The 72,089-nt window shown below is 38.8% G+C and overlaps 3 protein-coding genes across 3 annotated transcripts; 2 read left to right on the forward strand and 1 right to left on the reverse strand.

Moving 5' to 3' along the window:
* The first annotated feature begins 35,141 nt into the window (after positions 1-35,141).
* Positions 35,142-38,013, forward strand: LOC133778126 (transcription factor KUA1). Its single transcript, XM_062217949.1, has 3 exons — positions 35,142-35,661; positions 36,451-36,659; positions 37,069-38,013. The coding sequence occupies exons 1-3, from the start codon at positions 35,373-35,375 to the stop codon at positions 37,579-37,581; spliced, it is 1,011 nt and encodes a 336-aa protein (XP_062073933.1). The 5' UTR covers positions 35,142-35,372; the 3' UTR covers positions 37,582-38,013.
* A 1,992-nt stretch (positions 38,014-40,005) lies between these two features.
* LOC133779930 (secreted RxLR effector protein 161-like) lies at positions 40,006-40,410 on the reverse strand. The gene has a single exon (XM_062219827.1). The coding sequence runs from the start codon at positions 40,408-40,410 to the stop codon at positions 40,006-40,008; it is 405 nt and encodes a 134-aa protein (XP_062075811.1).
* A 6,774-nt stretch (positions 40,411-47,184) lies between these two features.
* On the forward strand, positions 47,185-49,381 carry LOC133778127 (O-fucosyltransferase 30). Its single transcript, XM_062217950.1, has 2 exons — positions 47,185-47,653; positions 48,008-49,381. Exons 1-2 carry the CDS (start codon positions 47,223-47,225, stop codon positions 49,059-49,061), a joined length of 1,485 nt encoding a protein of 494 aa, XP_062073934.1. The 5' UTR covers positions 47,185-47,222; the 3' UTR covers positions 49,062-49,381.
* The last annotated feature ends 22,708 nt before the right edge of the window (positions 49,382-72,089 follow it).

A 72,089-nucleotide genomic window follows, 5' to 3' on the forward strand; every position in this document is an offset into this window, starting at 1 on the left:
TTTTAGATGAGTCTCATACCACTCCCTATTCTTTACATTCGGGTACGACGAAGATGTACCAAGATTTGAGAACTTTGTATTGGTGGTCGGGAATGAAGAGGGATGTGATGGATTATGTGGCCAAGTGTTTGACTTGTCAACAGATAAAGGCTGAACATCAGAGGCTAGCAGGGTTGCTGCAACCTCTAGGAATTCCAGAGTGGATATGGGAGGATATCACCATGGATTTCGTGGTTGGGTTACCGAAGACCATTGGGCAAAATGATTTAGTGTGGGTGATTGTGGATAGGTACACCAAGTCAGCCTACTTTTTTCCTGTTAAGACAACTTCTACTATGGAGCAGTATGCTGAATTGTATGTGAAGGAAATTATGCGATTACATGGGGCTCCGAGGTCGATAGTATCCAATAGGGACCCCACCTTCACCTCCAAGTTTTGGGAGAGCCTGCAGAAAGCTATGGGCACACAGTTGAGGTTTAGTATCGCGTATCATCCCCAAATTGATGGACATTCTGAGAGGAAGATTCAGATACTGGAGGATATGTTGCGAGCCTGCGTGTTGGGTTTTGGGGGATCTTGGAGTAAGTATCTCCCTTTGATTGAGTTTTCATATAATAGCAATTATCAGGCGACTATCGAAGTGGCTCCGTATGAGATGTTATATGGGAGGAAGTGCAGATCACCCATCCATTGGGATGAGACGGGTGAGAAAAGGTATCTAAGTCCTAAGATTGTTCAGAGGAACAATGAGGCGATTGCGAAGATTAGAGCTTGAATGCTCGCCTCCTAGAGTCAACAGAAGAGTTACTCAGACTTGAGACACAGGAGCGTAGAGTTTCAACTCGGGGACCATGTGTTTCTCAAAGTTTCTCCCTTCAGAGGAGTGAAACGGTTTGGAGTAAGGGGCAAGTTGAGCCCTAAGTTTGTTGGCCCCTTTGAGATTCTAGAACGGGTTGGAGAGGTAGCCTACAGATTGGCGATGCCTCCAACTCTATTAGGGGTTCACAATGTGTTTCATGTATCCATGCTCCGGAAGTATGTATCAGATTCTACGCACGTGCTGAGTTATGAAAACTTGGAGCTGGATCAAGATTTATTGTATGAAGAGAACCCGGTTTAGATTTTAGACTGAAAGGATAAAGTCTTGTGGAGCAAGACCATCGCCTTAGTGAAAATGTTGTGGAGGAACAACAAAGTAGAAGAGGGGACCTGTGAACTTAAGACATATATGCAGGATCAGTATCCCGAGTTATTCAGGTAATTTTGAGGACAAAATTTCTGTAAGGAGGGGATAGTTGTAGCATCCCAAATTTTCTAATAAGGCTTAGTATCTTGATTAGCAGGAAGGAAATAATTTATTTAATTATCCTAATATGTGAATTTGATGATTATATGATTAGAAATGCATGTTTAGGTGAATTAAATATGCATGTGGGCCCCATTTGGCTATTAGGGGCATATTTGTAATTTTAGCCCGTTGAGGGCATGTATGTGATATATGTGTATATTGTGATTGATACCCCGAGTGAGTGGTGATATTTGTGATGCACGATCCGAGATAGTCCCAATGATCAGTTTAGATAAGTAGTCACAACGGGGTCGAATACCCGACTTGGGAGGAGCCTAGGGGTATTTTGGGAATGTAATACATCTTTGGGAATTACCGGGTAATGAGTAGTAATCTAGCAATTATTTATACATGTCGGAATTAAATGGGAACTTATAAGAATACTTGAGGACATAGCAGGATGTGGCATATGACGAAATTTCCTTTGGTGGCACTTGATGATGTAGATAGGCTTAAGGGGATTTTTGGACTTTTGGCAAGGGATATACATGGTTTAGGATGCTAAGACTCTAAAGGAACTTATAAGAAAGAAACAAAAGGAAAACAAAGCAAGAAATCTCAGCCTTGCTCTCTCTCTCGGCTCACTCCCTCTCTCATTGATGCTTAGAGATTTTTGAAGAAACTTGAGGAACCTAGGCTAAGGAAGTGAGGAATTGGAAGCTTGTTGTGCTGGGAGGTGGCTCAAGGTCAAATTTAGTACAGAGGTAAGCTCCTAAACTTGATTTTGCTGTTGAATTCTACCATGGATGGGAAGCTTGCATGAAAGTTGAATTTTGGTTTGAATTTGAGTGTAGGTGAGGATTTGGGAGTTGTTTTTTAAGTAGTTATGATGCCTAGGCTGTATAGATAAGAAATCTAAGCTTAATTCTGGGTTGAATTGGTGTTTGGGGTATGAATTTGGGTATTAGGCTCGAGAAAAAATGTAGGAAAATGGTTGATTTTCTAGGTTTGGGGGCTCGGGCTGTGGCCCGTGTGCTCAAGGAGGCTGGAAGGCCTTTGTTTTGCCTAGGTGCGCCGCAACCCTGGGGGCGCAAGTCGTGGCCCTTTTCCTCCAATAGGGAGGGCCTTGCCCTCTGACCAAGTAGCGGGCCGCAGCCCTAAGGGGCATGTTGCGACCCTAAATGGAAAAAAAAAGGGAAGTAAGGTTTTAGGGCTTGGGAACTCGAATGTTAAGGCTCGGGAAGGATTCTACAACCCGGTTTAGTGGAATCCAAGGTACCGGAGGCTAGATCAATATTCTGAAGTTACTTATTGGTTTATAACTTGATGGATGGTTATTATGAATGTGTTGTGACTAGGTTTTCAATGAGGCTCGGGTTAGGGGACTATGCTCGGGATCGCAGTGTTCAGATAGCTCGAGACATAGGTAAGAAAAGCGTTGTGCCCGTAGAGCAGGGCGTGGCCCTATTGTTTGTATTGCAGGGTGTAGCCCTAATGTTTAATATGCGGTTAAATATCTATGAATATTATGTTATGTGGTGCATGTTTGTGAGTGAACGGCGAAGTCCAGGAACATCGAAGGCCAAGAACGACAAGAAGCCGGGTACAGCAAGGTGTCAGGATCGGCATTGAGCACGTTGAGTGCAGGCCGCTAGGGCGAGACCTTAGGGTGTTGTATCCACCCTCTTGGTGAAGACCATGATCCCAGGGCCTGGTAAAGCACTTGGGATGGCGCTGGCCGCTATGTATTTTTCCCGTTGGTTGTTTTGTTGTATACTGTGGATTGTTATATATATGTTATATGTTTTGTGTTGAGTTTTCTTACTGGGCTTCGGCTCACAAGTTCTCTATGGTGCAGGTAAGGGCAAAGGAAAGCTCGACCAACCATGACTACGAAGAGTGTGGACCGAGGGGTATATGTTCGGCCTACTTGGCTGCCACGGCCAGGGTTATTTTGGAGAAAATGTATTGTAATGGTTGTTTTGTCGCTTAGGTCGACCTTAATTGTATTTTTGAGTTGTAAAGTTTTTTCTAAACAGTGTTTTGGGATCCCTTCTGTATAACTTTTCCAAGATTTCAATGAATGACCAAATTTTTGTACTTTATGTCTTTAAATGAGTTTTATTTTAGTTTAGTCACACTTTTAACCTAAAATCTCGATTTGCGAGCTAATGGCACATTTTTAACTCACATAGTAACGACTCTAAGGAAGTAGGGTGTTACAAACAAGCCTCCCATGGCCATTCATAGTATGGGGAATCTACCTCATAGGATCTATACCAACAGGAAAAGGTGGAGTCAGATATGTTGTAGTGGCTGTGGACTACTTCACCAAATGGACTGAGGCGGAACCTCTGGCCACAATCACTTCGAAAAAAGTCTTGGATTTTGTAGTAAAGAACATAATTTGCATATATGGGATACCAAGGAATATTGTCTCAGACAATGGAAATCTTGTCTAAACTAAAATAAAACTCGCTTAAAGACATAAAGTATAAAGATTTGGTCATTCATTGAAATCTTGGAAAAGTTATACAGACGGGATCCCAAAACACTGTTTAGAAAATACTTTACAACTCAAAAATACAATTAAGGTCGACCTAAGCGACAAAACAACCATTACAATACATTTTCTCCAAAATAACCCTGGGCGTGGCAACCAGGTAGGCCGAACATGTACTCGTCGCTCCACGCTCTCCGTACTCATGGTTGGTTGACATTTCCTTTGCCCTTACCTACACCATAGAGCACCAGTGAGCTGAAGCCCAGCAAGAAAACTCACATAAAACATATACATATACATAACAATCCACAATATACAACAACATAACCAACGGGCTAAACACATAGCGACCAACATAGTCCTAGGCGCTTTACCAGGCCTTGGGTTCGCGGTCTTCACCGAGAGGGTGGATACAGCACCCTAAGAGGGTCTCGCCCTAGCAGCCTGCACTCAGCGTGCTCAAAGTTGATCCCAGCCCCTTGCCATACCCGGCTTCTTATCATTCTCGACCTTCGTTGTTCCCGGTCTTCACCGTTCACTCACAAACATGCATCACATGGCAAAATATTCATAGATATTTAAACACATATTAAACATAAACATTAGAGCCACGCCCTGCTCTATGGGTACAACAATTTTCTTACTTGTGTCCCGAGCTATCTGAATATTGTGATCCCGAGAACAGTCCTCTAACCTGAGCCTCATTGAAAACCTAGTCACATCGCATTCATAATAACCATCTATCAAGTTCTAAACCAATAAATAACTTCATAATATTAATCTAGCATCCGAGACCTTGAATTCCACTAAACCGAGTAGTATAATTCTTCCTAAGCCTTAACATTCAAGTTCCTGAGCCCTAAAACCTTAATTCCCCTTTTTCTTTCCATTTAGGGTCGTAGCATTCCCCTTAGGGCCGCCACGCTACTTAGTCAGAAGGCTAGGCCCTCCCTATTGTAGAACATGGGCCGCAACATGCCCTTCAGGGCCGCAGCGCACCTAGGCAAAAACAGAGGCTTTCCAGCCTCTTCGAGCACACAGGTCGCGGTGCCTGAAGAACAGGGCCATGGCTCGATCCCCCAAACCCATAAATTCAACCTCTTTTCTACGTTTTTCCTCGATCCTAAACCCCAAATTCATACCCCAATCATCAGCCAAACTAAGAATTAAGCCTAGAATTCTTTCTCACTCAACCTAAACATCACAACAAATCCATAAACAACTCCATACACTCATCAACACTCAAAATCAAACTTAGAGTTTAACTCTCATGCAAATCTATAATTCTAGCAGAATTCAGCAGGAAGATTAAGTTTAGGAGCTTACCTTTGCACTAATTTTATCCCTGAATCACTTCCCAGCATAGCAAGCTTTAATCCTCACAAGTTCTAGCCTAGAATCCTCAAGTTTCTTCAACAAACTCCAAAACCCAATGAGAGAGGGTGTGAGCCGAGTATGAGAGAGAGAGCTGGGAATTTTCTTTTGTTATCCTTTCCTTCTGATTTCTTCTCAATGGTTCTAGGGTCTCAGCTACCCAAAGAGTCCAGGTCTATCCCTTAGCCAAAAGTCCATAATACCCTTAAGTCAATCACAATCCTCAAGTGCCACTAGGGGCAATTTAGTCATTCCATGTCCCGCTAATTCCTCGAGTATTCCTATAAATCCCCGTTTAATTCCAATATAACCAAATAATTGTTAAATTACTACCCGTAACCCGATAAATCTCGAACACCAACTATGTTCCCAAAATACCCCTAGGCTCCTCCCGAGCCGAGTATTCAACCTTGTTGTAACTATTTAGCTAAACTGCTCCATAGAACCGTCTAGGATCGTGCATCACAAATATATCACCACTCACTTGTGGTATCAATCACAATAAACACAAATATCATGGATATGCCCTCAATTAGCTAAAAATAAAAATATGCCTCTAATAACCAAATGGGTCCCGCGTGCATATTTAATTCACCTAAACATGCATTTCTAATCACATAATCATTAAATTCACATATTAGCCTAATTAAAACAAGTGTTGCCCTCCCGGCATGCTAATCAAGACCCTAAGTTTTATTAGCAAATTTGGGACGTTACAAGCTCGAATCCAAGCTATAATATAGATTGTCTTGGCCCCCTGGGTCATAATAGAATATAATACAAAAAATAAAAGGACGCAACCCTTTTATAAATAAAGAGAAAACAATTCCTTAGCAGCTAGAGTAGATTAAATGAAATGCCCTGGATAACCAAGACTGTTACACTGTGTATTTTAAAATAGTGCAAGACTTGCTAATCAAGCCGTTTGAACATAAATGTGATTCTAAAGTCAACGAATAGTTTAGGGTTAAAAGATTTTGATCATAAATGGTTAATTTTCATTCAAAAAAATGTTTGATACATGGGATCCTAAAAACATGGTTTATGTGGTAAATACAACTCCCAAAAGTTGATACAACAAAAGCCAGTCTAACGGCAAAATATAATTTAGAGCTCTATTCCTGTAACTTTCCCTTGATCGTAGTAGTCGAGAAGCTGACGATGTACACTATGCCCCCAGAGCTCTCCAACTCATGCTTGGTCCAGTTTCCCTTTGCCTTTACCTGCACCACGTAACACACGTGAGCCAAGACCCAGCAAGAAAACCATAAATAGCAAACACATATAGCAGTAGTAGCATTTAATCAACTTTAATCCAATTTATCCAATAACTCAGCAGAGTACAAGCATTAAGCTAAACAACGGTAAACATGTATTTCCAAACATACATCTTGATCAATCATACAAATGTTCAGGTGTCGACAACATTAGGCCGAGCCCTCTTTTTATCTAGCTGATCCTGGCTCGCTTAGGCCGAGCTGCGTTCAATACGCTTATCATCAGCCCCGTCACCCTTAGGTCATACATTCATATAATACATAACAACCATATAATTACAGAATACATTCCTTTAATTACAGGGAATCCCAGTCCCGTTCACAACCACATGGGTGCAGTTTTCTTACCTCGAATCCCGAGCAATAACAAAAAGCGGTCTTGAGCACGATCCTCAATCATGAGCCTTAATGGAAATCCTAGTCACAAATAACAATGGATAATTATCAATCTCTAATCCAATTAAATGTTTTGGAAACAATTACTAGCCTCCAGGACCTTGAATTCTACTAAACCGGCTAGTAGAATTTGTCCTGAGCGCTTAGGTTTGAATCCCCGAGCCTGAAACCTTGGCTGCCCTTTATTTTCTATTTAGGGTCGCGACTTACCCTTAAGGGTCGTGGCCCGCCCCTTAGACAGAGGCCAGGCCCTCCCTGCTGGAGGGCACGGGCTGCGACTTGTACCCTCTGGGTCGCAGCATGCCTGTCAAAACAGAGGCATCCAACCTCTTCAAGAACGCGGGTCGAGACGCCTAAAGAACAGGGCCGCTACCCGGGGCCCCAAACCCAAATATTCCATCTTTTTTTTCTGTGTTTCCCTCGAGTTCAAGCCTTAAAATTCAACCCAGACCTTCAGCCAAATTCATAATTGAACCCAAAATTCTTATCCATATAACCCAAACATCATATCTAATCTATAAACAATTCCCTACTCTCCTCCAACACACCAAAATCAGACTTGAAAACCAAGTTCATGCAAGCTCTGAGTTTCCACATTATTCCAACAGAATTTAGTAATCAAGGGTTAGATTTTTACCTGAATTGATAGTCTAAGTCCTCAGAAACCCTTGTCTGACCTTAGCTTTGATTTCCCCAGCCAAACCAGCCTAAAACCTTGAGTTTCCTTCCATTTTTCCTTAGCTTCAAGAAGGAGAATGAGAGTACGTGGGTGAGAGGGAGAAAGAGGGTGAATGTCTAAATGTTCCAAGAGTGTTCTAATAGTTTCCTAAGACCCACCTGATCAAATACCTTAGCTAAAAAGACTAAAATACCCATCAAGTTTTCCCAGCCCTCTAATAACCTCCAAGGGTAAAATGGTCTTTCTCCCAATTCCCGCTAATTCCTCAAGTCATCCTATAAATTCCCAGTTACTCCTGTCATGCCCAACTAATTACCAAATACTTACTCATTACTCAATAAATTCCAAATATCCATTGAACTTCCCAAAATACCTCTAGCTCACCCTGAGCCGAGTATTAAACCCCGCTGTGACTATTCCGCTAATCCGCTCACTAGGATCTCCTCGAGGCATATACTACAAATATATCCACATAATAATGTGGTCTTAATCATTTATCACATATAATCACATTTATGCCCTTAACGGGCCAAATTTACAAATATGCCCTTATAAACAGTAAAGGGCCCACATGCATATCTAATTATCATAAACATGCATATAATATATTCACATAATTATATAAATCATGCATGCCACATAGTCACGCATTTAAATCACATAACCACATACATATATCCAATTATGCCCTCCCGACACTAAACCTTATTAGCATTTTTGGGTCGCTACAACTATCCCCTCCTATAGAGAATTTCGTCCTCGAAATTTACCTTAATAAATCGGGATACTGATCCCCCATAGCTGACTCAAGCTCCCAGGTCGTTTCCTTAACCTTGCTATTTCTCCCTAATACTTTGACTAGAGGAATTATCTTGTTCCTCAGAACCTTATCTTTCCTATCCAGGATATGCATCGGTCGTTCCTCGTACGATATATCTGTCTATAACTCCAAATCCTCGTATCTTAACACATGAGTCGTATCTAAGACGTACTTCCAAAGCATAGAGATGTGGAATATGTCGTGAACTCCTGATAACGATGGTGGCAGAGCCAATATATAGGCTACTTTCCCGATCCTCCCCAGGAACTCAAAAGGTCCTATGAATCTAGAGCTCAGCTTGCCCTTTTTCCCAAACCTCCTCACCCCTCGTAATTGTGAAACTCACAGAAACACGTGGTCCCCTGCCTGGAACTCCACGTCCCTACGCTTAAGATCAGCGTAGCTTTTCTGTCTGCTCTGCAAAGAGAGAACGAGAGATCGTATCTTCTCAATAGCTTCGTTAGTCTTATGAACCATCTCCAATCCCAAATACTTTCTCTCACCCATCTCATCCCAATGAATGGGCGATCTACATCTCCTCCCATATAACATCTCATATGGGGCTACTCCAATATTTGATTGATAACTATTGTAATACAAAAACTAAATCGGTAGAAGATACTTACTCCAAGACCCCTCGAAGTCTTGCTCTAAGCATGTCTTCCAATACCTAAATTGTCCTCTCTGACTGTCCGTCTGTCTGAGGATGAAAGGATGTATTGAACTTCAACTGAGTCCCCATAGCATACTGCAAACCACCCCAAAACTTGGAGGTAAACATGGGATCCCAGTCCAATACTACAGATTTAGGAACCCCATTGAGATTTACAATCTCCCTCACATACAACTTCGCGTACTGATCCACAATATAGGTCATCCTCACTGGTAGAAAGTGAGCTGACTTGGTGTATCTGTCTACTATCACCCACACCGAGTCATGTAGCCCCACTGTCCTAGGTAAACCTCCCACAAAATCCATAGTAATGTCTTCCCACTTCCACTTGGGAATACCTAAAGGTTGTAACGACCCCGCTGGTCGCTAATGCTCAGCCTTCACCTGCTGACAGGTTAAACACCTGGCCACGTACTCAACTACATCCTTCTTCATCCCAGGCCACCAGTATAAAGTCTGTAGATCCTGATACATCTTCGTGGTGCCTAGATGGAGTGAGTATGGTGTAGTATGGGATTTGTCAAGTATCTCTTGTCTAATACCCATATCCATCGGAACACAGATCCGACCCTTATACCATAGTAAACCAGTCTCTGAAATAGAATAATCCTTAGCCACTCCAGCTAGGACATTCTCTTTAACCTCCTGCAACTGTGCATCATCCAACTGGCCCTCTCTTATCCTCTCTAGGAGGGTAGACTATAAAGTTATATTGGCCAACCGGCCCATAACCAACTCTATCCTTGCTCTAGCCATCTCTTCTGTCAACTCCTTTGAACTATCCCAGACCCCTTCAGCTTAGCGCATCTGCCACTACGTTGTCTTTCCCTGGGTGGTAAAAGATATCACAATCATACTCATTCACCAACTCCAGCCAATGTCTCTGTCTCATATTCAAGTCCTTCTGGGTGAAGAAATGCTTTAAACTCTTATGATCGATGTATATCTTGCACTTCTCTCCATACAAGTAATGTCGCCAAACTTTTAGTGCGAATACCACTGCTGCCAGTTCCAAATCATGGGTACGATATTGCTTCTCATATTCCTTCAACTATCGTGACGCATAGGCAATAACCTTCTCATTATGCATTAACACGCATCCCAACCCCAACCTCAATGCATCACAGTACACTACAAACTTTCCTCCCGCCAAAGGAAGACTCAACATAGGAGCAGTAATCAGTTGTCGCTTCAGTTCTTGGAAGTTATTCTCACACTTGTTTGACTAGGTGAACTTCTAATTCTTCCATGTCAATTCTGTCATCGGTGTGGCAATCTTCAAAAACCCTTCCACAAACCATCTATAATATCTTGCTAACCCAAGGATGCTCCTAACCTCTGAGGCGTTCCTTGGCCTCGGCCAATCCTTAACTGCCTCTACCTTGGCCGGATCCACCTTAATCCCATCTCCACGAACAATATGTCCAAGGAATGTCACTTCTAGTAGCCAAAACTTGCACTTTTTAAACTTAGCATACAACCGATTCTCTCTCAATCTCTATAATACCTGTCAGAGATGCTGCTCATGCTCTGTCTCTGAACTGGAGCAAACCAAGATGTCGTTGATGAAGATGATCACAAACTAATCCAAGAAGTCCTTGAACACCCTGTTCATCTGATCCATAAATTTTGTTGGGGCATTGGTCATACCAAACAACATGGCCAAGAACTCATAATGCCCATACCTCGTTCGAAAGGCCATCTTCAGAATATCCTCTTCCTTGATCCTCAGCTGGCGATAATCAGATCGAAGATCAATCTTCGAGAATATCGTCTTTCCCTACATCTGATCGAACAAATCATAGATCCTTGGTAAGGGGTACTTGTTCTTAATGGTCAACTTGTTCAACTCCCTGTATTCTATACACATTCTCAGAGTCCCATCCTTCTTCTTCACAAATAAAACCGAAGCACCCCATGACGAGAAGCTAGGTCTGATAAACCCCAAATCTAGAAGCTCTTGCAGTTGTATCTTCAACTCCTTCAACTCTGTTGGAGCCATTCTATATAGTGCCCTCGACACTGGCTCTGTACCCGGCACTAACTTGATGACGAACTGAATCTTCCTGTGCAACGACACTCTTGGAAAATTCTCAGGAAACACATCCAAGAATTCGCGTACCAATCTAGTCTCTCCTGGCCCCATTGGCATAACTCTAGTGGTATTCACCACACTAGCTAGAAAACCTATACAACTCCCTTGTAATATGTCCTTAGCCCTTAGTGTTGATATCAAAGGAATGAGGGGTCCATGCATAGCATCCACAAAAACAAAGGGGTCCTTATCCTCAAACTCAAAAGTCACCATCTTTTTCCTGCAATCTATAGTGACCCCATATCTGACTATCCAATCCATCCCCAAAATCATATCAAAATCACCCATACTCAACTCAATCAAGTTTACTGATAGTTCCTACTATCTACCATCACTAGCAGTGCTCTAATCCATCTTCTAGAAACTACCAGCTCCCCTGTAGGCAGTATAGTCCCAAACCCTGCGGTACAGTACTCACTAGGTCTACACAATCTATCAATCACTTTACTAGAAACAAATGAAAGTGTAGCACTAGAGTCAATCAATACAGTATATGAAGAGCTAGCGATATAAAGTCGACCAATCAGTGCTGAGGGACTATCCTCAGCCTCTTCCTGCATCAGGGTGAACACTCAAGCTGGAGTCAAGCTGTCCACCTTCCTTAGTTCCTCTTTCTTCAGTGTCAGGCAGTCTTTCTTAAGGTGTCCAACCACCCTGCACAGGTAACAAGCCTTTGCCCGACATTCACCCGGATGGCGCTTCCTGCATCTTGTACACTCTGGATAACTCCTCCATGTCTCACTGCCTCCCTGGCGGCCACCCTGGACACCCCAGCCCCTCCTATTAGAACCAATAATGGTCGAGGTGTCAGGGGTCTTCCTCTTTAGATCACTAGGGACTCCGCCCCTACTAGACCTTGTATATGGAGGCACTGCACTGTGAATATCCTGTCTCGCAGCATTCTCCCTCCAGATCTTATTCTCTGCCTCCTCAGCAGTAAGATACTTCTCAACAGCCTGGGCATAAGTCGTTTGCCCAGGTACTGATGTAATCTTCACATCCTGAGCTATTATAGCATTATTCCCTCGAATGAACCTGTCCTGTCTGGCCACATCTGTAGGCACTAAGTCTGGTGCAAACTTTGCTAGCCTATCAAACTTCAGGGCATACTCAGTAACTGTCATGCTGCCCTGTACCAATCCCATGAATGCATTCACCTTTGCTGCCCTGATGGCAATGTTGTAATACTTCTGGTTGAACAGATCTTTGAATCCATCTCAACTCAAAGTAGAAACATCCCGAGTCTGTGACGCCACCTCCCACCAAATACGGGCATCCTCTCTAAGCATATAGGTGGCACAGGCCACCCTGTCATTACCTTCCACCCTCATAAAGTCCAGGATGGAGGTGATCATACTCATCCACTGTTCAGCCTTCAGTGGATCTGGTCCTCCCTTAAAGGTGGGATGATGTTGTCTCCTGAATCGTTCATAAAGTGGCTCCCACCTGTTTTCAACCTCAGGTGGTTGTACAGCTGGTGCCACAACAGGTGGCACAATAGGTGCAGCACTCCCAGACGAAGCCTGCTGTCTCAAAAGGCGAATATGCTCTTCCTGACTCTGTAGCCTAGCTTGCATATCAGCAAGTATTTGTTGCTAGTTCTTAGGGACTAGCGGAGGGTTCTGGCCCTACTCATCATCTCTAGCCTCGACCCCTGTGTTGGCAAGTCGTATTGATCACCTTGGACGCATAACTATCCAAGTTTATCTACAATCAACAACTCGACAGTCAGGCAATGATGACGGCTTAACATTATTTCCATGGTCCATCATTGAAACTCAACCAACAATATGTAATCAGGATGAAAACAAGCATTTAAACATTCATTCACATACAGTAGCAATGCTAATAAGCATGCCTCATCATATTCACATAGTAGTCAAGGGCCAGGCCCTATCAGTATCTCATGCTCTCTATTAAACGTGTAGATAAAACATTTAGAGTTCATTTAAGCATGCAATCACATATATATATATAGTTACTATGGTTGCTTCCTAGAATGACGACTGGCCTTGCAAACCAACATGAGTCTTTCCAACGTGCTTTGTCCTCACTCGCACGCTTCCTGGGGAAACTTCCCAGGAGGTCACCCATCATGAGACTACTCCAGGTCAAGCACGCTTAACTTTGGAGTTCTTAAGTGATGGGCTACTGAAAAGAAGATGCATCTTGTTGGCATAGGTTGTACCCATCAATCCATTTAAGCCCTCTTCAACTGTGTAGTCCCATACCTACACAGTTTTAGAATCATCACACTTGACCTTCCCCAGGCGATGTGAGATTGCACAATTTTTACCTGGTCTTTCCCCCTACAGATCACGGGATTCTGACTGTCACACATGGGTTCAATGACCACATTCAGTACATGGCTCTATTGGTGGCCCACTCTTTTTTGGCACTGAACTCCTTGAGCATGCGCTTCTTCTCGTCCTCAAGTATTTTGTAGGTCGTGCTCCTCTCCTCCTCAAGGCGCTCGATCTTTGAAGCATTGTTAGCAAGCTCAGTTTTGGCAGCATCGAAGTCTGTCGTCTTTGTATCGAGCTCTACCTTTAGACGGCTGACCTCAGCCTCGGAGGAGGCAAGCTTATCTTGGACCACTTTGAGGGCATCCTCAGCCTTGGTCTGAGCTCCCTTAGCCTCTTTCAGGTCATTCTCAGCTCGAATTTGAGCTTGATGAGCATCGTGGACCAACTTCTCATTGGTCAAGATCTTCGAGGATAGGAGGGAGCATTGGCGCATAAACCCAAGGAGAGACTAAAAGACAAACAATGATAGTTAGAGAATAAAAAAAACTGAGAAAATGAAGAATTAAAAGGTTAAGGAGACTTATAGAAACCCTGGGCTCCATGGCATGGTCGAAGAGGGCGATGGTGTTGTCTCCTCTAAGAAGCCACCACATGTTGGAGTCAAGGTTGTTGCACTATTGGTTAGTTTGAGACAACAAATCGAAGCACAGGTCGGCTCCTAAGGCTCCAGCCTCATTTGCCAAAGAATATTCTGGCATGTGCATCATGGCGCAAAATTTGCGGACCACGATGGGAGTTAGGGCACCAATTGGCTTCGAAGCTTTGAGGTCGGCAATCTTTTTCATTTATCCACAGTAGAGACTTTGTTGGGGGGAGGAGGAGGTGGAGTCTTCCTCTTTGTGGGAGAAGACGTCTTGGTTTTTGGCTCGCTAGGGGAAACCTTCGAGGTCACAAAATAAGGATCCTCGGTAATTCTCGTGACCTTAGAAGAAAGAGCATCCTTCTTCGAAGACACGCGACCCCGTTTACTACCTCGGACCTTGGGTGACATCCCGAGAATGCATTAAGCTCAAAATCCATATCACCTGAAAAACAAGAAGAGTTTTATTAACAGTTGGCTATCATAGAAAGGTCAAAGATAGTTATCCAGAAAACCTAATTGGAAGACTCCTTCGAGCTTGAGCTTAGGGACCAGGAAATCCCTCTATCTTCTGAAGATTCCATGGGGGTACCTTCTCGATAGGTGGGGGATAACCTAGGCAAATTCCTATACTCATTGGTTCCATATTGAACTACTATCCCTTCCCAAAACTCGTTTAAGCTATACATTGTTTGGAACTTACCTAGCCAGCTATCGTCTCTATGAATTCTAAAATCTACACCCGACCAAGTAAAAAGGTTGTTCTGGGGATTTTTAAGGAGAACAAGGACACTGGGCTCATATTTTAAGAGGGTTGGAGACCACATGGACATATCCAACACTGCTTTACCTCCTAACGAGCCTGAAGATGCTTCGTCTTGGGCCTCACTACCCGACCTGGATGGTTCTACTAGCTCCATGCTCAAATCCTTCCTTTTCTTTTTCTTTGAAGGATTTGAAGGGCGAGGAAGAGGGACGTCTCCTCCCATCGAGCATACTTGTGAGCTGAGGAGTCATCAATGGACTTATCTTCCCCAATGAGCTTGCAGAGGCGCAACTTATCCTCGTGCAGGAGATAAAGGAGAGATCGTTGACGATAGAGGAGCTTCAGCATCCTTTCTCTATGGTCCACCATATCTTGAGTCTGCTTTGGGCGATCATAGTTGGCTGAACAGAGCAAAAAGGTGTGAACATTCGAGCTTAAAATGACCAAAATAAAAACTGTTTTAAAATACAGAAAACTTACGAGGGCGTTGTAATGAAAGAAATTTGGATGATTCGAGGCCACTTGTGCAGAAGAATAGCCTCTTGAAGTTGGGAGGATGATTGGGAATATCTTCGAACATCCTCTTTTCTCGAGGCTAGCTGGAGAGATAGTAGAATTTGTCTCCCCCTTTGGCTCTTGTTGGGTTGCTCTTCAAATAGAAGAGTTACAGGATCCGTAGGGAGAGGGACTTTCCCATTTCATTTCATGATAGAGCGACTTCAGTGCTAAAACTCTATAAGAGTTGGCTTGGAGTTGGAATGGGGCTATACCAACATAGTTGGTAAACTTCCTAAAATAATCATTCAAAGGAAAAAGTGCCCTAGCTCGCATATTCTCACGACTCCAGGCCGCGAGCTTAACCTTTCTCTCCGGATCGTCCTCACCCGGAGCATAGCAGCTTCTCTCATCAATTTTAGGAGCTCGACAAATGAGCTCCTCGAAAAATTTTAGGTCGTGACAAGACAGAATGTCCGATATATGTCCTGTAATACGGACAATACTCTTGTACAATTTTTCTTCGATGAACTCACCTTGGAGAGCGAGGATAGAAGAGAGAGGAAGGGCATTTGAAAAGTTCTGGCTCGATGAGCTTGCCATGAACTCGAAGGAAAGATGACCCGAGGGATCGGCTACGGTAACTTTATGTTGTGGATCTAAAGGGAATTGATGGATCTCATAATCGGGATTTGGATATACGGAAAATCGCAGTATCCTTCGCTTTCTTTCTTCAAGCTCGGTGATTTGACATCGAAAGTGTGCTCAAATGTCTTCACGATTGAGACACTCCTCGTGCTCCCAGATCAGCCACTAGTTTTGAGTGAATGGAGATTTAACTCGAGAAGAAGGTGGGTGGTAAGGGATTGCAAACTCGGGCCCCCACCGATTCCTCGAAGACTGCGACATCTAACAATAAAGAAAAAGGTGAAGAACCATTACTTGGAAATAATAGTAAGAAAGTTTTGAAGACTTAAGCTTGAAAATTCGAGACAAAAGGATTAAAGAAGGTAAATAAAAATTAGAAAAGCTCAAAAATTCGAGACTGAATACTCGAAGTAAGCAAGGAAACTCGGATGACCTAACTAAGATGATACAAGTTCGTGGCACTGAGATTGATCCCACGCACGAAGTAGGATGTTAATTCTAAAAAAAAATCCTCATTTTCAAGGGAAAGTGGGCAGTTACCCAAATAGGGATTGTCATTGAAAAGTGTGCATATAAACCCAATTTCTAAACCCTATTTCTTGCTCTACACGATACCTTCACGTAACCTTTTCAAATTCCAAAAGGAAAAAAATACAATTTATCCTACAAATGTGCCTAAAAAACTCCTTTTTTCCATTTCTATACTACTATAATCGATCGAAATCGTAATGCCCTGGTTAGCCAAGACTGTTACACTGTGCGTTTAAAATAGTGCTTAACTCGTTAAGCAAGTCATTTGGACATAAATCTGTAATTAAAGACTAAGTTAAGGTTAGGTATTAAAAGTTTGGCCAACAAAGTGATTATTTTTCAATAAAAATATTAAGTTTATACATGGGATCCCAAAAATGGTTACAGATTGATAAAAGACCAATGGAATACAAATTAGTCGTCCTAAGTGGAAAAACAGGGTTCAAACCTAGTTCCTCCCAGGCTATCTCAGCCGTGGCAGTCGAGTAGGTTGCATATATACACACCGCCCTTGAAGCTCTCCAACTCATGGCTGGCCCAACTACCCCTTTCCCTTACCTGCACCACATAGCACCCGTGAGCCAAGACTCAGCAAGAAAACTTAAATCAGCATGCACAACTGAGCAACAGTAATAATAACAATAACCTTAAATCAATAAATTCAATCAACAACAAGATATAAGCAACCGTCTTAACAGTGATATTCAGATCAATCAAATGTATAAAGCAAGCTCATCAATCGATATAATTAGTTAAGTGCCAACAACACTCCTGTTTATTGTATAATGTTCAGGCCCGACGCCCTTAGGTTAAGTCCTCTGGTATTATAGCCGACCCCGGCATGCTTAGGCCGGGCTGCGTTCTGCACGCTTGCTATCAGCCCCCAGCGCCCTTAGGTCGGCCTTTAAAATAGATATAATCATAAATACACATTACACAACAAGAAATCGAAGGCATCATATACAAGCATGCCTATCAAGATATTCTCAGATACAGATATATTCACAATCATAATATGTTTGTTAACAGGGGTCTAAGCCTTATCCACAACCCATGTGCAATTTTCTTACCTCGAGTCTCGAGCTGAAGGTATAGAGCACTCTCGAGCACGACCCTCATTCTCAAGCCTTAGCAGTAACCCTAGTCACAAAGCAACAATAGATAACCATAAAAATCTAAACCAGTTAAAAGCTTCAGAATAATATACTAGCCTTCGGGACCTCGAATTCTACTAAACTGGGTAGTAGAATTTGTCCCAAGAACTTAGGTTTAAGTTCCTGAGCTACAAAAAACTATTTTGGCTAAGTCTGCTTATGCGAGTCTCGACCTGGCCCTGAGGGTCGCAGTCGCCCCCCAGTCAGAGGCTCCCAACCCTAAATCCCCAGCAACACGCATCGTGACTTGGCCCTTAGGGCCGCGACATGCCTACGAAACAGAGAGCTCCCTAAGGCTTCTGGGTTCACGCGGGTTGCGACACCCAAGAACAGAGATGCAGCGTGACCCCACGAACCCAGAATTCCCAGCTCCTTCCTGCATTTTCCCCCAAACCAAAGCCACTGTCTAGAACTTTCAATAACACATTATAAACAGCACATAAGACCTATAATACAAGCTCAAACTACCTTAAATCCCAAAATCAGCACTAGAGTCTTAAACCTAGAAAAAACACTAAAGCCATGGCTGGAATTCATCAAGAAACAGAGATAAGCTTACCTTAATTTGAGATTTTGATCCCCCCTAAGTTGCTCTACTTGATCCCAACTTCAATCCCCAGTCCTCAAGCTTCAATTCCACAACTGTTGAACCAATTCTTTAAGAATTTCACTAAACCTGTGTTGACGGTGAGAACTCGTCAACTAAGTTAAGTTATAAAAATAGTAACGTAGAGATTATCAAAAGAAAAGCTTTAGAAATCTAAGTAGAAGCTCCAAGAATAATTGCAGAAGAAAAATGGTGAACTCAGTTTGTATTGATTATGGTGCAATGCTACAGTAATTTTTCCAACAACCCCTTCCATGTGGAATTGGGGTTCATTTTATAGTGGGCTCTAATGGCCTTGGATACATGGTGGTCCAGGGGACCAAGTGGTACACAAGTACACTGTCAGGAGAGTGGTTTTAGAGGTAATGGTGTTGATACTAGTACATGGCCAGGTACCATGAGGATGTCTCCGCTACTAGACCGTACGAATGTCAGAGGAGTGGTGCAGGTGGAAGTGGTGTCGACTCTGACATCTAGTTAGAAGCATGCAGGCCACGTCCTCTCTCCTAGTACTCCCACTACTTGTCTGGCGTGTGCCTTGTGTCCATACTCTGACTCCTTCTGACTTTGCATGAATCGCTATGAGGCTTCCCCACTTCGTTCTTAAGGGTGCGTTGAAGAGGTCTTTGATCTTACCTCTTGTTAGACCCACAGTATGGGTGGTGTCCCGTCACCAACACCTATCTCAAGGGGAGATATTAGGCCCCTCCAACGAGGCCCACTATGTACGCGACCCCTAGTGGCACGGTTATGACGAGCTGAGGTGGTGGCGTCTCTCGCGAGGCCCATGGCGTGGCTAATGCGCGGGGCGAGGCGAGGGGCGAGACGATGGTCTTGCGAGGCCTCTGGCGCGGCTGATGCGCGGGGCGAGGCGATGGTCTCACGAGGCCCCTGGCGCGACTGATGCGCGGGGCGAGGTGATGGCGAGGCCTCCGTGGCCCCTCGGGTGCACGCGGACGAGGCGAGGCGGGGCCTCGCGTGGGACACTCGGGTGCGCGTGGACGAGGCGAGGCGGGGCCTCGCGTTCATGGCTGGGGTGTGCAACCAAGTTGCCATACGGACGCGGGTCATGGATGGCCGTGTATAGTGAGACCCTTATGGCCTTGGTAGGTACTTGTGCATGTTGGGTACCCTCGCATGGCAAGGCTCTTGGGTCTCTCGGGGCATCTTCATTAAGGCCTCCTATAAGACATGGGTTGTGGGGAAAAATACTGGGTCGCTTGGATTGCCTGAGGCTAATGAGGGTAAACCTCCATATTTTCCCTTGGTGGAATTTGAGCATCCACAACCTCTATGCACACCAAGGGAGAGAGAGAACTGACTAGAGAGAGAGAGATGCTGAGTGATTATCTAGATGTTTCTGGCTAATTCCTGAAGCCTTTCCCTAACTGTAACCCTTAACACAAAGACCAAAATGCCCCTGGTGTTAACTCAGCCCTTTATTTCCCATTAGAGCAAACCCGTCATTTTACCGCTGTTGACCACGATTTTGGCCAACGACGAATAGACGTCAAAATGACAGTAAGCCTTGAATAGAAAATAATGACACAAATAATTTTATAGTGGTTCAGCCCCAATTTGTTGGTAATAGCTAATCCACTTGGAGTTGTGATATATGTATCCTACACTTAAGATCAGATGAACCTGAGCCAACTAAGTTTCTTAAGTGTAAGTAGAAAAATACAAAGTTTCTCTCTTTTGAGAATACAAGCTTTCTCTCTCTAAGCTCTCTCAGAAAATGCCCCAAGAATGCCCCAAGTCACTGTTCCAAAGTCTCAAAATTAGAGAGTCTAACAGTCTCCAAAAGATTAGCTCCCTTAAAATTGCAATGTGCCAAATTCCCTGATGTGGCTTAATGCCTAGATTAGGGGGCCAAGAGGGCCATAATTGATTTATTATGCAATTATGTGATTAAATGCATTATTATGTGGAATATATGATGATAATTTCATATCTGTATATTTATGTGCATGTATGTGATATATGGGTGAGACCACATTATTAAGTGGATATATTTGGATTATTCGGCATGAGATGGTCCTAGGAAGCAAATTAGCGATTGGTCATAACGGGGTCAAATACCAGGCTCGGGGCGAGCCTAGGGGTAATTTGGTAATTTAGTACATTATCGGGATCAAGTAATGGGGGAAATTATTTTGTAATTATTTGAGAATATTGGGAGTAGCGGGATTTGGAGGACGTTAATTATAATTAACGAGATAGAAGGGAAAGGATGATTTTGCCCTTGGGAGCTGTTAAGAAGTAAAATTAGGCTTGGGGGCATTTTGTAAGGTGCTCTAGACACTGGCTCCGTCCCTGGTGCCAGCTCAATCACAAATTCAATATCTCTGTGTGGTGGCAACCCTAGTAAATCTTCTGGAAACACATCCAGAAACTCATAGACTAGTCTGGTCTCTTCTGGTCTAACCGGCATGACCTGAGTGGTGTCAACCACACTTGCTAAGAATCTTATGCAACCTCCTTGCAATAGATCTCTAGCCCTCAAAACAGAAACCATAGGTATACGAGGTCCATGCACAGTACCAAAAAATACAAAAGGATCCTCACCTTCAGACTCAAGGGTTACCATCTTCCTTCTACAATCTATGGTTGCCCCATACTTCACTAACCAATCCATACCCAAAATCATATCAAAGTCATTCATAACTAACTCAATCAAATCAACTGACAATTCTCTGCCCTCCACTATCACTGGCAGTGATCTGACCCATCTCCTGGATACTACTAACTCCCCAGCGGGTAATAAGGTCCCGAACCCCACAACATAATAATCACATGGTCTACACAGTCTATCAATAATTCTACTAGCAAAAAAATAATGTGTAGCACCAGAATCAATCAAAACAGTATAAGGGGTTCCAACACTAAAAAGTTGACCTGTAACTACTGAGGGTGAAGCCTCAGCTTCTGCTTGAGTCAATGCGAATACTCGAGCTGGAGCTGAGCTGTCCGCCTTTCTAGGTTCTTCCTTTCTTGCTTTCGGGAAATCTTTCTTGAAATGTCCCACTGCCCCACATAAGAAGCAAGCCTGTAACGACCCAAAATTAGCTAATAAGGCTTAAGGGCCTTGATTAGTGTGCTAGGAGGGCATAATTGGTATCTATGTGAATGAATGATTAAATGCATGATTATATGGCATGCATGATTAAATGAGTATATGGATATGATTAGATGCATGATTATGTGATAAGCATGCTTATATGATTATATGAATATATGAGATGCATGACTATGAGTATTAGTATGCATGTAGGCCCTGATTAGGCTATAAGGGTATAATTGTAATTTTAGCCCGTTGAGGGCATAAACATGATTATTTGTGATAAATTGTTGAGACCACAATATTATGTGGATATATTTGTGGTTTGAGACTCAAGGCGATCCTCGTGAGCGATTTAGCGAAAAAGTCACAGTGGGGATTTATACCCAGCTCGGGGGAGCCTGGGGGTATTTTTGGGAATTTGGGAAATATATTGGAGACTATTTGATACTGAGGAAAAAAATTGGTGATTAGTTAGGCGTCGGGATGTAAGCGATAATTATTAGGGACACTTGAAGAATTAGCGGGAATTGGGAGCAATGACTAAAATACCCTTAGAATGTTTAAAGCCTTGGTTTTAATTGGGAGGGCAATATGGTCTTTTGGTGTTTAAAATAAGAGATAAGTGTTATACTGCTTTATGGCTTTAGTGGAAGCTGTAGAAAGTCTTAGAAGTTAAAGGAAAGAAAGAAGGAAAAATAGGGTATATGGTATATCTCTTTCTCTCTCTCGGTTTGGTCATTTCTTCACCATTTGTAGAGGAATTTGAAGCTGGAACCTTGATCCTTGAAGAATTTGTAGAGGGTTAGCTGGGATTAACCATCAAATTAAGGTAAGGTTTAAAGAGTTTAGTTTGAGTTTTTCTGGTTTTGATGAGTTGTGCTTGAATTGAGTTTTGGATGGGAATTCTAGGGAATTAAGCTTGAAGAATTGAGGAGCTAAGGGCTGGAAGGATACTAAGGGTAACCCAAGGTCGAATTCTCCACTTGAGGTAAGAAATTCTAAGCTTGAACACTTGAATTTATGGGTTGTTCTAGTTTTCTGGTTGAGTTCTTGAGTCTTGGAGTCAAATCTTGTTTTCTTTGTTTAAAGGTGCATGTGGCTAAGTTTTGGGTTATTGGGTCATGTGGGGTGAGATATAGATGATGGTAGGCTTATTTTGGAGTATGGTTGAGGTTTGGAGGAGTTTTGGTGGGTTTTGGTTCGAGGAAATTCGAAGGAGACAAATTTGGGAAGTTGGGTGCTGTAACTAGCGCTGTAGCGCTAGCCTTTGGCACGACAGCCCTAGGCCAGGGTTTTTTGGGTGCTTTGGCTCTGTTTGTAGCGTTATAGCGCCCACTTTGTGGCGCTGTAGCGCTACCCTGTTTCCAGAAGGGGATTTTTGGGTTATTTCTTAGGTTTTTTGCCCAGGGGCTCGGGGTTTGATTCCACCACTCTGTTTGGTGGAATTAGGGCTTCCCGAGGGCTCGAGATTGGTCCCGAGGCTAGGTTTTGGAATTGAAGTTTGGTGATGATTCTAATTTGTGGCTGTGACTAGGTGTACACTAGGGCTCGGACGAGATCGTGCTTTAAGGTCAATTTCGCTAATCAAAGCTATCAGAATCTAAGGTAAGAAAGCTGCACCCGTTAGGTGGTTAAGTTGGGACTAAGTGTTCCCTATATTTGTATACATTATTGTATGATTGTGATATATGATTGTACTGGGACTAAGAGTTCCCTATATTTGTATATAATGTCACGAGGTGGTATTACGCCACATGGACATATGATAAACGGCCTAAGGGTGCTGGAAACAATATTTGCGCACAGGGCGCGGCTCAGCCACTGGTAGCTGAGGACAGCTTATTAATCACTGAGCTCGGTTAAGCTGGTCGGAGTCAGTGGGTATAACACTGGGGGCGGCCTAAGTGAGCCGAAGACAGTGGGTTAAACAGGGGGCGTGACCTAAGGGCACCGACCCTGAGTATCATTTGATGGTTGTGATAAATTGTTGATTATGAATGTGATTATTATTATTAACTTGATGAATATGATATGTTGATTATTTGGATGACAAATTGTTAAGTTGTCGTTTGTTATCATTGAGTAGGTGAATTTGATGAATTGTTGAATACTTGGTTATGCTTGTGAAATATTTGATTATTGATATTGATCACGTTGCAATATTATGTTTTCTTGTTGGGCCTCGGCTCACGGGTGCTACATGGTGCAGGTAAAGGCAAGGATATGTTGGACCAACCATGAGTTGGAGAGCTCTGGGGGCAAGGTGTACATTGTCAACTACTCGGCCGCCACGGTCGAGGGTTTGTACAGGGACAGAAACCTAAACTGTGTATTTTTCCATTAGAGTGGCCTGAGTTATTTACGACTTCTGGGATTTTTGTAAATGTGTCTTTTAAACCCTATCTTGGGATCCCATGTACTAAAAAATCATTTTATATGAAAATTATCTGCTTATGACTAAAACCTTTTAATATTTGCCTAATTATGACTTTAGGACCACATTTTCAACTATATGACTTGATTAGCAAGTCTTGCACCTTTATAATCACACAGTGTAACGGTCTTGGCTATCAATGGCATTACAAATCCTTTGCCCTACACTCCCCCAAATGGCATCTCTTGCACCTAGGCCACTCTGAATAAGTCCTCCAAGCCTCACTGCTACCCTGGCGGCCTATTGAAATACCACTTGGTCGTCTATCAGGGCATGGAGCTGGGAAGGTATCAGGAGCCTTCCTCTTCTGATCATTGGGGCCTCAGCCCCTACCTGAACCCACAAATGGAGGTCCTGCCCTCCTAAACTCTCTTCTGGCTGCACTTTCCCGCCAGATCCTATTCTCTATGCTCTTAGCTATGAGCGCCTTCTCAACCACCTGTGCATAAGTAGTAACTCCAGCCACAGTGGTGATACAAAGATCCCGGGCTACTCTAAGTTGTAGCCCCTGGAGAAACCTCTCCCTCCTGGTCCCATCAGTGGGCACCAGTTCCATTGCAAACTTCGCCAGTCGGTCAAACTTTAAAGCATATTCAGTCACTGACAGACTTCCCTAAATCAGCTTATTGAACTCTTCAGCTTTTGCAGCTCTAATGGCATCATTAAAGTACTTCTCATTAAACAGGGTCTGAAACTCTTCCCAACTCAAGGCATTTACATTTTTGGTCTGGGATATCACTTCCCACCAAATTCGGGCATCCTCCCTAAACATATATGTGGCACAGGCCACCCTCTCATTACCAGACACCCTCATAAAGTCAAGGATGGTGGTAATCATGCTTCATCCACTGCTCAGCCTTAGCTGGATCTGCACTACCCTAAAAAACTGGAGGTTGTTGTTTCCTGAACCATTCAAAAAGAGGTTCCCATTTACTTCCAGCCTCTGGCAGCTGCTCCACTATTGGCACCGCTGGAGGTGGTGCCTCAGTAAAACGTTCCCTGCAGGACTCTATTGTTGTCTCAGGAGGCGGATTTCTTCTTCTTGCCTCATAACTCTTGCTTACAAATCAGCAAACAGCTATTGCCAGTTTTTAGGAGCTATCTGTGGAATCTGACTCTGGTCATTCTCTTGACCCTGTCTGTCATTCTAGCCCTGATCTTCCTGGGCAACTGATGAATTTATCTACCTTGGAAGCATATTATCAACTTAAACATTGTTGCAATAGTCAATGCGGCCAGTTAGGCAATAATAACTAAACCTCTTGCCGCATCACGGTCCAAGATCAAGTAGATATTCATCCATGTTCCACAATCATATCAATAAATATGTTGATTCATAATCATAGCATTTAGCACTTAGCAATTAACCATTATCAATGAACAATGCAAATAAGCATGTTCTAGCAATATCAGTACTAATAAGCACATTCTTGCTTATGATGCAGCAGTCAAGGCCCAGCCTTATTAATATATTTCATGTAGAAAGGTAAATCGTTTATATTCTATTTAAGCAGTTAAACTTATAACCACATAAATAGTTACCAAACCATGAGTCGAGCTTGTCTTTAATGGCGAGTGTACATGCCCAGCCAGTCTACATGAACCCTAAACCTTGGCATGCTCTGATACCAAGTTATAACGCCCTGGTTACTCCAAGACCATTACTGTGAACTTTAAACAGTGCTTAACTCGCTAAATGAGTCATTAGGTTATAAACGTGCATCTTGGTGTCATTAATAAGCCAGGGTAAAAAATTTGGTCAAAAGGAATGGATATATTTTATTCAAAACATTAAATTGTACATAGGCCCATAAAAGTGTTTACAAAGTTATTTACAATCCAAAATGGTCATTACAGTATAAAAATTACAACCCGTCGACCTAAGTGGCAAAAATAGGGTTAACCCCTAGTTCCTCTGAGAAACACCTTGGCCGTGGTGGTCAAGCGGCCGCATATGTACACATCGCCACCTAAGCTCTCCACTCAAGGCTGGGTAAGCTTTTCTTTCCCTTTACCTGCACCACATAGCACCTGTGAGCCAAGGCTCAGCAAGAAAGCTTATTACTGCATGTATGTAATATCAATAAATGATTTTGGCAATCATTCTAGGGCTTCCAGCCCTAATCAGATAGGTGACGAATGAGTCACACTTTGGGGCTCCGAACCCTAATCAGGTGGGTGACTAATGAGTCACACTCTGGGGCTCCGCACCCTAATCATATAAGTGACTAATGAGTCTATCTCTAGGGATCCGCTCCCTAAGCCATGTGACATTCAGTCACCTGAGCCTTTTGGCTCTGGCTCTACGTAACTAGCCTTTAGACTAGACAAGCGCTTTTACTTTTCATCAAACTTGGGATCGGTCAAGCATTTCATGCTCATGTTGATTAGATCTAATCATTTCGGCCTATGTTAAACACATTAATGTCGTTCTTGACTCTTAAGCCAATACCATACGACCAGTACTCAGTATCACCGTTGAAATTGACTAATAAGTCAGAACTTCAGGATCACTACTAAACACCATTGCCATTCTCTGACTAATAATTCAGTACCATACACATAAGCAAAGATGTTATTTACTATGCAATTAATGTCCATATATAGAGCACTCAACATGCTTCATCAATAACCATGCATGTCACATACTGGGTGCAATTTTCTTACCTCAGGCTCAAGCGTAAAATAATTTAAGAACGACCCTTGAGAACGATCGGTCCTTAAGTCCAGTACCGGTCACCTAGTCATAACCAAATATGAAATCCCATCAATAAAATAAATGATAAAAGTTTCATGGTCTAAAACCCCCTCCCGGGACCACTCCCGTGCTCTCGGGACTTCCAATCCACCCAACGGGGTGGTGGAACCATCCCCCGAGTCCCCAAAGTCCTCCCAAGCCCTAAAATTGGGTCTTGTTGAAACAGACCTAGCATTGGGGCGCTCATGGGTAGCGTTGGGGCGCTGCCCCAAGTCAGAGAGTAACAGCCATAGGGTTGGTGGAATTTGAAATTCAAAGGGTGTCTTAAAACTCTATAAATAAGAGTCTAATACTCACTTGTATGACTCACTATTTTCTATCTACAAAGTACTTGACTGAAAAATACACCATGATAGCTTGATAATTTCAAAAAGTTATTTCCTTGAGAGAACCCTTAGTGCTTAGAGAATAGGGGGAAATAAGTTTTTGGACAAAGGCTTTGAACCTTGTGTCAAGTTGGTGATCCCACTACTTTACACTTTGGTTGTGTGAGAATTTGTGTTCTTATTCTTGTTATTTTCATTCTTTTGATCTTGTTGTTCTTATTTTATTTGTATTATCATTATTTTGAGTTTGTAATCTTCTTCTTTAACATCTTTCTATTTACTTATATTGTGTGCAATTGAGTTGTAACATTTCTTTAATCAATATTACTTTGTCTATTCTATTTTTCACATAGAGTTGTATTTTGGTTTTCTATTTCCATTAAGTGTAATATATATATTTTCTAACATCAACATTATCATAGTTAGATAAATATTTGAAATAAATATTAAGATATATAATAATGTTATTAATAGTTAGATAAATATTTGAAATCAATAAAAAAAATAGAATATTTAAATGTTGTAAGGAAAATATATTTTAGCTTATTTTATAAATTTGGATTAATTAAAAATAAAATATAATTATATTTGATATTATGCATAGATAAATATTGTAAGTATTAAAATATCTATAAATATTATTGTAAGATATATATCTATAGGTATTATTGAAAGTGATAGGAAATATTTAAAATAAATAAAATTATAAAAATAATAGTATTTAAATGATATATAGAAAAAAAAAATAAAGAATGTGATATATGATATAATATAAAATTTGTAAGTAAAATTGAAGAAAATAGTGGTTTTGTGAGATAGGAGAGTGCTCTAACAAGAACGCACGTTTTGAGGGTTTTTCTTTTCGGTGTTTTTTTAGTGGGGAAAAAAAATAAGAAAAGAAATCTTGAAACGGCGGAAGACGACTTGATAATATAGTTTTATAATTAAACATTTTCGTAATGGATAAGTAATGGTACACTTTTTTATGAACAATCCAACGGTTTTAAATAAACATAATTCTCTTTCCACCGTTAAATCAGTTGGATAAGGTGATATACTATTCCCATTTTATTATAAAAAGATATATCTAAATCTAATATAAATAAAATATTTGGTGGGATGATAAGATGTTATACTGTAGAATATGCCAATCCCAAGCTTTACAATTATAAATAATAAATAAAATAAAATAAAGATCACATGGGTGTTTTTTGCAAATCCAAATACCGACCATTATAATGTGTATAGATATAGACCAAGATTTTGTTTTGCTCCCATAACAATTGTGTGTAACTTCCACGTGTCCTCTTCTTTTTCTCTCCAACATTCATTCACTCCTTCGTGTAGCTTTCACACAAAGTTTTTTTTTATATTATTTATTTTTCAAAAAAAAAAGCATTACATATAATGGTCCCTTGTAAAAGAGGTGCAAGAATGGAGTAATAATTCACCATTGGAAACATTAGTATTTTTTTTTCATGATATTCCCAAAAGAAAATAAAAAGGAGCTATGGGAATACAAAATATTCTCACAAATAAATATAATTATATAAGATAATTGATTTTGTCCATTTTTTACATTTTTTTTTAGTCGGCAAAAGAAATTATATTACAATATATCAAAATAGTATAACATTCCAATAAGTATAATATTATTCTCTCAAATAATAATTTTGTTGAAGAATGAAAGAATAACTAAAACTTACAAGTAAGATTTATTAAATATATATATTTATAAGAAACTTTATCTTAAATGACAGTATTATCAAAACATATCCAAACAAGATATGATACTTTAGGTAAAAAGATTTTTTTTTATTGGAGAACTCCTTAATAAATATACAGAGTGAATTTTGTTGGATGAAAAATATCAATCTTGTTTGTAGTATTTTCTCATTGACAATAGTGATACAATAAAGCAATAAAGAAGCTCAATTTACATATGTTTCTAAATCTTCGTAAATAAAGCTTTTTAAAAAAATGTTTAAATTAAGAGTGCAACTATAAATCTCCTATCTTAAAATTTTATGCCCTCAACATATATGTAATAATGTCACAATATATTATTTGCATTAATAACAAAACTGTTGATGTTAAATCTTAAAAGATTAAAAAAAATGAAGTGGGATATGAAAATTAGAGACAAGTAAGATTTTATCCACACCCAATACTACATGAGGTGTGGATAAGATGAAAATTAGAATAATTTCTTAAAAGTTAAGATGCTTCAATTCTTGAAATTGTAAATTAAATCATTTCAACTTAGATGACTAGTTAATTAAAAAACAAAAGTGAATTAAATATATTTATTAAATAATGTAAAATTAAAATAGATATATGTAGTGGCAATGAATAGATAAATATGGACAATGGTGATCTCTCAACCATCTTAAAATCTTATCTATTCCATCGACTATTAATTGACACATTATTATCTCAAGCTCTATCTTAGTCTTGGTTTTTGGATAAACTTAAATTATCATTTTTAATGCACTTGATTGGGGAACTTCATAGATTGACCATTTTTAACTCTATATTTATAACCCTAACCTCTAATTAATGTTTGTCATATTAATGCCCTTATAGACACTTAAAAATACATTAATACCCTTCAATGAATAGTAAGTTTTTCTCTATTTTGTTTGTCTTGCACGTACCTAACAGCCACGAAGAGGTTCTACTCTCTCCAAAAATAGCAAACACATTTCCTCTCTCAAATCATCCAATCTCAAAGATCATCACCATTTTTCTTATCACCAAGATTTGGAAGGTGACGTTATCTCCCACAATTCTTTTCTTCTTACTAAAGTTGGAAGAAGATTAAAGAAAAATCATCTCCCAAACTTGAAGAAGATTGAACATTTGATTTGATAATGAGTACGTATTTTTTTATTTATAGGTTATGGGTGTCTTGTGTAATAGTTTAAATGGAATTTTCGAACTACTCTATACTGAAAAATCTCTAAAAATAAATAATTTTATGTTGAGATGACGAATTTTTGTTTGATTTCCGCGTTTAGGTCACTGCGTTCACACATTATTCAAACAACTTCACACATTTGTCACACTTGGTTCACACATGATTCATACTTGGTTCACACATACTTCACACATGATTCACACTTGGTTCACACATAATTCACATATGGTTTACACATTGTTCACACATGCATGCTTAACACTTGGTTCACACATGGTTCACACACGATTCACACACAGTTCATTGATTTCTATGATTTAGGTCACTGAGCCGTTCACACATTATTCACACTTGGTTCGCATATGATTCATACTTGGTTCACACATACTTCACATATGATTCACACTTGGTTCAGACATGATTCACACTTAGTTCACATATAATTCACATATGGTTTGCACATTGTTCACACATACATGCTTCACACTTGGTTCACACACGGTTCACACATGCTTGCTTCACACGTTATTTCTTATTTCTTTTGGCTAGTTTTACCTAATAACCTTTGGGTTCCTAACTTTTTGTCATATGTTATACAAGTCAAACACATATAAATATTGTAGTGTTATATGATGGATCGTGGGAACAAGTTTTGAACGAATATTGGTCATTTAGTGCGAAACAAAGCAAGGGTATGAAGGTGTCAAAGACTATCACTTACAATAGTCTTGTTGATCAATTGTATACTTTAATCGGAGCTGATAAATCTCGTATTGATCTTGACTTAAATGTAATCTAACATTTTGGAAGTAAAATGTATCCCTCCATCTTTGATTAGTAATGATGATGATGTTGCTTTTTTTCTTGATGAGACTTGATGAGATAGGAACATCTATCAATCATCGGACACTCCTGTGTGTGTCTACTATAGAGAAGAGAAGTAATGATCTTTTGGTTACTAAAACACGTGAGTTGTATACTGTTCCTCCAGATGAAACCAAAGTGAATGATGATTTTTGCATTGATGGCAATGAAGACAGTTGTGATGATGATAACAGTGATGCATCAAGCTCATATGATAATGAGAATATTAATAGGCCTACCTGCAATGATATACTTGTGAAGCATAATTTACAACAGTCAACCTCCAATGAATTATTGAAGAGCCATGATTCCTCAAACAATAGAGGTTGTAAAGTAAGGTAGGTTGGTGAAGATAATATATGGAGTACTCCATTTTTGTTGAATCAAAGGGAAAGAGGCTTTATTTCAGCCTCAACAACTCCATTGCTGACATCTTCTTCGAGTATCAATTCGTGGGAAATAAAAGAGGGTTAAATATTTGAGAAGAAGCAAGAGTTGAAGATGAAACTCCATCTTTATGCATTAAAGAAAAACTTTGAGTTTAAAGTAAAGTAGTCTACGAAAAATATATGGTGTACAATATGTGTTGATGATAAATGCAAATGGAGGTTGAGGGCTACAAAATTAGTTAATTCCAATACGTTCGAGGATCGTAAATTGTATGGTTCACACATGGTTCACCCAAATCATACCAACCTCACACATAATTCACACTAAATTCAGACATAGTTCACACTAAATTCACCTCTTGTTCACACAAAATTCTAACAAAGTTAGTATTCAAGAAGTATATACCCATAATAATCCATAAACCATCTCACTGTTGGTATTGCTTGAGCTAAGATATTTCTCACTCAAAAACCCAAAAACTACAAAAATATTACTTACATTCTACAGAAATGAAATCATATTTCAAATGAGTTTTTCTATATCATTAAAAGATATTAGTTTTTCAATTAAATTCACATATAAACATTAAAAGATCATAACTTGCTGTGAAGTACACATTCCATGAGAATTCAATTCAAACCAATGGAGATAATATATGGTGCTTATTCTTTAGCTACTCTGAGCATGTTTGGCATTTGATAATACTCATTCATATATTTGATAACAACCTAGTGCATTTGAGTTAAAAGTTCCTTCCATAATTGATTTTCATTTATAGATTATATATAATATGCTAATAAATTTATTCCAATAAACTATTAATATTAGAAAAAGAGATATATATCACAATAGAAATTGAGACCATGCATTTTTATTTGAGCATTATTACAAACACTTGATGGTCACTATGAAAATTCAACAAATATGTTTAAAATTACTACAAAAGAATATCATAAATAATGAAAATACAAAATATAATCAAACAACAATTACATTACCTGATTGTAAGTTGTATATAAATGTATGTTTTTGTAGAAACATGATATACAAAGGGTGGTGGTGGGAGGCTTCAACGATGGTGGTGGGAGCCTTCGGTGTTAGGGGCTTCGACTATGGTGGTGGGAGGCTTCAACGACGGTGGTGGTGAGAGGCTTCAATGAAGGGGACTCGACGGATGGTCGGAGACGGCGATGCAGTGTTGCTGGGCGGAGACGACGACGCAGCTGGGAGGACATGCATTAGTGTGGCGGAGACAAGGTGGGTGCTGGCCGAAGACGACAACACCACCGAAGCTTCGACAACAATGCTGAAGATAGCTGGGTTTGAGAGGGTTTTCAGTGGGAAGCTTAAAGATGAGAAGGGTAAGGGTTAGATTTGTTTCTAATTGTTTATTTAAGAGAGGAGTAATTTTGTCTTAAATAGTCAATAATGTGAAAACTATTAACTAAGGATTAGAGTTATAAATATAGGGTTAATTATGATCAATTAGTGTAGTTACCCACCTGATTTATGCAAATAGACAAAGTGAATAAAACTAATTAAAATAAATTAATAAATATATATATTTTTGGTCAAAGCTAGAATGTGAGTAATTTATGAGTAGTAAAAGAGGCATTTCCTTTTTCCAACAAGATAAGAATCAAAGCCATAAACAAGCTATTGTTTATCTTCATTTTCATGTCTCTTATTTTTTTTTATGTTTTATAAATGTTACCCATAATAATTATTGGTTTTGATGGGACCCAAAAGACAAGAACGTAGTTTTTTTTTCTTTTTAATACGTTGGTGGGAGTGATATTTATTTTTGTATCTTCTTCCTTTTATAATAAGTGCAATAAATGAAGGTCTTTTTCCCTCAACCAAAAGTCATCAAAACCAATTTTCTTTTGGCACTATATTGATGCTTTAGCTTGGAATCTATGTAGATTATAGATATACCTATAATATAGGATTACGCACGAATTAAACATGTTATAAAATTAAGAATCTTTTTTGTCTAATTTGTTTGATATTGACAAGTGTTTCTTATAATTTCATTTATTATTATTTTTTTTTTTAAAAAAGAAAAAACTTACTATTTTCTAGACAAATTATATGCCACGATGATTGAAAAATACTTGCAAGAACAATTATTCAATTTATTCCCTATTTTTATTAGTAGTATATTTTTGCTCCTCAATTTTGATATTGTCTTCTAATGTTTCTTAAATAGTAAAATTAATCCTTTTTTACCCCTAACTAATTATTTTAATATGAATTTACTTAAAAACTTTTATCTATTGTTAATTATTACCCAAATTGATAAAATTATTTTGTTTTTATCCTTAAATTTGACTATTCTTATTAATGTAATTTTTTAGTTTTTATTTAAATATTAAGATCATTTTTTTTTTCACTTCTAACACATGCTATTAGAAAAATATATAAAAGTAGTTAAGTGAATATCTATTAACTTATGTTACAATATATAACTGAGTAAAACAACATTTAGTGTCTCTGCATATTTTGTGCTCGCTAACTTTGCTAACGCATCAACGTTGGAATTTTTCTTTCTAAGGACTTGGTTGATCGTGTAGCCATTAAATTAATTATAATTTTATTAGCCATAAATATAAATAATTTATCTTAGAAGATTAAATTAATAAATAACCAAATATATATATAAATCCACTTTTTTTTCATTTCTTATTTTTATATGTTATTTACTCATAATTAATGTATACATTTATTTTGAAAAAGATAAATATTTTAGCAAACTCACATTTAATTTTATTAATACATAAATAAAAACCATAACAAAACTATATAAGTATAAATTTGTTTAGTTTTTTCGGAATCAATATTTTCACAATTTTTTTTACTTGTAGCTAATAGATACACTAATAACATTATAAAAAAATTATCTTTCTTAAACTTTTTCTAATTATTTAATCAATAATATAATCCAACAAAAAAAATCACAATCAACTTCCATAAAAAATAGGTAAAAGATAAATAACTTTTTTTGTTTTAATTTACATAATAATTGAATAAAAAAAGTAATTGTATGGTCGAATTTATAATAAAAATAAAATTTTAGGGTAAAACTAAATCATTTTTATCATCTATGTGATACTTGGTTTTAGACAAAAATTTTGGGGATAAATTTATATTAAGAAAATTAGTTAGGGGTAAAAGAAGACTAATTTTGTTATTTAGAATGCATTTGAAGACAATGTCAAAAATGAGGAAGCAAAATCATACTACTAACAAAAATAAGGGAAAAAATTGACTAATTTGTTAAACTCTCTTCTTATTTATTTATTGTTGCAAATGATTGTAGCAACTAATAATTCTCAAGTGCTAATATTTTATGTTTTTTTTTCTTAAAAAAATCTCAATACATATTTACTAAAAATGCACATTAAGGAAGAAAATTCAACAGAGACTCAAAGGGAATCTAAATAACTAAAACAAATAAAAAAAATTAAAAATATATATTTTCGTGTATATATAAAAGAAAATTGTATACATATAGATAATCAAAATTAAAAATATGGAACAAGATGAAAAGTGTTGTCTTCGTCATTACTTCTATCATTATTTGACAAAAAATCTCTATTCCGGACCTTTAAATTGTAAATCCTCACTCATGTAAGTTTTTATTTTGGGAATAATTGTCAGCATTCATTATTCTAATTCATCTAATGTGACAATGAAGCTCATGCTACCCCGATTTTTTTATTATTTTTTTTCCAATTAATAGTCCTCTTCATTGGAGATCATGTGTTTTGTAATGCATTTTATACCCAAAAAAAACAAAAAAGTTCAAGAAACTAAGTGTTATGAATTCACAAATCTAACCATGTAAAAACAATAAAATAGGATTACATTTTAAAAATATAAATTTTGTAATAAAATATATGTAACAAGTTGGAGTAATTTAATACAAGAAAATAAAAAAGAAAGTGAATGTGTCTTAATTAAAAGGTAAACGATTTAATTTAATAGGACAATGTTGCGACTTGGGAACCTGATGAAAAATGACAAAACCAATTTTGCGTCTGTGCCGAAAAACTTTATGATCAAGCGTGTCAAACTAATGACGGTGGAGATAGAGGGGTCCACTGTTGGCAAACGTAGGATGAGAAGTAGCGAATCATTTTCCCTTTATCCACGAGAAGATTATATGGATATAGAGTTTCATCGTGATCCTCCTCTTTCTCTCCCACCTGCGAAAGCTGAGGGAGATCAACAAACGAAGCCAAAGCCCTAACCCGAATAATTTTATCGGATCACGTGACTTCGGATATTTGGATCCGGATCCGAGTCATTTCCATAACCTAGCTTTTGTAAGAGAGAAAAACCAGACAAAACCAAACCCTAAGATTGCCGATCTGAATCTTGAATTTGTTCGTGGAGCTCTGATTTGAGTTCCCAAGCCATGACTCGACGGTGCTCCTATTGCTGCCACAATGGACACAACTCGAGGACGTGCCCGAATCGTGGAGTTAAGCTGTTCGGGGTCCGGTTGACTGACGGGTCGATCCGAAAGAGCGCCAGTATGGGGAACCTTAGCCACTATGCTGGGTCGGGTTCGGGTGCTCTACAGGGCGGGCCTAATGTTCCGGGTTCTCCTGGTGACACTCCGGACCACGGTGCTGCTGCCGATGGTTACGCCTCTGAGGATTTCGTTCCCGGGTCGTCTTCCAGTTGTCGTGAGAGGAAAAAAGGTTCGGTTCATATATATTTACTCACACTGACACACATACAGGCTGAAATTATTGTTTTGCAGTTTAATCGTTTAGTTTGGATTTTTCTTTTTTTCCCATTTGATTTAATTTGGAGTTTTTGACTTATGCTTTGGTACATCTTTGGAACTTAGAGTAGAAGCAACAAAGTTAGCATTTTTTTTAATTGGATTTTGTTAGGTATATTAAACACAATTTGGGATTTTGTTATTAATTTCATGAATTATTTTACTGGAAGGGTAAATGTGTTTAAAGTCGGGTTCAAGACTACAAAATGAATAGCTAGTAGCTACGAGCCGATGAACAATTTTCTTAAAGATGTACATGCTTGAGCTGATACTTAGAAACATATTTGGATCATACAAGTCGGAGTAATATGTAGAGTTTGAAGTGCTTTGAGTTGTGATTATATCAATTTTTGTGTATATATTCTCTTAGCGAAGTAGGATTTTACTGGCAAGTACAAGATGTCCTTGAGCTTTGGCTGGGGTGATAACCTGGTAAAGTAAGCATGGAAGAGGAGGCGTATTTAGCAGTTACATGTATAGATTTTGTCTTGTATAAATGTCTTATGTTGTGCTTCCTGTAGCTGTAGTATAATTGTTTTATTTTTTCGCCAAGAAATTTGAGGTAAGGATTATAACAGGAGATAGTGCTAATGATCATGCTTTCTTGAGCAATTTTTTGTGGTGCCCTTCTAATGCGTACTTTTGTTGACTGTACTATTCACGTACATGTCTTTGGAATATCTATTAACTTTTCAGTTTGCAGGTGTTCCTTGGACTGAGGAGGAACATAGGATGTTTCTACTTGGATTGCAGAAACTTGGGAAAGGTGATTGGCGTGGAATTGCTCGGAACTATGTTATCTCACGGACACCTACCCAAGTGGCAAGCCATGCTCAGAAATATTTCATTAGGCAAACTAATGTATCCAGGAGAAAAAGACGATCGAGCTTGTTTGATATTATAGCAGATGAAGTCAGTACCTTCTTTCATGTCATCTGCATAAACAGATTATGATAATAAGTGTGTTTGTTTATCTTGCATAAGCATCCAAATATCACTGATAGTTTCATCTTATAAGTTTGCTCAAAGTAATACACTTTTTTTGTCTTTCACTCACTTGGATTGGTTATGCAGAAACGTGTAGTTGCCTTCCCTCGAGCTCTTTTATGCAAACATTCATTCTTGCTTATGGAATATATTGTCTAGTCTTTTTACTTGTGAAACATGTTTGAGATCTATGTTTAGATTTGGAAGCTTTGTTTATTCATACACAATAAAGAATCTTTATACTACATTGAAAAAAGCAACTCTCATCTGTCTAATATTTTAGTTTATCTTCATAGATGATATATATTAATGTGCTATCATTACCCTTCTACAGTCGGCTGATGCTTCGATGGTGCCTCGGGACTTCTTGTCTGTCAACCATCCACAGCCAGAAATTCAAAGTGATAACACCTTGCCTGATCCTCCTGCTCTTGATGAAGAATGTGAATCAATGGATTCTACCAACTCAAATGATGGAGAACCTGCACTTCCACAGCTTGATAATAGCTCACAGTCCTGTTATCCGGTGATATATCCTGCATATATCTCTCCATTTTTCCCATTTCCAGTTCCTATGTGGTCAGGATATGATAATGACACAGAAGTAAACAAGGAGACTCATGAGGTGCTGAAGCCAACAGCAGTTCATTCGAAGAGCCCAATCAATGTTGATGAGCTTGTAGGCATGTCCAAACTGAGTTTAGGAGAGTCTATTGGTCATGATGGCCCCTCACCACTTTCTCTGAAGCTGCTTGATGGCTCTTCTAGGCAGTCCGCATTCCATGCAAATCCTGGCTCTAGCAGTTCAAACATGAATTCTAGTGGCAGCCCAATCCATGCAGTTTAAATGGAAGTGATCCCTAAACTAGGATTGTAGATCAGCCAAGTGGTGATAAGCACTACAGGTTACTGTTAATACAAGACTAATAATATGTGCAGTCTGGTTTGGCTTTCCGTCTTAATTTTTCTTTGTGGGATCGAACTAATAAATCTAGCTTCTTTTTCATTTTTCTTATTTTTAAACTTTCTTTAGGTATTGGGCTTTAGGCTATTTAGTATAGTTTTGTCTTGAAAAGAAGAAAAAAAAAGGATTTGAGTCTGTCCTTTGCGTCTGCTCCCTTAGTTATTTGTTTATAGTCTTCATTCAGATCTCAAGTGTTGCTTATGTAGGTTGGTAGACCATTCACTTGGTTATTACCAATTTCACATTCTCCATGAACTCATGTATATTTTCCTATCTTATATACAACAAGTAGTACCAAGGGCAGTCGCAATCAAATTTTGTATGTGAGTGAGTTTTTTGAGTCATGTTATTATGAAGTTTTGTTTATGTTACGGGATTCATATTGAAACTGAGACCAGAGTTACCAAAATGGAATGTTTTGCTCTTTTTTCATATTGATCGTGTGGTAGTTATGGTCTTTTGACTTAATAAGGTCCTTGAGTTTTCATCTCAACTGCAATTTCAGTTACGAGTCTTCAATTTTTAGTACTTATTACATCTTGGAACATGTTTTTTAAGTGTTTAAATCTTAATCTTTTAAATCTGTATCACTTAGGTTTGAATACCCTTTTCTTTTAGTTTTCTATTATAAAAAATAATATTTTTTCCCTTGAGTCTTTTCTTGTTTTTTTTTTTTTTTTGAAAGGATCCCTTGAGTCTTTTCAATCCTATTTTTTTTTTTAATGTGTTTAAATAAAAAACGTTTGATCACCTTTTGCAATTCAATATGGAATGAAACTTTGATGATGGAAAAAACAGTTATTGGCTGCAGTATAAGGATTTAACGTAGTTGCATGTTGGGGACATGAATTTTGAGAATGGAGATTTAGTTACCAATGAACATGAGTATAACAAGTTTAAACATTAGGGATTATAATTTTTTTCTCTCTTCTAATGTTTCTTGAATGGATTATCATAATCCAAAATCCAAACTAATAGTAATAGGTAGGTATTGCTGCAGTATCCCAAAAGATTAGTAACATGATAATATATTGTTTAATCAAATAACATATGGTTGCAAAAAATTCAAATGATATTTGATAATACTCAGTATGGAAATGTAGAGTATAATGTACAAAAAGACTACAAACTTTAATCATGTTACTAGTTTTGATATAAAACCAAACCGTATCATCTACTAAAAGACAAATAAAACTGAATTTTGCAAATGTTTCTCATCATTAACGAATCAGGACATTGTACATTTGTATCAAGATTAGTAAGCGGATTTTTAGTTATTCAAAATATTTGTTTTTGTTGTAAATTTATATTACTCAAGATCAAACAAACTAATTAGTAGTTAAAACAATTCAAAGAAAATATGGCTCAGAAAACTAAGTGACTAAGAAGAATAAAAACAGAGAGAAATTAAAAGGAAACAAACACAGAATTTATACTGGTTCAAGAACAAAGATCATTGTGATCTTTGTCTCTACTCCAGTTTGGAACAAGATCTCAGCTTCTTTATTGATCAAGCAACAATACAAGTACACCACAGTCGAGTACGAATTCTCTCAAATAGGTTGTCACAGGTGTTTAACTCTCTCACCCTCTCACCCGAGCTTACACATTCATACATTTGTGTAGCTCAATACAAAACCCTCTTAGAACCCCACTCTTTCTCTGTACTTCTCTCTTAATCCGATCTCTTCACTCTCTCACTCTTGATCTCTTGTTTATGTCTCTATGATTATGAAGTATAGGACTTATATAGCCAGCTGAAGTAGTTGAGACAAGAAGAGTTAGTTAGTAATAACTAACTTGAGCTGAACATAACATAAACTATTATTGTTGTTTAGTGATTTGGTATGAATTAACTCCACAAATTTCACCTCATTCCTTCAAATCACAATTGAAAGATATTTGACTTCTTCATACTTGAGATTGTGTTCCATAAACCATTCTTTAGTTTTCACGGTTGAGCAAGTTTAGATAATGTCTAAACTTACTCATAGTCAACACCTTGGTACCAATATCTGCAGGGTTGTCCTCAGATTTCACTTTGTTAAGTTCTATAGCCCATTCTTCTATCTTCTCTCTAATCCAGTAAAGCCTTATGTCGATGTGCTTGCTTTTCTCATGATAAACTGGATTTTTACGTAAGTGGATTGAAGATTGGCTGTCAGAATATATCTTGTCTTTTCCTTTCAATATCTTTAATTCGTATAGTAATCATTGCAACCAGACAACTTCCTTGAAAGCTTCAGCGGTGGCCATGAACTCTGCCTCGGTAGTAGATAAGGCCACAATTGATTGTTGGTGAGCTTTCTAGCATATGCAGTTGCTATTCGTCATGAACATATAGGCTATAGTAGATCTCCTTGTATCTCTCCTCGAAGCATAATCAGCATCAACAAATCCTTTCAAGTTCAGCTTCTCCTTTTCCCTCTTGTAAACTAGACCATAGTCCCACGTCCCTTTCAAATATCTTAAAAGCCATTTTAAAGCTTTCCAATGCTCAACTCCAGGGTTTGACATGAACCTACACAAAATACTAAGAGCATGAGCTATGCCAGGTCGAGTGCTAACCATTAAATACATTAAACACCCCAAAGCCATGGAATATGGTACATTCCTCATTTCTCTAACCTCTTCAGAGTTTGCAGGGCATTGTTCCCTTGAAAGAATGAACTGACCTCCTACAGGTACTGAGGTGCATTTAGCTTCTTGCATATTAAGTTTCTGAATCACCCTCTTGATGTAACTAGATGTTTGAGATACAACTTCCCTTCGTTTCTATATCTGGTTACTTCAATACCCAGAATTTTCTGAATTGGTCCTAATTCTTTCATGTCAAACTCTTGTTTAAGCTTGACCTTGATGCTTTTGATCACTGTTTTTTCTTTTCTCATGATGAGCATTTCGTCAACATATAGCATCAGAAAGACTGTAGTACCTTGTTCCAGATTTTTGTGATAGAGACAATGGTCAAAAGCTGACCTTTTGAACCCAATTACAAGCATGTATGTGTCAAACTGTTTGTTCCACTGTCATAGGGATTGCTTAAGCCCATATAGAGATCTTTTTAGTTTACAGACCAATTCTTGCTTTCCTTGTTCCACCTGAAAACCAGGTGGTTGCCTCATATAAATCACCTCATCCAGAAAACCATTTAAGAAGGTTGTTTTGACATCCAATTGTTCTACTTCCATTCCTCGTTGGGATGCTAAAGACAACATGAGTCTAATGGTTTTGTACTTTACCACAGGGGAAAAAAATCTCAGTATAATCAATTCCTTCCACTTGAGTAAATCCCTTGGCAACTAGCTTAGCTTTGTATCTCATGGGTTCTTCTTCTGTCATTCCTTCCTTCACCTTATAGATCCATCTGCATTCTATCACTTTCTGGTTTTCAGGCTTAGTTACCAGCTCCTAAGTATCATTATTACATAGAGAATCCATCTCCTCATTCATAGCTTGCATTTATTTCAGTTTGTCTTTTCCTGATGCAGCTATGACTGTCAGTATCCCATGATCCGTAGGGGGAAAGACCAGGTAAAGCTGTGCAATCCCACATCGCCTGGGGAAGGTCAAGTGTGATGATTCTAAGACTGTGTAGGTATGAGACTACACAGTTGAAGATGGTTTAAATGGATTGATGGGTACTACCTATATCAATAAGATGCATCTTCTTTTCGGTAGCCTATCACTTGATAACTCCAAAGTTAAGCGTGCTTGACCTGGAGTAATCTCATAATGGGTGACCTCCTGGGAAGTTTTCCCAGGAATCGTGCGAGTGAGGACAAAGCACGCTGGAAAGACTCGTGTTGGTTGTAGGGCCAGTCGTCATTCCAGGAAGCAGCCATAGTGACGTGGGGCGTTACAAATGGTATCAAAGCCAGTTGTAACGACCCAAAAATCACTAATAAGGCTTAATGGCCTTGATTAGTATGTCGGGAGGGCATAATTGGTTTATGTATGAAATAAAACATTTAATGCATGACTCCGTGATAAGCATGCTTATATGATTATACGGATATATGAAATGCATGTCTAAGAGTATTAGTATGCATGTAGGCCCTGTTTAGCTTAAAGGGGCATATTTGTAATTTTAGCCCGTTAATGGCATAAATGTGATTATATGTTATAATTGTGAAGACCACATTATTATGTGGATATATTTGCAGCATGCGGCTTGAGGCGATCCTAGGGTGCTAGTTAGCGAGAAAGTCACAACGGGACCCAATACTTGACTCGAGGCGAGTCAAGGGGTATTTTGGGTATTACACAGTTATTTGGATTATTAAGCTATGGAAATAAATAATTGGAGATATATTTGAGGTTAGGAAGCTTAGGAGGGAATATTGGGGGAAATTTACTGTTTTGCCCCGGGGACGTTTTTGGTACCTCGAGCTTTGGGCTCAACTTAATTAACTAAGGATAGATCAAACAAAACTAAGGAAAATAGTGGAAACACCTAAACCGACCCTTCTCTCTTCTATCTCTTTCTCTCTCAAGGAAATCACTGAAACCAAAGGGAAACTTGGCTGGAAACTCAGAAATTTGAGTTGGAACCTTGGAGATTAGCTCAGTTTTAGCTAAGGAATTCAATCAGGAGTTGAGGTAAGACTTGAATCACATTCTTGGTCATTTAATTATGTAGTTTTGGGCCGGGTTCTAAGTGTTTTTGGGTTCTTGATATTGAAGATTGATTTGAGGCTAAGGATTTGGGAATTAGCTCAGCAGCTACTTGGTGGACTTGTTCTTCAGTGAAGGTAAGCTTTTAATTATAGTTTAACATCTGAATTCTGGGAATTTCTGTCTGTTCTAAGAGGTTTATAAGCTTTTGGGTTTCAAGGATTGAAGTGGGATTTTGATGAGTTTCTAAGTTAGGTTTTTGTTGGGTTTCGTTGCTAGGAATGTGTTAAAGTGTTTGTGTTAATCAAATTATGTTTTGGGATGGTTTTGGGTTGGATTGAGAGGTTTGACTGCTAGAAATGGTGATTTTTCTCGGTTCGAAGGGGTCGGGCCGCGACTCAGTTCTTGGTGTGTCGCAGCCTTTTAGAGTAGGTGGAAGCTGAAGAAGAAGGGTGGGTCGCGGCATGGGGAATGCTGGGCCGCGGCCCGTGTTTATTATTTGATGAGGCTGGGCCTCTGGATAGGGGCAGTCCACGGCATAGAGAGCTTAGGGTCGCGAATCTTAAGGGCATTTTTGGCCTTAAGGAGGTTTTAGGCGCGAGAACCTAACCTAGGGTGCCCGAGATTAACCCCACTACCGTGTTTGGTGGAATTCGATGTTTCGGAGGCTAGAAATTGGTCCTGAAACCTTTATATAATTATTATTGATGGAATCCCTTATCTTGGTTGTGACTAGGTGTAAACTAGGGCTCAAGAAACGGATCGTGCTCAAGGGGTCATCTCTCGTAATCAGAATACTTGGAATCAAATGTAAGAAAACTGCACCTGGTTATGAATTTATAACGAGACTAAGGGTTCCCTATTCATGTATGCATTATATAAGGTGGTATTATGCCATGTGAATGTAAAACAAACGGCCTAAGAGTGTCAGAGCTTATATTGGCGCATAGGCACGACTCAGCCACTGGTAGCTGAGGACAACTTAATATTCACTGAGCTCGGTTTAAGCGGACCAGAGTTAGTGGGATAATCAGAGGGTGCGATCTAAGGGCGTCGACCCTAGGTATTGTATGATTTGGTTATTGTTGTTAGTTGACAAATATGATATGCTGAATATCTGAGTATTAGTTTGTGGATTTGCTGGTTATGTTTACTGATTATGTGAATAGTATGGACTACTGATTATATGATCATTCTTAACGAATTATTTGGTTATTGTCATTGTGTATGCTGTGATGTCATGTTTTTCTTGCTGGGCCTTGGCTCATGAGTGCTACGTGGTGTAGTTAAAGGCAAGGGTAAGCTTGATCATCCTAATTTGGAGAGCTCTAGAGGCGGAATGTACATGATCAGCTGCTCGGCCGCCACGGTTGAGGGAGGGACAGGAATCGGTGGACCTTAAACGTCTGTTTTGCCCTTAGAGTGGCCAATTAATGTTTATACTTTGGAAATTTTGTAAACTGTCCTTCAAACACTATTTCTTTTGGGATCCCATGTATAAAACGTTTATTTATATGAGATGTATCTTTTATGACCAAAACCTTTTAACCCTAGTTCACTAATGGTCTTAGCGACACGTTTTCAACTAACTGACTTGATTAGCAAGTCTTATTCTTTTATAAACACACAGTGTAACGGTCTTGGCTACCCAGAGCGTTACAACAACTTCCTCAAAACTTGTTGGTTCTGGAATGTCGTTTTGTTGTACTGCTGCTAGAGCAAAAGCAATTAAATCAGCTTCAGCATATTGAGCTGGAGGCTGGATTTCTCTTCTTGTCCTATCCCTAGCCAGTTGGTAATTGGTCAGATCATCTTGTCCAGTTTCAACTTCTGTAGACCGATCTTGATTACCTTCTGACTCATCTTTAGATTTGTCTTGCTCAATCTCAGTTCTTGTTAGACTTTTGGTTCCTGAAGTGCCTGTAATATCAGAAGATACACTGCCTTTCTCGGCTATTAAGTTAGGGATATCAAATTCATTAAATATCACATTCCTAGCAACAATAATTTTGGGTTTACCCTTCTGAGCTACACAGATTCGGTATCCTTTTGTACTTAAAGGATATCCTAAGAACACTCCTTCTATAAACCTTGGTTCTAGCTTGTCATTGGTTTGATGCACATAGGTTGTCCATCCAAAGACTTTCAAATGATTTAGATTAGGAGGCCTACTATACCACATTTCATATGGTGTTTTCAAGTAAATAGTTCTATTAGGACTTCTATTAATCAAGTAACAGGAAGTAGCCAAAGCTTCTCCCCAATAAGACTTGCCTAGACCTGAGCTAAACAACAAACACCTCACTTTGTTCAAGAGAGTTCTATTCATCCTCTCTGCAACACCATTCTGTTCGGGAGTGTTAACCACGGTTCTATGTCTAGTAATACCACACTCCCTACATAATGCATCAACTTCAAGATTTATGAACTCAAGACAACTGTTAGTCCTTAGAGTTTTAACTTTTAGTTCAGTTTGGTTTTCTAGCTGAGTTTTCCAAACTTTAAATTGATCTAAACATTCATCTTTGGTTCTCAACAAGTAAGTCCAAACACATCTACTGTAATCATCAACTATTGACAAGAAATAGTGTTTACCTGAGTGTGTTGGGACCTTGTAAGGACCCCACAAACCTGCATGCACATACTCCATAATTATTTTGGTGTTATGTCTTGCTGATGTGAATTTGATCTTGTTTTGCTTGCCTAGTATACATGCTTCACAGAATGGAATTGAGCATGTTCACAGTTTCTCAATGACACCTTGTTTATGTAACTCTCTAAGCCCTTGTTCACTTATGTGTCAGAGTCTTTGATGCCAAATTTTAATATCACTTTCTTGGCTTCTAACCACATCTGCTTTAGCTATTATAACTGTCTCTCCATCTAGAACATATAGACCATTGATTTTCATTCCTTTCATCACTAGTAAGGATCCTTTAGTGATTTTCAAATTTCCATCAAATGACTTGTATCCATAGCCTTCATCTTTTAGTGCTTCAAGGGATATCAAGTTCCTTCTCAGATCTGGAATGTGTCTCACATTTGATAAGACTTTCACTTCTCCATTGAATTGCCTTATTGCCACTTTTCCAATACCTATTACCCTGCAAGAAAAATCGTTACCCATCAGTACTTTGCTTCCATCAAGTTGTTTATAATCAAAGAAAAATTCTTGACTGAGGCACATATGAAAAGTGCAGCTCGAGTCTAGTATCCACTCCCTTGTCATTTTAGTTTCTGAGATAGAGAACAATTCTCCATCTGAGTTACATTCATTGTTTTTCCCACCAATAGCAACAATATCATCCTTGAATGGCCTTTGGTGATAATTCTATTTATGATCTGTCCTTTGCTGATGTTGGGATTTGAAGTTCCCTTGTTGTTCTTTGTATTTTGTACAGAATCGTTGTATATGTCCCGGCTTTCCACAAAAGTAACATTTTCTTGAATCTCTTCCTCGAGATTTTGATCTTGAGTTTGAATGTGAATGATGCTTTGAGTGGCATTTTGTTGTTCTTCCTCTGGAAAAGTATGCTTCCTCTTTCTTAGCTTCTTTCTCCAGCTGTAATTCAAAGTCCTTGGACTTCAAAGCACCAAGAACTTCCTTTAATGCTATCACATCTCTGCCATATTTAATGGCAGCCTTTACTTCTTGATAGGCAATCGATAGGGATCTCAGAAGTATGATGGCTTGGCTCTCTTTATCTACTTTGTGTTCAATATTGGCAAGACCTACAATAATTTCATTAAATTTTTCAATATTTTCATCTAAAGATAGAGTAGATATCATTCTAAAACCATACAGTCTTTCAAGCAAGTTTATCTTGCTGGAAATTGAAAGGTTTCATATAGAGTTCTTCCAGCTTATCCCAGATTCCTTTGAATGTCTTTTGATCAGTTAGCTTTCTTCGAACATTGTTGGATAAGTGCATGATTATGGTGTAGTAAGCCATCTCTTCCATGTCGACAATCTCTTCAGGTTTCTTCTCACTCAAAAGTTTGGTGTCGCCTAGAACCTTTGCCACTTTTTGATGCACTAGGATTCCTTTGAGGCTTTCCTTCCATAGAGCGAAATTGCCTATTCCATCAAACTTTTCAAATTTGAATTTGGCCATTTACAGTTTCTTAAGCAATCTTGCAGCGGATATGTCAAAATCTTGAGTTGTTCTTTTTGATCGTGAAACTTGGCTCTGATTTTGTTGTAAATTTATAGTACTCAAGATCAAACAAACTAATTAGTAGTTAAAACAATTCAAAGAAAATATGGCTCAGAAAAATAAGCGACTAAGAAGAATAAAAACATATAGAAATCAAAAGGAAACACACATAATTTATACTGGTTCAAGAACAAAGATCATTGTGATCTTTGTCTCTACTTCAGTTTGGAACAAGATCTCAACTTCTTTATTGATCAAGCAACAATACAAGTACATCACAGTCGAGTACGAATTATCTCAAACAGGTTGTCACAGGTGTTTAACTCTCTCTCTCACCCTCTCACCTGAGGTTACACATTCATACATTTGTGTAGCTCAATACAAAACCCTCTTAGAACCCCACTCTTTCTCTGTACTTTTCTCTTAGTCTGATCTCTTCACTCTCACACTCTTGTTCTCTTGTTTATGTCTCTCTGATTATGAAAAAGTACAGGACTTGTATAGCCAGCAGAAATAGTTGAGACAAGAAGAGTTAGTTAGTAATAACTAACTTAAGCTGAACATAACAGAAACTATTATTGCTGTTTAGTGATTTGGTAGAATTAATTCCACTGTTTTTATTTAAAATATTTAATATATATATTTTTTGAATGAATAAATATTTTTTAATAAAAAAAAGCATTTATCAAATATAAGTGTGTTGTGTATAACTTGCAAGCTAAGTCGGTAAGAGAGGAATGGAGGAGCAAAATGAGAGTGATGAATCTTCTGAACCCAAACAGAGCTATGGCCACCAGACCATCACCATGGCCCTTCAAGAGACCTTCTTCGCTCAGATCCCCACTTCTCTCCCTCGCCTTCCTCTTCTGCATCCTCCTCTTTCTTCCTTACTACTTTCTCACCCCTAAATCCCTTCTCTCCAAAACATCTTCCCGTTGCAACTCATACCATGGACAAAAGTTCCTCTGGTACGCGCCCCACAGTGGCTTCAGCAACCAGCTCTCCGAGTTCAAGAACGCCCTTCTAATGTCTGCCATTTTGAACAGGACCTTACTTATTCCTCCCATTCTGGATCACCATGCCGTTGCTCTCGGTAGCTGCCCCAAGTTCAGGGTTCTGGAACCGAATCAGATTCGGAACACGGTTTGGGACCATGTCGTTGACCTCATTCGCACGAAGAGGTATGTCGTTCTGCGTCCCCTTCTGGATTATTAGGGATTTGAAGCTGTGTTTGTCGAGATTAGGGTGAGACTTCAATTGGGTGTTGTTTAATTTTTCATATTTATGAGACCAGTGTGTGAATTTCACTGAACCCCCTTGTTTGATCGGATTGATATCTGTGTTCGAAATTGAATTCAATGGTGTTACCATCTTTTTCCTTTTGGATTGCTTTTTCTGGGTTTTAAGTTTTAGCAATTTAATCAAATATAACTGTACAGACTTACGGCCTGTTTCTTGTTTATGGTGTTAAAAATGGGGAGTCCTTGTGATTTATACAATGTTATTCATAACCATGTCTTTCCTTTTTGTTGTAGGTATGTCTCCATGGCTGACATCATTGATATTTCATCCTTAGTTTCTTCATCCTTAGTTAGAGTCATAGATTTTAGGATCTTTGCATCCTCATGGTGCAATTTGGATATAGATAGTACTTGTTTTGGTGAATTGGGTTGGCAATATTCTTTGTTTGATAGCCTAAAACAATGTGGATCTTTTTTATCTGGGCTTGATGGTAGTGTAACTAAGTGTTTATATGCTGTGGATGAAGACTGCAGAACTACAGTTTGGACATACCAAAATGGTAATGAGGATGGAGCATTGGATTCTTTCCAACCTGATAAACAGCTCAAAAGGAAAAAGAAAATTGCATATGTAAGGAGACGGCAAGATGTGTATAAGCATCTTGGACCTGGTTCCGAAGCTGACTCGGCTACTGTATTGGCTTTTGGCAGTCTTTTTACTGCTCCTTACAAAGGTTCAGAGTCATACATTGATATACATGAATCTCTAAGAGATCAAAGGATACAGAATCTAATTGAGAAGATTGAATTTCTCCCATTTGTCCCTGAAATTATAAGTGCAGGAAAGAAGTTTGCTCATGAGACCATACAAGCTCCTTTCCTTTGTGCACAGCTTAGATTATTAGATGGGCAATTCAAAAATCATTGGAAGACTACTTTTCTGGGATTAAAACAGAAAATAGAATCTCTGGGACAGAGTGTTCATCCTATTCATATTTTTGTGATGACTGATCTTCCTGAAGCTAATTGGACTGAAAGTTACTTGGGTGATTTGGCTGAAGATTCTCGTCGGTTTAAACTGTTTTTTCTCAAAGAGAGTGATCAGTTGATTGTGCAAACATCAAAAAGACTTGTGGAAGGAAATCATGGGATGAGTTTTGGGTTTCCTTCGGGCACTCGTGATATTGATAGTAAGGCTACCAAGCATTGTCGTCCTTCACGCTTACCTGATGTGCTTCTATACATGGAGGAAACTGTTTGCAGCTGTGCTTCACTTGGATTTGTTGGAACTTCAGGTTCAACTATTGCAGAGAGCATAGAGTTGATGAGAAAGTTTGGGGAATGTTAAACTATAACACGGTCTGGTTTTGGGAAAACTGGCTTTTGATTCCCAAATTCTTGTTAAGATTGTATTTATCAGTCTCCCAAAACAAAATTAGACTGGTTAAACAGTTTGACGGGATGCTGATCAAAAGAACAAATTTCAACCCTGTAAAACAGTTTGCCCGGATCATATGGTCGCTTATCCTCCCTCAAGTTTCTCTCCAATAATCTTGAAGTGGAGCTCGTTAAACCTGTTTTTATATACAATTTTGATGTTGCCACCAGGATATTCATGTATACTCGTTTGTCACATATTAACAGTTATTAAAGGGAAAAGATTTTCTATTTGTTGGTATTGAAATCCTTCAGATTACTGCATTTTACCTTTAAACTTTCAACAAGAAAAAGTTGCTTTCTTTCTCATATGAATTTGATTAAAAAAAATTTCAGTCCTCTCTTTTGACTTTTCTTTCAACAACTCGTATGTATTTTGTTGAGGGTATTTATGCGACATGGCATTTCTCTTGAGAGATTTTCTTTTTTTTTTTTTTGATCAAGAAAGAAACTTCATTAATCACAAACCAAATACACCATAACTCAGTCCAAAGGACCAAACTCAGACACAAACAAACACAAGGCAACCAACTTCAGAAACTAAGCTCAATGCCTCTCAAATTCTTATGGGAAAAACAACTAAGTCTAAACATGATGTCTTTTTTGATCAAATCTATTACAGCTTGGACACTAAGAGAATAGTGATGAATAAAACATATGTTTCTGTTATGCCAAAAATAAACTGTGGCTGAGAATACAGCTGCCACTAACGAGGCATGAACTCCCCCCCTCATGTCTTCAATCCAACCAGTCCAGGCAGAGAAACAAAGAGGCCAAGTACATCTAACCCAATCCTGAACCAGCCGACCCACCTGCTGGGAAAAAATACAGTCAAAAAACAAGTGGTTGTGGCTCTCATCAACCAGCTCACAAACAGGGCACAAAGCAGATTCAAGAACCATAAAAACTCAAAGAAGATGATCTCTAGTTAAGAGCTTAGAGTTAACAGCTTGCCAAGTGATGAAATTATGCTTGGGAACACTCATTCGGCTCCAAACAAATTGATGGTATTTGACAGGAGCTTGGTGAATAAGCCTAGCATACAACAGCCCAATTTTAAACTTCCCATGACTATTAGCATTATCAATATCCTCCTGAACAAACAAGCTTCTTAACTGGCAGAGTTTTTTCTAGTACCAGCTTGTGTCAGTCTTAAGCTGGTAGTGCCAGAAATTATTACCTTTTAAGTACACAGCATGAATCGACTTAACCCATAAAGTCTCCGGTTGATGGTTTATTGCCCAAATATATTTCCCAAGCATGGCCTTATTCCATTTAGATCCTTCACCAAAGCCCAATCCTCCAAAAGATTTCGGCAAACAAACTCTAGACCAGGAAGTGAGATGAAAGTTACTCCTGGACCCATTGTTGCCCCAAAGAAACCACATACAAAGTTTGTCAACTTCTTTTATTACACTTTGAGGCAAAAAGAAAATATTCATCCAATAGTTGCGCAGCCCTAAAAGAACTGAGTTAATAAGCTGAACCTTACCTGCATAAGATAAATGCCTACTAGACCAAGTGTGAAGACGAAGCTTAATTTTTCTCAGAATTTTACCACAGTCAACCTCTTTCCATTTAGTAGGACGCATAGGAATCCCAAGATATTTGAGAGGGAAAGAGCCTTCCTCAAGATGAAGAACTTCCTGTACCTGAGCCTTATCTTTAGCAGATATGCCACCAAAAAACACTTGAGACTTACTGAGATTAGCATTCATACTCGAACTGTTGCAAAAATCATCAAACACCTATTTTATAATCTGAACAGAGCCATAGTTAGCTTTGCAAAAAATCACTAAATCATCAGCAAAGCATAAGTTGATGATCTTGAGATTTTTACACATTGGGTGGAACCGAAAAGCAGGTTGCATAGCTCCAAGTTGAAGCATTCAAGAAAGGTATTCCATTACTAAGACGAACAGTAATGGAGATATAGGGTCCCCTTGATGAAGCCCCTTAACCCCTTGAAAACCCCCTTGCAGCCGCCCATTCATCATAAGAACATATGAAGTACCTCTGAGACAAACCATTACCCAGTTTATGAATCTGGTGGGGAACCGAAGACTGATCAATAATCTTTCCAAGAAACCCTAGTCAATTGTATCGTAAGCCTTGCTAAGATCGATCTTCAAAACACATCTCGGGGAGGTGTTCTTCCTATTATAATTCTTAATCAAATCCTGAAAAATGAGGATATTGTGAGCTAGTGATCTCCCTCTAATAAAAGCTCCCTGATTAGGACTAATTAGATAAGGAAGAACTTCCGAAAGTCTACTGCAGAGCATTTTAGAAATGCATTTATAGAGAGTGTTGCAACAAGCTATGGGTCTATAATCTATCGCCCTGCTAGGAGCATCAGTTTTGGGGACCAAGGTTAACACTGTTTTATTAATTTCAGTAGGTATCCTTCCAGAATTGAAAAAAATCCAAAACAGCCACTGAGATTTCATCACCTATTTGCTTCCATAAAACTTTGTAAAAATCTGAGTTATACCCGTCCAGGCCTGGGCTCTTTGTACCCGGAATGCTAAAAAGAGCTTTCCTCACATCAGCTTTAGTAAAATCTCTAATTAATCCCAGCTGCTTATCTATATCTAAACAAGGCCCCAATTCAATGCATTCTGTCTTAACACACCCAGTAGCAAAACCAGAACTGCCCATATAGCTTTTGAAGTGATCTAAGAAATGATGCACTACTGCATTATAGTCATCAATGATGTCCCCTTGATCATTTAAAAAAGAAACTATCCGATTCTCCTCTCTCCTTTTTTTAATGCACGCATGAAAATAGGCATTATTTTCATCTCCCTTTTGCAGCCATGTTACCTTGCTACGCTGAATTAAGAAGCTCCTATATCTAGCATAGTGAGTTTTATAGCAGATCGCTGCTTTCCTTTCTGCCTTCTGAGTAGAGACATCAAAGGGAAACTCTTGAACTTTAGTTAAAGCTTCCTGATATACACCTTTAGCTTGATGAAAACTTTGCTCAATATCTCCAATTTCCATCCTATTAAACATCCTCAGAACATGTTTCAGACGTAACAACTTCTTAGTCACTCCCCATAAGCCTCTAGCTGTCATAGGCTTGAGCCAATTTGCCATAACAGTTTCTTTAAATTTGCTGTGAGTAATCCAACAATTAAAGAGCCGGAAAGGTTGCACTCCTAGATTCCCAGCCGTGAGAGTCTTAATGAGGAAAAAGCAATGATCTGAATAAACCTCCCAATGTAGCTCAGCAATGGAATTCAACAAAGAGTATATCCATTCTTCATTGATAAATGCATGATCTAATGAGATTGTTGATTCTACTGCTTGGCTAGCTCATTCTTGAGAGATTTTCCTTCGTAAATTTATTGAATTTTTTAGCCACACCATTAGCAAGTCTTGGATATGGTTGGGAAGTTACAGCAGAAATTCCATTACATAGATGGTGAATATCATTAAGCACAATAGCCAAGACGGAGTCAAGGGCCTCTTTTTTAATGATAATAACAAGCCCCAAACGTTTGCAAAGTGGGGAGGGGAGAAGAACCATCATTAACCATACAAGGGAGGTTACCACCGAGCAGATTTTGAATTGATCTAGCCCAAGTAGGAAGGCAATTTTAGAGGAGCATGCTGAAATCTCTCCAAGAAATCCAAGGTACAATCACAATTAAATTAGCTTAATTTTCTTATTGGTTTATATCATTTTGGGTTCATATTTTAGCTTAATTTTATGATAGACCCTCGATTTTAAAAAATACATTTGTGGAGCTTGTGTTTTGTCAAATTATTAAAAATAGTCATCTGAATCCAAATTCTGTCAAAATAGTTTTGCTCTCAGGCTTTATTTATTGGGTCATTGACTTGGGAAATGTGTCGATCTTCGACGTGCATTGATATGTATAAGTATATATATATGATAATATTATGACCAAATTTTGGTTTAGGAGACTATTTTTAATTATTTGACAAAACATAATTCTAGAAATGTATTTTTAAAATAGATGGTCCAATATAGAATTAAGCTACAGGAACCCAAAATAGTATAGACCCTTTTTTTATATATTTGATGCCAAATACACCACAACAACAACCAAACCTTTTCCATTTCTTCTTTATGAAGGTAGAAGAAAGCTTCGAACACACCTCAGAAAAGTCAATAGATTTATAGGAAAGCTTAAGGGGATTGTCATAGGGAAGAGCTTGAGCATAGGTTTGAAAGGACACTCCAATAATAAATGAAAAGTAGTCTCAAATCTAGCATGACAAAGAGAGAAAACCTTATTATTCTTCAAACCATGTTTATTTAGGTTTACCAGTGTAGAAATCCAATTAATAGAAGCCTTTCATGAAAATAGTTTGATCTTTAGATGGATGTTACATCACCGTAGACTTTTCCACCAAGGGGAAGGACCTGAAGAAGAAGAGGCCTAACCCAAACGGAGAGTCAAATAGACACTCGTCACATAATAGATACTTGATTCTTTATCATGTTAAATCAATTTGTAAGATAAGTCTTTTGAAGACTAAAGGACAAAAAGACCCTGTTTGGCTTAGCTTATTTTAAGCTACTTTCAGTTTCTATGATTAAAAATACTTGAATACAAACAACCTTCTCTCTAGTAAAAGACTAACAATCGAGATTGGAATTCCATCCGCTCAACGTTAGTTTGAAGCCATCCACCATCGAAGAAAGGGCAAGGTCATGGGGGAGATAGAATGGGTAATGTTGTACCCATTTTTCGAGTTGAATAAAAGGAATACATGGATTATCGTACAAGTTGATCGTATTTAACAAAGAGATTAGGTTGGGTTCCTTACACGAAGACCAGCTCAGTGATCCTAATAAGACGGCTCTGAAGCTAGAAAAGTAAAAAGAGTAATATTTAGGGAATGTCTATAAAGTGCATCAATTTCCCTAGCTCGTAGGGATCATGACAATTGTACAATCATCATGAGAAGGGAATTAACCAAATTTCATTCCTTATTTAAACTGCATGAATATTTTGTATTAGGCACGGATATTATACATTGATTGGGTCAACCTCGAATTGAGGGAAGTTAACATGGCTGCCTATAAATAGGTAAGAGTCATATTTATGATTTTATGTTTATAAAGTTTACAAGAAAACTTAGTGAAGAACTTTCTGAATCTTAAGTGCTTAAATAAATAAAATTGACTTATGGATGTATGATTTATTTATAATCTGAACCACGTAAAAATCTCATATTATTTTCTTTTTTGTCGTTGGTCAAAAGACGACAAACAAGTAGCATTTTTCTTTGGGATTTGTTAGTGTAGGATTTTGTTCCTTTGCTATGGAATGAAGTAAGGAGTATAATGTCAAGTCATCAATCGATATTCTATGCTTACGCCTTAGACTATCTCATTGGGCTAATATTGAACCTAGAACCTAATATTTGTAAAGTGTATTGAATGATGAGGGGGTGTACCTTGGGAAGTACTTTGGCTAGTATCTTAATAGAGATGTGGATGAGCTTCTCCCTAGGAGAGTCCTTGAATGGAAAGTTCTCCTTAAGAAATAGTAGAAAAGGAAGACAGTCTAAATCTCCAGCACAAACTTTTGTATTTTGTATAGAAGGAAATGATATCTTTTTATAGGAGAAAATACATACTTTAGGATTGTTCAATCATAGGGGTTTCCCAAGAAAAAATTGCACCGTCGATATGGCCACAAGGCCAACTCGTAGACCTAGTGAAATGAGCCAATCCCTAGGAGGCAAAATGGGATTTCACCCGTAAATGATGTCATGGGTTGGGAGTGAGTCCCTTCGACGAAGTGAAAGACTTAGGTGGCATGCAACGTGCTTTCTCAAATTTCCTGCATGTTACGTTAACTTGCTAGGACTTAAAGTCAATCTTTAGTCATTGCAACATGGTCAATGACTAGCGAATTGACACTTGTTACTTGTGAAGGTAGGCAACCTTGAGTCATTTGAGGGATAAACTTGACCCTCACTCATCTTGCATGTATCATGTTGCAGGTGAGAGTCAGGCCTTTTAGGTGGGAATCGACTAGGCTCAGGGATTGGCTATAAAAGCTAGTTGGGTCAGCCATGAGATCATTTCCTAGTGGTAGTAACTTCGGCTAGGCTAACATTTCTCACTTTGAGGCCCACTGTCACTCTTTAAGGAAATCACTCCTAACAGGACTCATTTGTCAAAATAGATGGAAGTTAAGCATCAATTTCCCACCAGCCAATGAGAGCCAACAACCAAAAGTTATCTTCCCCACATAACACTCCATCATATATAAGAAGCACTAGATATTATTTTAATCCACAACAAAGAATAATATGAGTAATAAAGCCTTTTTTCAACTCGTGCTATAAAAAGGGGAGGGATGTTATACAATCTCTAAGCTTGCTTCACCAAAAGTGCTTTGTTAAACAAGGATAAGTCTTTGAAGCCAAGCTCACCATCATTCTTATGCCAACGTAAGCACTCTCAATAACATGATTGTATTTATATCTTAACATCATCCCTTCCCCACTAAAATTTGGCATGCAACGCAAGAGATTAGTGATGATGTGAAGCACTAGATGTTATTTTAGCTTGCAAAAAAAGAAGAATGTGAGTAATAAAGTCATTTCCTAACCTATGTGGCAAAAAAGGTATGGTTGTTATACAATCTTTACTTCGCCAAAAAGCTTTATTAAACAAGAATAAGTCTTTAAAGCCAACCTTGCCAGCATTGTTATGAAAACATAAGAGCTCCCAAGAACACAGTTGTATTTTCCTATTAATGTAACGCCCCAACTCCAGGGACCGTTACGGTGTGCCTTGTAAACAGTGCTAAACTCGCTAATCGAGTCATTTGGCCAAAATCGTGTAACTAAGTATGATTAGCAGTTTAGGGATTAAAATTTTTGGTTAAGATGTAACGTTTCATTAGAACGTCTAATATATATACATTGGGATCCCAAAACTATAATTTCAGAGTCCACTACAAGAAAATATTTACAACAGGCCGTTCTATGCAGCAAAACAGGGTTTAACCCTAGTTCCCCTTTAAACCTCGGCCGTGGCGGATTAGCAGCTGCATATGTACACGTCATCACCTAAGCTCTCCAACTCAAGGATGGTCTAGCTTTCTTTTTCCTTTACCTGCACCACATAGCACCCGTGAGCCGAAGCCCAGCAAGAAAACACAATATAACATGATATAATATCTACAGTGGTTGTATTACTTAATCAGGACCAACAGTCCAAACAAATAGGTGACTATCACAAAAAGTCACAAATATGGGGACAACACCCTTTAGCTATGTGATGATAGGATCACCAGGGCTTAACAGATATCAAAGGTCACTAACATGGGAACAGCACCCTTAGCCATGTGACGATAGGATCACCAGGGCTTAACAGATAAGTGAACATCTCACTAGCTTTAACAGGACAGGTGCTTGGGGATTAGTCACCAACATAACCTTCCTCCCGACTCTAGAGTCGTAATTGTGGAACAGCGTTCCCTAGCCATGTGACAAATAGTCATTGGGGCCATATGCCCTGGTTCTGAGTAACTGGTCTTAGACCAGACAAGCGCTTATAAGTTCATCGACCTTAGGGTCGGTCCAACGTTAATACCCCATATGAGTCATTCTTGCTAATATCGATTAGATCTAATCTTCATTTGGCTCGGCGTTCATGACGCTATGCCATCTCTGACTCTTAGGTCAGTAAAACACGACCAGTGTTCAACTCATTGTGAACTTGACTAATAAATCACAGCTTCACAGATAGATCTAACACCATTGCCGAGTCTGACTAATAAGTCAGTGCCATACACAGGTAAGCCATGCCACCAAACATATATCACATGTCCAATATCCATAAACAAGGTATTCAACATGCTTACTTAACAGGTACTAGTACAATTAGGACCATGCACAAACACAGAGGCTCAAGCTCTGAACGATATCATACTCAATATACAAAGCATGTCCTAATCACATGTTTCTCGTGCATCACATGCATTATATTTAACAATCCAACATGCACCAATAATAGCCATGCATGTCACGTTTAATAATCAACCAACATGCATCAAGAATAACCATGCATGTCACATATACACAAGGTGCAGTTTTCTTACCTCAGATTCAAGCTAGAATGATTTAAAGAACGACCCTTGAGAACGATCAACTTTTAGTCCTTTAGCGGTCACCTAGTCATAACCAAATATAGGATATCATCAATAAAAATGATTAACATAGGTTCCCAAACCAATATCTAGCCTCCGGGACATCAATCCACACTTAACCGGGTAGTAGGATCGACCCCGAGGCCTATGGCTAGCATCCCTAAGTCAAAAACCTATTTCTGGCCAAAACTGCCTCTATGGGCTGCGGCCCTCCCTAGCCATGTCGCGGCTCACCTCCAGACAGAGGCAAAATCCTCCCCAGAAACACACACAGGCCGCGGCCCTTTACGCAAACCAGCAAGCCAACAGCTTGCTTCCCCTGCGTTCTTCCTCGAAACCAAACCCTCAAACCAGTCCCAAACCTCAACGTAACACCCAATTCAACCACTAAACATCATCTACAACTCACCCTCATCAAAACCCAAGTTAAACATCAACCAAACTTCCATTAATTCCAACTTTCAACAAAGAATTCACAAGCTGAAAACTAAAGCTCAAAACAGAGTAAAACCAGAGATTCCATGGCTGAAACTTACCTCAAACTTGATTTTGAATCCCCTTCAATGGCTGAATCAAGTTCCTAAGCTCCCATCTTTGATCTCTAAGCTTAATTCCTCAACTTGAGCTCAAAAACTCCAAAGGGAAAAAGAGGGAAAAATGATGTACGGGAGAGAAAGAAGGAGATGAGGATGATGCTCTGTTTTTGCTATGAATTTCTACAGCCTTGAAGTCAATATACATCCAATCCAAATGACCTAAATACCCCTAGGTCACTTAAGGTTCCTAAAGCCACCCCAAGGGCAAAATTGTCCTTTTCAACCTATACCGTTAATTATAATTAACGCTCTCCAATTCCCGCTAATCTCAAAATTATCAAACACCAATAATTCATATCCTATTACCCTTTTATTCCTGGTAATGCTCTAATCATCAAAATGACCCCGAGACTCACCCCGAGCCCCGAACTTAAACTCGTTATGACTAGACCGAACACTTACATCTTGTGATTGTCTCATGCCGAATAGCTTGAACCAATCCACCTTATAATGTGGCTATATTAATTAATCACAGCCATGCACCCAAAATACACAATTACGCCCATAGCGGCCAAATTACCAAAATACCCTTATAATCATAAATACACCCATATGCATGCATTTACCGTCATATAATAATATAATTTACATAAACATGCATATGATCATTAAATAACATCATAACTCAATTATGGCCCTCCCGGCCTCCTAATCAAGGTCCTAACCCTTATTAGGAAATTCGGGGCATTACAATTAACATCATCCCTGCCCACCAAAATCCATCACACATTCAATGAAGCTCATGAATCAATGAACTAGGGAGACGAAAGAGATTAATGATGTACATGAGGGCGGGGGACAATAAGGAATAAGGAATGCATTCCTTGCCCTGGTCCCTCCTAATTTCTAATAGATGCAAGGAAGGTCCTTGTAACGTCCTACTACCCATGGACTGTTACGGTGTGCATTTTAAACAGTGCTAAACTCGCTAGACGAGTCATTTGGCCATAATCGTGTAACTAAATGTGATTAACAGTTTAGGGTTAAATTTTTTGATTAATGATATAATGTTTCACTAAAACGTTTACTGTATACATTGGGATCCCGAAAATATATTTTAAAGGTTAATTACAACAAAATATTAACAACTAGTCGACCTAAGCGGCAAAATAGGGTTTATCCCTAGTTCCTCTTTAAACCCTCGGCCGTGGCGGTCGAGCAGCCGCATATGTACACATCGCCACCTAAGCTTTCAACCTCAAGGATGGTCCAACTTTCTTTTGCCTTTACCTGCACCACATAGCACCCGTGAGCCGAAGCTCAGCAAGAAAACTCAATATGCTCATGAACAAGTAATAACATGTTACCAAATCATAATAGACATGTCTAGCAATAATAACCCTATTCATGCATGCAATAAGTCCAAATAAATGATTGTAGATCCTGCCCTCCTGTATGGATGACTATCAAGTCAAACCTAAGTGAATATCACTTTAAGATTCTGTTAATCATGTTGGAGCTTGTAGCCCTAATCAGATAAGTGACTCATGAGTGAGTCACGAACTTAAACCAGATTACTGACTATGGAGTCATGAACTTGAATCAGATAAGTGACTACGAACTTAAGCCATATGACGTTACAGTCACCTAAGCCTTTTGGCCCCGGCTTTAAGTAATCAGCCCTTAGACTAGACAAGCGCTTTTATTTTCATCGAACTTAAGGTCGGTCAAGCATTTCATGCTTATGATGATAATGCTTATGTAGATTAGATCTAATTTTTTTGGCTTGCGTTAAATACGCTAATACTGTTCTTGACTCATAGGTCAATTCCATATGACTAGTGCTCAGTACTACTGCCGAACTTGACTAATAAGTCACAGCTTCACAATCAATACTGACACCATTGCCGATTCCTGACTCATAGGTCAGTTCCATTCACAAGTAAGCAATGCAACCAGACATATATCATATGTCAAATATCCAAATGTAGGGCATTCAACATGCTTACTCAATAATCACTAGTATAATTATGATCATGCACAATTACAGAGACTCAACCTCTGATCAATTCCATCTTCAGGATTTATGTCATGCCCTAATCACATGTATCTTATGCATCACATCCTGGGTGCAGTTTTCTTACCTTTGGTCTAAGCACAGGTTACCAATAAACAAGCCACAGGCACGATCATGTTTCCAAGCCCCTAGTGATAACTTAGTCACAACCATAATATAAAACCTCATCAAAATAAGTAAATAAATACTTCCAGACCCAACCCAAGCCTCCGTGACGTCGAATCCCACTCAACTGGATAGTAGGATCGATCCCAGGCCCTTAGAGTTAAGTTCCCATGACTTAAAAACCAAATCTGGGCAAACCCTATGCGCAGCCCGCCTCCAGACAGAAGCTAACCTCTTCTCTGACTTTGCCAAGCGTCGCGGCGCTCCAACACAATGTCGCGGCCCTACCTGCAAATCAGCCAACCTCCTCATTCTTCAAGCCCGGGTCGCGGCCCAACCACGAACCCAGCCAAAAACCTCATTTTCTCAATTTAAAAACCATCTAAATCCCAAAATCAAAGTTCTCAAACATCCCCATGATCCAAATCCAACAAAACCCAAGCTTCAATTCATTCAAAAACTCATCAAAACACAAAATCCAATTCAAGCTTAAAAACTTTAAAAACTTAGAACTAAAACTTGGATTACCTCCGATTGAGTTTTTTCCCAGCTAAATCCTCCAGCTAATAAGCTTCTAATCTTTCCTAGAATCGCTATGCCTCAATCCTTGCCTTAATCCGAGTCCTAAAACTCAAGTTTCCTTCGAAAATATGATCGGGTGTCGAAAATGGAACTTTGAGGGAGAGAGAACGTTCTGAGCGTTCTTTTTATTTCTTAATAGGTTACTTCAAGCTTCAGTAACCTCAAGCAAATCCTAATAGTCGGGGTCCCAAAAATGCTCTCGGAGGTAAAATAGTCAAAACTCCCAGAATTCTCCCTGATCTCACTAATTCCCAATTTATCATCGAATATTTATTCTCATTACCCAATATCCCGGTAATGTGCTAAATACACATTGACTCACTCCGAGTCAAGTATAAATCTCGTTGTTACTTTTCCACTAGCTTACTTTCTAAGATCGTCTCATGCTGAGTAACCTTAGCATAACCAAATAATAATGAAGCACCACACACATCACATGTATGCCAAATATGCCAAAAATGACCAAAATATGAAAATTGCCCAATTGAACAGAAATTGGCTCACATGCATATTTAATACACCTAAACATGCATATCTAGTCATATTATATTATAACTCACATAATCACATAATGATACACATAAATATCACATAATCGTATAATTCCAAGATTTGCTATCCTGGCCCTCTAATCAAGGTCCTAAGCCTTATTAGGAAATTTGGGTTGTTATAGTCCCCATTGAAGTTGAGGACTCCAACAAGGACATGTTAAATATATATATTTAAAAAGCTTAATCGTATAAAGAAAAACGAAAATGATTAATCTATTATTCCATGATTTTGGTACCTTTTTGCATCAAAATTTACTTATATATAATCAGGATTCAATTTCAATTTGACAAAGCATATAAAATCATTGTAGTATTCTTCCTTATACAATTTAATACCCCACCAGGAACTGATCATCACAGTTGTAAATCCCTTTTATTATTATTATTATTTTATTTTACAATAAAACATCACATACATATATGTATGTAGTCGCCATTAAAAATTGGTTGTCATTGAAAAGGGTTCATTATTTTGTTAATGTCAAGTGGGGTGGCCTGCCTCCGAGATGGATGGTTTTTTTTTTTTTAGTTCTTAAAAATGGAGCAACGACAACATGGAGAAGGAAGATTACACCAAAGCAAAGAAGCCCTCACAGGGTATTTGTACATCCCTACAACAGAATATGTGGACATGACTTTAATAATAGCTTTTACGATGACCTCCCCACCACCCATGAAGTAAAGTTTAGACTTCCGCCCGAAAAAGCTTGTTCCACACCCAATCATGAATAAATTGTAAGTTCTTAGTTCTAAAAAAATAGCACGAGAAATTCAAATATTTTTCATGACAAGAAACAATATCCATATTCAAAGAAACAACGCGAGACATTTTAATAGGGTTTAAAACCTCTTGACTAAAGGACACTATATATTTGCAAAAGTTCATAAGTTGATAAGATGTTTTCTCATATAAAGAGAGAATTTCTTTAAATCTAATGCAAAGATTTATTATATCATTGGAAAAAAAACAAGTGAGAGATCAAAAGAATGCTCTTCCCACAAAGTATATCTATTAACACTACAAGAAATAAGGCCTTTGCCATCGCATTTTGTAATTGCGCTGGTAAAGGTTACCTTTACCGGCGTAATTGGTGAAACGCACCGGCAAAAACAATGAATTTTGCCAGTGTTTATTTGCGCCGACAAAGGTAACCTTTTCGGCGCAACTCAGAATTGTGCCGGCAAAGTTTTTGAAAATTAAAAAGGTAAATATCATACATTTTTGCCGGTGCATTTCACCTAACACGCCGTCAAAAGTCAATGTGTGTATATTAAACTAAATCTACGTTTTCAAGAAAGTAGGTGGGCAGACTTTTGCCAGCGTGTTTAGTTGCGCCGGTAAAAGTCTAAAAATGCGCCGGTAAAAGATATACTTATTTAAACGGTACCGTTTTGGATTAGGGTTTTCGGATAGACTTTTGCCGGCGCAACAAAACGCGCTGGCAAAAGTCATAACGATTTACACAGCCGCCGAGCTCCTTCTTCCCCATTTTTTTCTTCTTCCTTTTCTTTTTTCTCTCTTTCTTCTTCTCTTCTATCTAGTTCTCCCTCCGATCAGCCCAGCCCCGCACGTGTTCCCTCCGACCAGCCCAGCCCGCCGCTATCATCCACTCCTCTCTCAAGGTAAGATAATCCCAATGCCTCTCTCTCTCTTTCTCTCTATCTCGGTTTCTCTCTATTTTTTAAATAGGTCTCTCTATTTCTTTCTCTCTTTATATAAACAGGTCCACCAAAGTGGTTGAGCAGCTCTAATCTCTCGGCAATAGGCAGAACAACTCCAAGAGGTAGTTTTTTTTAGGTAATTAAATTAATATTTATTGTTTAAGAAATTTTATTCTTAAATGATTAATATATATGTACGTGTGTGATATTTTGTATTATAGTTATATTGTTGTGTTAAAAAAAACAAATGAATTTGTGTAGTTTTAGAAAAATCAGATTAATAATGAAAAAGAAAAAAAGAAATATGTTTTTAGTATTTATTAAAAAATTAAAAAAAAAACAGATTTGAGTGTAATTTTTAAATTTTAATGCTTTATATGTGTAAAGACCCAACTACTCTAGACTTTGGACCGTTAATGACTACTTATACATAGACACTAATCTTTAATAAAACTCACAAGTGAAATAATCATAACTTCATTTAAAACTTGTAAGACCAATGTTAAACTACATAAAATTTAAAGTAGGATATGGGATCCCATTGTTTTTAAAAGAAAAACATAACATAACTTTAAAATGTATTACAAAATAAGGTGCGGAAAAATTACATATAAAACATAATTTTTAAAGGACTAAGAAGCGACTTCATCCTCGAACCGAATGCTCAATCCATCCATTTCCATTCTGCCTCAATACACATCCCCAAGCTTCCAAGAACGTTTCCCGCCACCAAAGCTATTTTCCTGCACATATAAACATAAAGGAGTGAGCCTAATGCCCAGCAAGGAAAACCTAACACGTAAATCATATACATAAAATTTATATCGCAACATATACTAAAACATATCATAAACATATGTCACATATACTATAATGACCATTATTACTTGGGGCTCGTAAACTAAACAAGTCATATGCCCATTAGATTTGTGGGGCTTGCTAGCTAAGCAAGTCATATGTCCATAAATTTATTGGGGCTTGTTAGTTATACAAGTCATATGCCAAAGTCTACAACATACATAACATAACACATAAATTATAAGTTAACATAACACATAAATCATAAGATAACATATAGCATAACATATAATATCCTATCCTATTTTCCTTACCAAATATATCGGGATATGAGAACAGGTTTGGGACTTTGGGACACTCCTAAAAACCATCAATGAAAGGGTGAGTATACTAAATAAAAAGGGATGAAAATAATGAAAGAACTATACCATCGAAAGATACTTACCAAGAACCCTATGTTTAAGATCTTAGATTTCCTACCCAAGAATAAAGAATAAAGTTAGGATGTTGAGTAGAAAACTATAAGAACTTAAGGAAAACAATACCAAAATGAACTAGAGTTTGTAATACCTTGAATGCTTCTATGACTGATCTAAACCTCGAACCGAAATGTGCTATAAACCTTACTTCCCAAGTGTTTGGTAAGCTTATAATGATTAAGCTTATAATCCCCAACCCAAGTGTTTAAGCACTAAAAAAAATAACCTAGCAGCTTGCAGCCTCTGAACTTAGCTTGATGAATGAATAAATGGATGGGTACTAGGTCCTATTTATAGAGTTCAAGAATGAAAAGATCTTCATTTAACTTGAATAAAATAATAGCTTTTTAAGTGAAAAATATTTGAATTATCGTTTAGTAGAGGCTAAAGACTCGGTCAGAAAGATGCTGGACTTATCAAGAGGTTAAAGATTAAAATGAGAACGTTTTCAAAAACATTCAAAAATCCATCAAAGGAGCCAATAAATCGCCCCTAGTAGGCGATATATCGCCTGGGCCAGTATGCCTAAGGCTCGTCGAGGTGATCGTGTGAAGTTACGTGTTTTTCGTATCCCCGTACTGCGAAATATCGCCCCCTATAGCTGCGATATATCGGCATACGCTGAATATTTAAACACGAAATTGCAGATTTTCAGCCTAATTTGAATTGAGTAAACAACCTTGACTAAGTCCTCTAACGATTTCAAAGCTGCTGACAGACCCTAGGATATTCAAATATTTATCTTAATAAACTTATTCCTCAAAAATACTTAATTTTCATTAAACATACACAAGACAAGTGTTACTATCTTATTGGGTCTATCTAAACCTTATAATATAATAAATATCACCATCAATATCAGTCATATTAATCAAACCTTAGGTTAAAATTAATATTCTTAAACTATAGGTTAAACTTAGAAAATCTACAAGTGTTACTACGAGTGTCCAATTAAATCCCGGTCTGAACCAAAATCTACAGTCATAAAATACTACAATTATTACTATTATTACTACTATCTAACTAGCTAAGTAAAGTTCTTGGACTCTACAATTCTCCTCTACTAAAAAGAATTTCGTCCTCGAAATTTACTTACCAAATAACTCTGGATACCGGCCTTGCATGTCCTCCTCCAACTCCCACGTTGCCTCTCGTTCAGAACTATTACTCCATAGGACTTTGACTATAGGAATGCTCTTGGACTGTAACTGCTTCACCCCCTATCCAGGATGCTAACCGGTCGTTCCTCGTAACTCAAGTATTTCTGGAGTGATATCGTATCGTACTTGAGGACGTGAGATGCGTCTGACACATACTTGCGTAGCATTGAGATGTGGAACACGTTGTGACTATCTACTAGTGCTGGCGGTAGGGCTAGGCTATACGCAACTGCTCCCACTTTGTCCAATATCTCAAAAGGACCTATAAATCGGGGACTAAGTTTGCCTTTCTTCCCAAACCGTTTCACACCTTTCATAGGAGATATCTTCAAGAAGACTTGATCTCTGATTTTGAATTCCACATCACGTCGCTTGGCATCCGCATAGCTTTTCCGATGGCTTTGAGCAGCAAGCATACGCTGTCTAATAAGCGCTACTGCTTCTTGAGCTTGTCTAACAGCTTCGGGACCTAGAAGCTGCCTTTCTCCTACCTCATCCCAGTGCAACGGTGATCGGCACCTCCTTCCATATAGCAATTCATAAGGTGCCATCTCGATTGTTGACTGGTAGCTATTGTTGTAGGAAAACTCTATCAGCGGCAAGTACTTATTCCATGATCCTCCGAAATCAAGTACACATGAGCGTAGCATATCTTCTAAAATCTAAATTGTACGCTCGAACTGCCCGTCTGTCTGAGGATGAAAAGCTGTACTAAGACTTAACTTAGTACCCATAGCTTGCTGTAAACTCCCCCAAAATCTCGATGTAAACACCGATCCTCTATCCGACACTATTGTCTTGGGGATTCCATGCAACCGTACTATCTCTTTGACGTAGATGTCTGCATATTGGTCTGTCGTGTATGAAGTCTTAACAGGCAGGAAATGAGCCGACTTGGTTAGTCTATCTATTACTATCCAAGTGGAATCATGCTGCTTATTCGTCCTTGGCAAACCTGTCACGAAGTCCATAGCTATATCGTCCCACTTCCATTCTGGTACGCTAAGCGGTTGCAATAAGCCTGCAGGCCACTGATGCTCTGCTTTCACTTCCTGGCATACAAGACACTTAGACACAAACTCTGCTATGTCCTTCTTCATCCCTGGCCACCAATAGATTACCTTGATGTCATGAGTCATCTTGGTAGACCCTGGGTGAACTTAGTATGGGGTACTGTGCGCTTCTTCTAGAATCGTCCTCTTAATCCTCTGATCATTTGGCACGCATACCCAATCCTTATATCTCAATAAACCTTGACTAGATATTGAGAAATCTGTAGCCTTGCCTTCTTGGACTGCATTCATATGTGCTACTAGTGTGTCGTCATGTACCTGACCAATCCGTATATCTTCTAGCAGATTCGACTGAATAGACAAGTTAGCTAGCTTGCCGACAACTACTTCAATTCCAGCACTGATCAGCTCCTGCTGTAGCGGCTTTTCTATTCCGGCTAAAGCTGCTAAACTTCCATAACTTTTCCTACTAAGCGCATCGGCAACTACGTTTGCTTTTCCCAGGTGGTATAGGATTTCGCAATCATAATCCTTCACTAATTCTAACCACTTGCGCTACCTCATGTTGAGCTCCTTCTGAGTAAAGAAGTACTTTAAACTCTTGTGGTCCGTATAAATCTCACACCGTTCTCCGTAAAGATAATGGCGCCAGATTTTCAAAGCAAAGACCACCGCTACCAACTTCATATCGTGAGTTGGATAACGCTGCTCATACTCCTTCAACTGTCGTGAGGCGTAGGCTATCACCTTATCATTTTGCATCAGCACGCAACCCAATCCTTGCTTTGATGCATCGCAGTAAACTACGAACTTATCGTTGGGTGTTGGTACACAGAGTACTGGTGCTGAGCAAAGCTTATCCTTAAGCAACGTGAAGCTTTCTTCACATTTATCATTCCAGTTGAATCTTTGTTGTTTCCGGGTCAGGTTGGTGAGCAGAGTGTCTATCTTAGAAAAGCCCTATATGAACCTCCTATAATAACCTGCTAACCCTAGAAAGCTTCTTACTTTAGATGCGTTCTTTGGTCTTGGCCAATCCTTCACGGCCTCTACCTTTGATGGGTCTACTGCAACTCCGTCTTTTGATATAATGTGCCCGAGGAACACCACTTGTGAAAGCCAAAACTCACATTTCTTGAACTTGGCGTAGAGTTGATGCTCTTTCAGTTGTGACAAAATCAACCTCAAATGCTCCTCGTGCTCTACTTCATTCTTACAGTATACTAAGATGTCGTCGATGAATACTACGACGAATTTATCTAAGTAGTCCTTGAAGACCCTATTCATCAAGTCCATAAATGCGGCGCGGCTGGTGCGTTAGTAAGACCAAAGGACATAACCAAGAACTCGTAATGACCACAACGAGTTATAAAGGCTGTCTTAGGAATATCTTCTCCCTTTACCTTGAGCTGATGATACCCGGACCATAAATCAATCTTTGAAAATACAGTCGCGCCTCGGAGTTGATCAAACAAGTCGTCGATCCGGGGTAGCGGGTACTTGTTCTTAATCATTACCTTGTTTAATTCGCGATAGTCTATACACATCTGCATGCTACCGTCCTTTTTCTTCACGAATAGCACTGGGGCTCCCCATGGCGAATGGCTTGGCCTAATAAAACCCAAGTCTAGGAGTTCTTGTAGCTGCGTCTTTAACTCCTTGAGTTCCGTAGATGCCATCCGGTATGGTGCCTTAGAGATAGGCTCGGTGCCCGGTTCTAATTCTATCGTAAAGTCAATTTCCCGAGTTGGCGGCAATCCTGGCAAGTCATCGGGAAATACCTCTAGGAATTCTCTTACAATACGGACATCTCCAACCTTAAGTGGTGTGTCTCCTTTACCACATCTGTGATGTTGGCTAAGAACGCTTGACATCCTTTTTCCATCATTCTTTGAGCTTTGAGAGATAATACTAATGGGGTGCGTAATCCTGAAGCTTTTCCCATGAAGCATAGTTTCTGGCCGTCAGGAGTCTCGAACATCACCTTCTTGCGTTTGCAGTCGATGGTTGCACCATGCCGTGCTAGCCAGTCCATGCCTAGTATTACGTCAAAGTCCTTGATCACCAATTCAATCAGGTCTCCTTCTAGTTCTACGTCCTCAATCTTGATCGGTACGCCTCGTACTATCCGTGATGATAGAACGACTTTGCCCGAAGGAAACTCGGTTACAAACCTAGTTCTAAATCTTTCACAAGGTTTGTCTAGTTTTTTTATCATTCCTAACGAGATATACGAATGAGTGGCTCCCGAATCAAATAATACAGAGCATATGTTATTGAGGATAGAAATCTGACCTGTGACCACCTTATTGCTAGCATCAACCTCTCCTTGGGTTAAGGTAAAAACCCTAGCAGGAACCATCTTATCGTCTTTCTTCCCTTCTGGCTTGCGCTGAGGACAATCTCTTTTCTGGTGTCCTTCCTGACCACAGTTAAAACATTCCTTGGTGTTTGCGCGGCATTCTCCAGGATGTTTCTTCTAACAGTTAGCACATGACGGGTATTCCACATAACCCGGCCTGTTTCCCCCATTATTTGTCCGTGCCCTCTTATCGCTGTCAGTTTGCTTGTTATCAGGATGCCTTCTCTTCTGACCGTTACTGTTGTTGCTATTATGGTTGTTGTTCCGACTGGTCTGAGGTTGATTCTACTGTCTAGGCTCAGGCTTACTGGCTTTTTCTTTACTTACATTAGCCTGCAGCCTCTCTACTTCTATTGCCGTCTCAAGAACGTCGGCATATGTAGTATTCCCCGGGTTTGCTAGCTTAACCCCCATCTCGATCTTCGGTCGAAGTCCTCTAACGAACTTGTTCACCCTCAGAAAATCAGTTGGAACCATCTCAGATGCGAACTTAGCTAGGCGGTCGAACTGACGAGCATACTCTGCCACTAATAAACTACCTTGCTTCAAGTTGGCGAACTCCTCAACTCTCAAAGCGAGTACAGTTGAATTGTAATACTTCTTGTGGAACAACTCCATAAATCGAGTCCATGTCATGGTGGCAACATCATGCGATTGTTGGCCCAAGTCCAACCATATCCTGGCATCTTTCTTGAGCAATGACGAGACGCAGGATATACGGTCTGCATTACTGAGATTCATGTGCGTCAGAATTGGCTCCACATTCCTTAGCCACTCTTCTGCCTCAAAGGGGTCTGTAGTCCCTTCGAAGTTTGGAGTGTGCTGCTTGCGGAACCTCTCATAAACTGGCTCCATGTGCTGTACTAGATACAGCGCATATTTCGCCACTGGCCATCCCCCATATGGACCAACTTGTTGGGGTGCTGAGGCCATTTTCTGTGGCTACGGCTGCGGTGGAGGTTGAGGCTGAGTTTGAGGCTGAGCCTGTTGTCGCTGTTGCTGCAAAAGTTCCTCGACTTGTTGTCCTAGTCTGGCGATCTCCGTAGTGTTGTTAGCTGGCGGTGCCGGCGCGTTGCAGCTGGCAGTAGCACGCACTCCCCTTCTGCGAACTGGAGGGGCTTCATTGCTCACTGGAGCAGCGTTGGAGGCATTTCCGTTGGTGCATGCAGATCTTCGGAGAGACATCGCAGCAGAGTTCTAACAGTTGAAAGAAACATGTTAGAAATTTACCTAATAGGCTCTAAGGCAAAAACTTATTCTAAAACAAACATATCTCAGACCTATTGATTATGACTTCTTATGAAAATTCTATAAGTCTTCTTTATTTTTTTAGAATGGGTTTCTATACTTAGAAAAACAAGCCATCTTTATTATTTCTAAGTCCATTTCTAATCATCCTATATGACTTAATTCTCAGGCTCGAAACTCATATTTGTTCCAAAGTTAACCATATTGAGGGAGGGTTGGGATCAGTAAAATCGTTCCCACTACTATGGCCCCCTAACTCTCAATATAGAAACTTGGTTCATTGATTTGTATCCACCCTCACCGAACTTAGTCATTATTTATTTTATTTATTATTCATTATGATTGCGAAAATAAAAATCAAACTCATACATGATAACAAAATAACATGATATTAATTTGGAAAAGAGTTTTCACTTATTACAACCATAAAACAAACAATAAATAAAACAAACAATGAAACTAACTATTCTAAAAATCAAGATCTTCTACATCCGATCCTTCATCTAGCATATCATCATCTAGCTCTTCATAATCTTCATTATCATGTGCCTCAAAATGTCCTCGAGGAAGGTTCGTAAAAATCCTATGTTTTTGCTCATTTGTAAACTGAAATTATGATTTTGAAGTGAACCTAATTAAAAGAAAGTAATATCGCATTGCTGCTAGCAGTTCATCTTCATCATCCATTGTTTCCCATATCTCCTCTAAGGCTGCTATTACAGGATGAAAATCTCTAAATAGTCTAATTACTAAAACGTATTGTTCCGTTGCTCTCATCATGATTTGCTTAGATTCTTGAAGGTGACCTATTTCTCTGTGGAACAAAAGCAGTCTCCGAGTGATTCTCTCTAGTGTTCCTATGGTGTTTCTTGGTTCTCTTATTCTCTTTAAAGCCTTAATGGCTTAGATATCCTCACAGGTTAATGCTTCATTCATACTTAACTGAAAACATAAATGTTAAAATTGTTAGCTATACATATAAGCATAATAACTATAATTTAAATACTTACGTGGCGGTTAGATTCAGAGCTTTGAGTGTGTGTATCGAGGAAAACTTCATGCGGATGAACCGTTGCTCTGATACCAACTGTAAAGACCCAACTACTCTAGACTTTGGACCATTAATGACTACTTATACATAGACACTAATCTTTAATAGAACTCACAAGTGAAATAATCATAACTTCATTTAAAACTTGTAAGACCAATGTTAAACTACATAAAATTTAAAGTAGGATATGGGATCCCATTTTTTTAAAAGAAAAACATAACATAACTTTAAAATGGATTACAAAATAAAGTGCGGAAAAATTACATATAAAACATAATTTTTAAAGGACTAAGAAGCGACTTCATCCTCGAACCGAATGCTCAATCCATCCATTTCAATTCTTCCTCAATACACATCCCCAAGCTTCCAAGAACCTTTCCCGCCACCAAAGCTATTTTCTTGCACATATAAACATAAAGGAGTGAGCCTAATGCCCAGCAAGGAAAACCTAACACGTAAATCATATACATAAAATTTATATCGCAACATATACTAAAACATATGTCACACATACTATAATGGCCATTATTACTTGGGCTCGTAAACTAAACAAGTCATATGCCCATTAGATTTGTGGGGCTTGCTAGCTAAGCAAGTCATATGCCCATAAATTTATTGGGGCTTTTTAGTTATACAAGTCATATGCCCAAGTCTACAACATACATAACATAACACATAAATCATAAGTTAACATAACACATAAATCATAAGATAACATATAGCATAACATATAATATCCTATCCTATTTTCCTTACCAAATATACCGAGATATGAGAACAAGTTTGGGACTTTGGGACACTCCTAAAAACCTTCAATGAAAGGGTGAGTATACTAAATAAAAAGGGATGAAAATAATGAAAGAACTATACCATCGAAAGATACTTACCAAGAACCTTATGTTCAAGATCTTAGATTTCCTACCCAAGAATAAAGAATAAAGTAAGGATGTTGAGTAGAAAACTATAAGAACTTAAGGAAAACAATACCAAAATGAACTAGAGTTTGTAATACCTTGAATGCTTCTATGACCAATCTAAACCTCAAACTGAAATGTGCTATAAACCTTACTTCCCAAGTGTTTGGTAAGCTTATAATGATTAAGATTATAATTCCCAACCCAAGTGTTTAAGTACTAAAAAAAATAACCTAGCAGCTTGCAGCCTC

The sequence above is a fragment of the Humulus lupulus genome, chromosome 5 (genome assembly GCF_963169125.1).
Source record: "Humulus lupulus chromosome 5, drHumLupu1.1, whole genome shotgun sequence".
Taxonomy (NCBI): Eukaryota; Viridiplantae; Streptophyta; class Magnoliopsida; order Rosales; family Cannabaceae; genus Humulus; species Humulus lupulus.

What these genes read in the sequence shown, in the direction of transcription:
- LOC133778126 (XM_062217949.1), top strand. Translation starts at nt 35,373, where the DNA reads ATGACTCGACGGTGCTCCTATTGCTGCCACAATGGACACAACTCGAGG. An exon ending in TTGTCGTGAGAGGAAAAAAG is followed by an intron (nt 35,662 to 36,450) that starts GTTCGGTTCATA and finishes TTCAGTTTGCAG; the next exon opens with GTGTTCCTTGGACTGAGGAG. An exon ending in TTGATATTATAGCAGATGAA is followed by an intron (nt 36,660 to 37,068) that starts GTCAGTACCTTC and finishes ACCCTTCTACAG; the next exon opens with TCGGCTGATGCTTCGATGGT.
- LOC133779930 (XM_062219827.1), bottom strand. Translation starts at nt 40,410, where the DNA reads ATGCAAGAAGCTAAATGCACCTCAGTACCTGTAGGAGGTCAGTTCATT.
- LOC133778127 (XM_062217950.1), top strand. Translation starts at nt 47,223, where the DNA reads ATGAGAGTGATGAATCTTCTGAACCCAAACAGAGCTATGGCCACCAGA. An exon ending in GACCTCATTCGCACGAAGAG is followed by an intron (nt 47,654 to 48,007) that starts GTATGTCGTTCT and finishes TTTTTGTTGTAG; the next exon opens with GTATGTCTCCATGGCTGACA.